This window comes from Uloborus diversus, chromosome 9, assembly GCF_026930045.1.
Source record: "Uloborus diversus isolate 005 chromosome 9, Udiv.v.3.1, whole genome shotgun sequence".
Taxonomy (NCBI): domain Eukaryota; kingdom Metazoa; phylum Arthropoda; class Arachnida; order Araneae; family Uloboridae; genus Uloborus; species Uloborus diversus.
This window is the reverse complement of record NC_072739.1, coordinates 60,841,586-60,913,674: the sequence shown is the minus strand read 5'-3', so window position 1 is coordinate 60,913,674 and position 72,089 is coordinate 60,841,586. Positions and strand designations below refer to the sequence as shown.

The window sequence follows — 72,089 nt, the reverse complement described above, 5'->3', positions numbered from 1 at the left end:
ATGAGTGAAGAATATTTTATTCCTAGAAATCAGCTTAAAGTATTTTAAAAATATGTTTGAAAACATTTGCGATTTTAGCTATTTTTCAGAATATTGATCAGGTACTAGAAAGTAGTATGGGTATACGGGAAAGTAGGCTCGTCTAGTTCTAGACAGAACTTCTTGTTATATTAGCGAAATTGCAGGGACCTGGCAGGGAATTGAAATATATTTCAATTATCAAAATAATTTTAAAACCAACATTAGATGTCACTACACAACTTTTCTCACCACAGCCGATTAAAAAAATATACAGAAGAATTTTTTTTTTAATTTTTAAAATGCCAATTTTTACATATTTGACGATATTTCAAGGGAATAGCAGGGGATCTAAATATATTTTGATTTCCAAAAAAAATTTTACACGAATATTTGATGCCAATACACAACTTTTCCCACCACAGGCGTTTTCGATTTAAAAAAAAAGTCAAAATTTACCCACCCTAATACGCATGCATCACCGCTTGCACACGATGTGGTAGCATACAATGGCTACCAGCTTTGAGCCACCCTCTCCTATATGTAAAACGTCAGCATTGGAAAAACATCGAACAATTTCGTTTGACTCGTCCATAATACATCAATAGTAAAAACTTGAATGTTTTAAGGAACACATTAAAAGTTTTGAAAACATGGAAATCGTATACCTACTTTCAATTCAGTAATATCCAGGCTTGCCAGACGTCCAGGTTTGACCGTGACAAATCCTGTTTTTAAACAAACTCCCGGTGTCGCGGCCGGTTTACTTCACGTCCCGGAAAAAGATAAATTTGATTACACGTGACAAAAACGATCTAAAATTAGTCAACTGTGAATGATTATTTAGGATAATTACTTGATCATTTGTATCATTGACTTGTTAAATTTATACCAGATTAGCTTGTGAGGGTTTTTGCAAGAAGATTAAAACCCAAAAAGACTCGAAAGAAGTCCTATGAAATAAAAAGTATATCTAAATATTGTTCATTTTTTTATTCCCCATTCAAAGTGTTTTTTTTTTTTTTTTTTGACTGAAATGAACTGTTAAGTGAAATGTTCAAATTCTATCTTTTGTTTTATTGCCCCTGTTTTAGGTTCATAACTATTGACCATTTATTCATAGAATTGAGAATAAACTGCCCTATAAAACGCTTCAAAAACCAACCTGTGTTGTGTACCCCTTTAAAATACTAGCAACGTTTGGCATTTCGGTGTCCCGGTTGAGCATTTCAGAAATCTTGCAAGCCTAGTAACATCTAATGAATCTCACTAAACTCATTCATGACAACAACAGACACAAAAAATACTTACAATAATTGATGAGGTTAGGTTCAGAATCATCAATCTAAAAAACAAAAATGAAAACGTTTAATTTTGTGGAATAAATAAATGAAAGTACTGCTTAGAGTCTGAAATTTAAAATTTTTCTTTCTTCATTAAAAAGGGTTTTATTTGTAAATGCAAAAGAAGTTTATGACATAATTTTTCACAATTTTTGTATATTAATGTTTAATAATAGGGCATTTTTTTTTTAAATCGGGCAGATTTATTTAATGCGAAAGAGCAAAAACGTAGGAAAAATAAAATATGGAACGGAACAGCAAAACATTCTTCCCAATATAAATTGTTGATAAGTAACGTTTAAAATAAAACAACTGTGATGAAAAATATCAAATAGTTCAAAATGATAACAGAAGTTAAGTAATAAAAATAATTTTTAAAACCACGTTCTCGTCCAGAACAATCATATTGATGAATATTACTTGTTAAAATCTGAGAGTTGGTTATAAGAATGATGAATGTAAAACTTTTGATTTCTTTAAATAATTTATTTTTATGATCATTTATTGTACAAGAGAACAATTTTAAACAAGTGGTAAGTGAATTTTTCTTTTTTTTCCCTCTCTTGTTCAGTTTTAACAGTAGGTTTAAAAAATTATTTTCCGTCACTGAGTTGCTGGGTACACGTTAAATGAAAGGCGGACGCAAAGGTGCCTGCAGACGTAGAGTTGGGAACCCCTGATACAAACCAAGTAAATTAGTGATGGCCAGTTAAAGTAGGCATTTAAAACAACTACGTTAAATCTCAAAATAAATAACATTAATTTTTTTTTAAAGTAAAATACTAAAATATGTTTTAATCCGTAGGATGTTCCAAAGTGAAGATAATATTGCCTAATTATTAAAACAACTTATTTTGCTTTCAGCAGCCTCCGTTCGGAACTAAACCAAACGCTTTCCATTTTGTCCCGTTGCACAAAAAAAAGTTTTACTTCTTAATTACCGTTTAACGTAACAAAAAATTTCAATATTAAAAAATATGTTTTAATAAGAATAAAAGTAAAATGTTTGCGTCACAATAATCATTCCTGGCAAAAAAAAAAGATTTAAAGTTATCTTCTTTATATGAAACAAATTCTTTTTCTTTTTTTTATGTTGTACAGTAAATAAATAATAGCAATGATCAACTCAATGACTATTCAAAGAAAAAGAAAAGAAAATGAAGGAGGTTTATTAGAAAGAAGAAATTAGTATCAGTTGGAACTTTCAGTTCGTTCCACACTCACCGATTGAAATTAATTTCTGCATCAGCTCTCTACTCTCTCTCACATTAGGATTTTTAAAATACAGTGGATTTTCTCTATTCTGAACACTCATGAGACCGGACAAAAGTGTTCAGATTATGGGGTTGTTCATTATGCAGGGAGACTGGAAATGCATGCATATGTATTCTGTTGCGTTAATGTCCAGTACTTTGTCAAGTAAGCAATAAGAGTTACTGTGATAGAGGTTCTGAGTTTTGGATTGGCGGTTAGTGTAATATCGAATTAAACTCGGGGAGAATTTTAACTCTTGCATCTCTTCCCTTCTTTTTTAATGAAAAATAAATACGTATCACTCAACTGTGAAACATTACAATAAAGTTATCGGTACAATGCCGGTAAAAAAAAAAGAGAGAAATTTTATTCTGTTTTTGCATTGTGTATTCTCCTTCAATATACATGTTGTCATCCAGTTGTTTAGTGAAAATGTTTCCGGGTGATTCTCAGCCGCACATTGTTTGTAGGTAATCTTACTTTAAAGGACTTGAATGCTATTTGATTCAATGATCGGATTCTTGAAGTACGCAGTTCAGTGGCAGAAATTTCAGGCTCACATTGCTTAGCTGAATGATTTTATGTACTTCAGCCAGGGCTGTGGATTTTGCAGTAAAGGAGGAGTCGGAGTCGTTGAAAAACACGCGAAAAAAATAATAAACTGACTACAAGTTGGTTCGGTTTACGTATGAAGATCTGCTAATAAGAAAATTACTGCCATGGGCAACTAGCTGGATTCTTTATTACTTAACTTTCACTTACTGTAATAGCTACCTCCGCCGACCTGCTAGTGTGCTTTTTGTTATAACTTTCTTTAACTAATAGCAACTGTCAAAGGTTTTGTTCCCTAATATTTGGTAACTAAAAGCAGTTTTTTAGTCGGAAATAATCACTTTCAAATAATATTTTTTTTTAACTTTGATTTCAGTAATAAAATAGTAAAAGAAATGTATCCCTACCACAAGTCGGGGCCCGTAACCTGGGTGAAAACTTCTGAGAGACAGCAATTCAAATAAGTTTTGGCGCGAAAGCACTAAACCAAAAGATCCAATAAAATATAATTTTTTTTTTTTTTAAATCTGAAGACAATTTTCTAAACTTGATTAAAACTTACCTAAAAGTATTGAAACTTACCTAAAAGTATTATACTTTATTTACTTAAAAGGAGTGAAATAAAATCAATATATGATTTCTTGAATAAAACTCTCAACAGAAGTTATTTAAAAATCTTTATTTTAAGGTTAATTCTTAAGCACAGCCAATAAAATTAAAATTCAAAATTGAGAGAAGGAGAAATATAGGAATAGTTTCATAGCTATTCGTACGAAGCTGTATATTAACGCATTTTGTGTAAGATTTGCTTTCGACGCATATGCACCCATCCGCACCCAGAAACATAGTACCTATTTTCATTGAAATTTAAAAGAGGAAACATAATTTATGACTTATTGGGGGAAAATTTCAGAATTTAAGTTTTTGTATATTTTTTCAAATCAACTCGAGGTGTCACCCAGGGACTATGCAAGGAAGCTTCTTTCTCTCAAGTTACAGCTTTCAAAAATTGATGTTGATCAAATCGTGTGCTATAGCAAACGATTTGATCAATATCAATTTGTTAAACATTAAAGGGAAGCAAATTAATCCTTTTCAACTGAAAAAAATGGGGTTTTACGTAACCGCACTTTTAAAACCACAACTATTGGAAAATTTGATTTTCAAATTACATTTCCAACGCTGTATGCATATGTTATCGCGAAAATTTCACAAAAAGGAATTAATATTTCAATCTTTTTTTAGGATTTTTTTCTCCTCCCCATGAGGAAGAAAATTAAAAAATTAAACAATATATTTAAAAAAAAAGCCGGAGTCAGACTTTTAAAAATCCAGGAGTCGGAGTCGGCCATTTTCCTTCCGACTCCGCAGCCAAAACAACGTTTTTTTTTTTTTTTTGCTTAATTTTACATGGCATGAAGGAGAAAGTAAAATAATGTCAATAAATAAATAAATTACTAAACTTATAAATAAAATGAATCGAGTTAGGGTCGCAAATAATAAAACACCTCAAAACTTTCTAAACAATTAAAATATTTTCAGGATCCAAAAGGATTGAAATCTCAAACAATACTCGCAATTTGCGGCAATAGACGTATTTCAACGTTGGTGTGTTTCCAAAACATACGTTTATGGAGGAAGTTGCAGTGGATGAAGGTCGATTGGGAAAAATAAGGAAAAGGAGAACCAAAAACGCTGGAAAAATCAGTACTTTGTTAGATTTAGAATATGAAATTTCTGCAGAAACTGCCGATTTTCTACAAATATAATCCGAACTTTGCACAAATTCTGCAGATTTCTTTAAGTTCGAAGTAAATTTAAAGTGCCTGCAGATGACTTAGCGAATTCGACATTTTAATCGAGTTTTCCGCCGAATTATCGTAATTTCCGAGAATTTTAGATTTTCTTCTAATTTAAAGAAATTTGCAGAATTTATACAAAATTTTATCTTGACTGCAGATTTTCTGTAAAAAGTTTTCCTCTCACATTTGAACAGAATTGTTCTGCAACTCAGGCATTCTGTTGCGCGACGTACGACACAAATTTAGTAGTATTCTGCTTTGGAGCTAACCGAATTCACTGATTCGAGATCTGATGTGTAGATAATTTCGTAAAAAAGACAAGAATTCGATGAGTTTGAAACTGATTTGTCAAGGTTAACAAAGGGGAGGAAAGTAACATGAAATACCATTTACATTTCTATAACTTTGTCATTTTTGTACCTCAGAGCTAGACTGACGAAAGTCCAAAAATTGCGATTTTCTTTTTATTAATGCATTGTACGTAGAATCCAAGTTCACAGAGAGCATGCACGCGTAATTTTAAAAAAAAAAACCTCTGTAATTATTTACCAGTGTTAAAACAGCGAGCGTCCTATCATTTGCGTGGGCCAGACAAATGTTTTTTCTATCTCCAATAAAGTTTTGACTTACGTTAGTCTGGCTGTGAGGTGCAGATTTAAAACATTGACTTGTAAAATTAATATCGGATTAGGTCTTGTGAGTATTTATACTACTTGATTAAAAACAAAAAAGACTTTACAAAAAAGTCCGAGCCAAATGCAAAGAACATGTAAAGATTGTACAAATTTTTGTTCCTCATTCAAAGTTTTTCTTCTTCTAAAGTAACTTAAAAATATCAACATGCAGGATATGAAATGTTTAAATGTATCTGTTTACGTCCTTTATTATTTATTACCCCTGGTCAGGAGCAAGCCCCCTAAGGGCAAGGGCGAACCCCCTTCAATATCACAGAGCCACCCAAATGAGACTATACCCCTCAAAACATCCCCCACTCGAAAAATTTCAATGGTGCAGTCTGCGCCATGACTCCCTCCCCCTAGGAGGGCACCCCTGCCCCTGGTTTAGGCTCATAATTAGTAACCATTCATTCAGAATGAACTAACGGAGGCATCCTCAAACTTTTTTGACTCGCGGCACCTTTTGAAAAATTAGAATTTTCACACGGCACCCTAATCCATCTCTATTATTATTTAGGTAAGTGCACCAAATAAGACTACTCTAGGGTTCAAAACCAAAAATCTTTCTCCTTTATGATTGAACTGCTCCAGTTTTTTCATATTCATCAGGTGACTCATCAAAACTACGAAAAAAGATAGTATCAAGTGAAAATTAAAGTTTCAATTGGGGGACTAAACAGATTTAGTAAAGTCTTATTCAGAACATGGGCTCTAATAAGGAAGACTGGGGAAAAGATAAGTTCAGGCAAAGTTGAAGACAAAATCAGGGTTATCAAATCATAAGGGAAAACAGTACGCTGCGACTTTTATCTTTGTGAATTCGACAACTACATAAACTAGACTACAAGAGAAGTAAACAACTTTTTTGTAATAAAAACCAACGGTGAACCATGTAGAAGCAAAGCAAAACTTACAGCAAAATAAGACCAGGTCGTTTTTACATTACTCTGCTGCAATAATTTTGGCTACACTTTTGCCTGGTTATTAAAAACTACTTGCTGATAACGTTTTATCATCAATTAGGCTTTTTGATGATAATAAGGTTATGATCAAACGAATTTTTAAATGGGTAGGGGAGAAGACTTGATTGATCTATGTGACCTCGCAACCTTATTTGGCAAACCCACCTAACATATACTACGTTGATAACATGGGCGTTTCGCGTTCGCGGCTCCCCTCGCCTCTTCCTATGGCACTCCAAGATGCCGCGACATCCAGTTGAAAAGCACTGAACTAACCTCTAAAAACTCATTAGAATCATGACTTGATGCAAAAAGGTTCAATCACGAAACAAGAATGAAGAAAACGGAAGTACGAGCGCGAATGATTCATGCAACTCTGAACTAAAAACTAAAACCTCACAGCTTTATTTCCACGTGATGGGAGAAATTTGACTCAAGTTGTGAAACGCAACATGCATCAGAATGACTCGGTGACTCGCTTTGAAGAATTAGCTCTTTCGCTAAAAGAAATAATCGCGAGGGGGGCGGGGGGTAGACATAATCACAAAAGAAAACTTCAATATACTATAATTGCTGATTCCTTTGAAAATGACCCACTAAACCCAAATATGACCATCATTCCTCAATCAGAATTTCAAAGCCCTCGCATTAAAAAAAAAAATCACTTCAAAAAGGAAAGCGACCGTGTGTTAAAACTTAAGAGGGTATTAATGTCAACCAGAAATTACTTACATAATCCATGATTACGAACTATGACAGGTTGAGCAGTTCTGCAAAAGTAAAAAACAATTTCAGCTTCAAAACAAATTGAATTACTTCAAAGTAGCTAAATTACATTATTGAAAATTTGCTGAATACTTGAAAATAATAAACCGAATGAAATGCAGTTAATCTCGATAACTTAAAGTTTTTACTCAAATATTTCTTTATCTCGAAGTTTTCATCGGGTCCCAAACTCTTGAGACTATTGTAGAAACTTCCCATAACTCGATCACATTTTATCCAGTTCCTTACTCCCTTGGGACTTCGAGTTATCGAGAATTAACTGTTGAATTTTATTATTACCGTATTACCCCGCATTATCCGGCATGTCACCAAAATTCGGAGGTTACCAGATTTTTAATAACACTTGCCTGGTCCTTTCCGCCATGCCGGAAAAATCGAAGTTGGGAATAAAAATTAATACTATAAAAAATATATGTTCAGCTTAAAAATGAATATAAGTTAATACATATCTTATTAGTGTTAATAAACAATTTACTTTTCTAAAAATATCTACTAACAATGTCATTTATTATTTTATCAAGAAAAATATTGTTTAATAACGAATAATGTTACAAAAAATTAATTAAAACTAAGCAATCAAACATTTAAGCAGTAAGTTACCCCCCCCCCCCGCCGAAACCAGTGCTAAAGAATTTACCATAGCTATTCAATAAACAAAAATTAAACTTACCTCTCCAAAAGAAGCCTAAAATAATTTATTTAAAAAACTATGAACAAATCGCAGTAACGATAATTGTTTCTGAATTGATTACTTTATTGGCATATAATTAAATCCATTAATAATGACCTCCTACTATAAATACCAAGCACATATTATATGCAATACACATTTTTTTTTTCGAACGAAAGTTAATTTTGGGATTTATTTATTTTTTTCCTTACAGTGGTTTGCTTTCTGATTGGAACTGAATGAGGAAATTTACTTTTGTTTTGTAGCAAAGTAAACCTCGTATCCGGTATGCCGGCAAATTCGAATTTCCTGGTATGCTGTCAACCTCGCCTTTTTCCGGCATGCCGGATAATGCGGGGTAATACAGTAATATTGCAATGATAATTGTTTTCAGTTGAAAGCCGCGAATATTTCTAATTGCAATATTACTTAATTAATATGTTTCAATTGACTTAAAAAGCTTCCATTTATTTTACAGAAGAAAGATTGATGCATAAATTTGATAAAGCATCCAAAATAGTTTCCTAGATTATAACTTTCAAATTCCAATATTTCCTGAGGAATCTTCAATAAAAAAAAAGTTCATATTTTAAACATTATTTGAATATTATAATTATAATCATTACTATTGTTCCTAATATTATTTGAATTTAATTTTCAAAAATATTTTAAGCAGATGAATTACTTCTGATTTCACAAGTGTGATAGTTATATATTTAAACTAAAATTCCATTTCAGAATTTTTTATAACTAGCACAGACTCTGAAGCAAAAAAAATAAATGTAAAATTATCGAATAAAACATTCATTAGTAAACTATTTTCATTTCAACACCTTTGAACTATCGTTTATTAACTTAATTTACTTTTTTGGTATCTCTGCAAGTGCAAATAATTAAAAATGTAGATAACTGCACTTTTAAGTTTCTTGTGTAATGGTGAAGCTCAAATGATTAGCTTTTAAATCAGTTGGTTTGTGTTTGAAACTGAATTTAAGCATAAGGTTCATACTTTTCTCCCAGTTATTTTAGTTCCTAGTTTTGTTTACATGATTTACAGTACGTGGGAAAACTTAGACAAGTAATTTTTTTGTTGAAAAAAAACCCGGTTTTTTGGTTTTAAACCAGGTTTTTTCGGTTTATATACTATTTGTAAGAAAAACAATTTTAGTTTAGGATAATCATGAAGATTTTATCAATTAATTGTTAAGGAATGTTTAATATTCATATTTGTACCTAATTTTTTTGTAATTATTTGAATAAGAGTAAAATTTTGTATTTCATTTCCTCATACGCAGAGATTTCTATAGGAGGATGCTTAAAAATCTCTATTATAAAAAAAATGGGCCTTGGTATAAGTAATCAAAGAAATAATTCGATAATTCGGGCATTATTCATTACAAATAACCAATAATAAATTCTTGTAAACAAACTTCCTTATAATCAAAGCTATCTACGACAAAAAAAAAATAAATAAATAAATAAATAAATAAAATTAAAATCACTCATTTTAAAACATCGGAAGTATTTTGGAATATCTACAAATAAATCACAAGTCTGATGTAAATTACAAAATTTTAAAAAGATCAACGCATATTTTGTTTAAAGATTTTTTCAAATGTTACAAATAATGTTATTTAAAAAACGTTTCAGTGACAGCAATTATAGAACAGGACAAGTAGGTTTAAAGAAAATCATTATGTCTTCCGTTGTAGACATTATTTCTCCTGTGGTTTAATGTATTTAGGACCACAATTTTTTTTATCAAAGAAAAAAACATTAGTTAAGAGCCTCAGTGTGAAAATACTCTTTTAACATATTTTAATAATGAACCAATAACAATAATTTGAATAAACAATAAAAATTATTGTTTATAGATTTTTCCACCATTCATACGTGAGACTTCTTTTATAATATTGGGATAAAGAAAAGTTTTTTGAAAGGTGAAAATCTGCCAATAATTTTTTTTCATAAGAGCACTAAGTTACATGAATATTTTCTGTTTTCATAATTTTATATATTTTCTTTACTAGCTCTAACTGCATCTTAAGCACAATTTTATGCTTACTCTAAGTGTTCTTTCACTTCTTTAATTTTTCTATTTTTCTTTTTCTTTTATCATTAAAATATTCTAGTTTTAAAATTTATATTTTATACATCGCTTCAATTCAATGGTACATAATCTATCTCAACAAATGTTAAGTAATCAAACAAATTATGTAGTAAATGAAGTCTTGGTTGAAATATACTTTTTGAACTATTTTGAAATGCAAAAGATTGAAAAATTATGATATTTGAATAAAATAAAAAAGAGCTACTTGGATTTCTTTCTCCATATAATTTTAGAAAAACTTAGTTGGTCTGCCTTATATATTTATATACCTGATTTATATACCCTAAGCTGCATTGATTTTAAAAAAGAAAAAAAAATAGAAGAAAAACTATTTAGCAAACTTGCATTACCTTTAAAAAAAAGTTTCTAAATTTATAAGAAATCTGTGATTTATCTATAAAATTTTAACTAAATTCTTTTCATCAATTAGATTTTACTCTTAGCAATAATATGTAACATTTATGAAAATATTTGGGGGGAAAATGGTAAAGTTTTTCAAAATAAACAATTTTGAAAAAGAAACCACATGGTTTAAACCAAACAAACCTGTTCAAGACTCGCTTTGAATCATTGATAAATATTAAGAGATCGATTCAATTGTAGGTAGGTAAATACTTGAAATTTTTGAAATATAGCGCTTATCATAGTTATTAAATTGAAAATCATTAAGGTAAGCGACAAAAAAATATTTTGATTGCAAGTACTTACAACTGTAGCAAAAGTAATCCAAATAGCACGTTCAATATTATTCAAGATGTTCAGTGTTTACTAAACTTCGCGGATGGAAAAAAACGTCTGCTTACCGTCGGCGACGTTAACCGGATGAGTGTATTTAGATTTCGTAAGCTCTGTCTCGCCAGCACCAAGTCACGTGAAGGTCGCAGATTCTGCTTTTCTTTTTTTTTTTTTTTTTGCTTCCAGTTCAGAAGTTTAAAAAAAGGTTCGGAAGAAAAAAGATGTCACTCAAGTAGAAGTTAATTTTATAAAATTACCGATTTGGTAAGTGTTTACTGAAATGTATGTTTATTATTCATTTAACTGACGATGACGTACATTTAATCTACGTTGAATTTTCATTTCACTGAAAAAGCTGACGTAATTTGAAGATGGTCAGTCATTGGCTTCTCGCGGAGTGAGGAGTGATAGGTTTTGGTTTGTATTCGCCCGTTCTTTGACTTCGCATTTCCGGTTACGTCAATACGAGGCTCTAACGTCTTTTTTCCGACGGTGCTTGTTTTCCAGGGAGTTCTCAAATCTCCGCTTTAAATTCTTTTGAGTTGTGTTCCCTTTATTCGATCTATTTATCACATTTGATCATTAAGTTGCCCCCAAAAGAAAGGCAATTTTTTAACTTCATTAAGTATGCATAAAAACATTTTTGTGAAATAATTGCTTTAAACTTCCAATTTATGTATCTGCATATGTAGGTAGTAGAGTATTACAAGGAAGGGGGGGGGGGGGGAGGGAGCGTCCACCATCTAGGGATGCCCATCTGGGGGTGACACTCAAAGTGGATTTAAAAGCTGACAAAATTTTTTATAAATACAGTCGAATCGGTCGAATCCCGACTTACGCGAGGGATGCGCTCAGGGTTGCCAGACGTCGCGGATTTTAAGGGACAGTCCCGTATTTTGAAAAATTGCCCCCGTCCCGAGGAACTTCCATACGGGACGGCTAAAAATCCCGTATTCTAGCTAATAACATTATTTTACAGAACGAGACATTATTTTAAGGGGAAAAAAATAAAATAAAATATGTGAAACAATGAACAATAAGAAAATCATGTCGCAGCAAACGCAAAAATTATTTTCCTTTTGATTTGGTTTGCGGCAGATCATGAGGAATCGAATGGTTGCTTCTTCTTTTCTCATTCATCGACTGTATTGGAAATATAGCTCTGCGCATTCGTCGTCAATCGCATTGAAAACGATTTTTATACTTTAATAGGCGACATTCAGATTTATCATGAATAGACGTCTCACCAATATCCTCCCCCCCCCCCCATGCACTCCTAGAAGCGTGTCCCCGTATTTAATGTTTTTAATTCTGGCATCCCTGGATGCGGTCCAAAACATCTCGCGTAAGTCGAAGTTTCGCGTTGTGGAAAAGGGCCCCAAAGCAGAATACTTGACGATGTTCTGCAACGTAAAATCATTGACCAAAATTGTTCTGCAAGTACTTCAAGCATTGAATACACAGGCAACCAACGAACCTTTCCATAAATCGGGCGCCCTAAATGTAAATCGTTTCGTAATGGAGTTTTTTTTTTTTTTTTCAGTTTTAAAACTTTACTGCTGCTATGTATTTCTGTGAAATTTAAACCGATTTAGATTCTCTAAAAACATTTTATATGCATTTTAAAATGCATAAAAAGAACAAAAATATAAAAATTTATAAAAATTCGAAACTAGATGTCAAACCACTATTTTTTTGGTTAGTTTTGCATGGCATGGAGGAGAATTTAAAATAATGTTAACAAGTACAATAAATTACTAAAATAATAAACAAAATGAGTCGAGTTACGGTAGCAAATACTGAAAAACTTCAAAACTTACTGAATAATTGAAATATTTTCAGGATGCAAAAGGATTGAATATTGAAAATTCAAACTAGACCAACAATTTCGGTGATGAACGTGTTTCACTGTTGACAAAACATACGTTTTTGGAGAAAATTGCAGTTAAAAAACTAGAATTTAGGGAAAAATAAAGAAAAGGGGAACCAAAATCTTTAGAAAAATCAGAATCTTTTTAGATTTAAAATATGAAATTTTTGCAGAAACTGCCGATTTTCTGCTCTACAAATATCTTCTAGCTCAAGATAGAACTTTGAACTTAAAGAAAATTGCAGAATTTGTGCAAAGTAAATCTAAAGTTTAAACAGATGATTTATCGAATTCAACATTTTTCACGAGCTTTCCGCCGAGTTATAGTAATTTTCCAAAAATTTTAGATTATTTTCTTTTAGTTTAACGAAATTTGCAGAATATTTTTTTTGATTTTAGGTATGCGAAGTTTTATTTTTGACTCCCGTATGCATTGATTTATAACATTTTCTTTTATGAATAAAAATTAGCCATTTGATCACTTTCATTGTTCTACTTATGTAGATGATTGTTATTGAAAACATTTTTGATAGGCTTTAAAAACACTCTTTAAATTGTTGAATTAGAGTTAAAAGGTGGAGTGGGGTAAAGTGAGACAGTCATAGCTGGGGCAGGGTGAGACAGTCTCACTGAATTCTGAAGCAAAAGGGATGTTTTTTTAAAATTTATTTAATGGATCCAAGAGTTTTCAACTTGCTGTTTATTTGTTTTACACGTATTTTTTACCTCATCAAAATGCAAATTAAACCACGTAATGCCAAAAAAAGAGACATTTTCTGACAATTTCATGAAGAACTAATTTGTGGCTAATCTTCTGATTAAAAGTGGAATTTCCCATAAAGTAGATTATAATAAACTATAAGATTATAGATAAAACTGGTGCAAAAGAGTCCTCTTGCACAAATGTAGTAGTGTGTGTTTTCTGAGATTCTTACAGTTACAGAGAAAATTGAAAAATCGAAGAGAGAGAAGGTCAAGTACTGAAGAAAGACCATAAAAAGTGTAAACGAATTATTGCAAGTGATACTCTTAGAAAACAAATTTTAAAAGAAACAAACACAAAAACTAGAGAAAGAAAAAAAAAGTCAAAAATATAGTAAATGTAGACTTATTTGACACAATTGATGAGGTGGAAAAAAATTAAAATGGGGGGATCTGATTTTTTCAGACCATATTGGCATGTGCGAAAATCTACCTTTTGGGTTTGAAGAACTAGATGATGGAGCACTTGAAGTTCTGATAAAATTTGCCATCAAGCAGGAGTATTTTATGTTTTAAAATGTTCTAATTGTAGCTGATAACGGTGAAGACTTGTACTTTTTTTTTTTGGCCCAAAAGTAAAATTATTTAGATTGTCTTTATTTGACCATCTGTACCAGACGTTGCATCTGTTTCGATTTAAAAATATTTAATAGCTGATAACAACTCCTAATAGTTGATAACAACGGAGTCTACTGTCTTAAAAATCTAGGAGTCGGAGTCGGGAGTTAGTCATCAAGAGCTATTTCCAAGAAAAAATGTTTCAAAGAAAATCCGCCTTTAAGTTCGGAATCTATATTGAATTTTAGTTTCCCCGTAGCCGCTAATGTTAAAGGATTTGAATTGTTCAAAATTGAACGGAAAATTGTTCAAATAAAAAAGTATTTTCTATACATGTTCCTCGAAAAAAAAAAAGCTATTTCCTACAAAGTTTTGTTTGAAGCAAATTTGCCTGAAAGTGTGGGATTTATATTGCCTTGAATTTCCTCGTAGGCGCTAATGTTAAATTTTTTAAACCGTTCAAAATTGAACGAAAAATTATTCAAATCAAAAAATGAAATATTGAAATGAATGGTCCTCGACGAGATCTTTAGAACAAAAAAAAGCTTGCTCGAATCGGTCCGTTCGCTAAAGTTATTGGGGGGGGGGGGGGGGGGACAGGGGGACAGACAGACTGACACACAGCTTTTCCATTTTAAAACCTTAATTTTCAACTTTTAATTTAATAAGGGAGATGAAACTTTATCTGCCTGAATTTCTAAGCACTAAAGTATCTTTATGCCAAATTTGGAAACAATCCGACCCTATTAGATAAAAATGGAACAACGTTTTAAAAGCACAAAAAGGATAAAAAGTTTTTAAAAACGCAGACATGTTTCGGAGGCAATAGCCTCCTTCCTCAGTGCGAAATGAACAAATGGATGAATCAAGGTCAAGGGAGACTTTAACATGCGTAACCGGAAAAACATTGACCAATCAGCTATCAGCGAGTGCTGAGACAAAATATGACGTATTCTAACATGATAGCTGATTGGTCAATGTTTTTCCGGTTACGCATTTAAACTCTCCCGTTGACCTTGATTCATCCATTTGTTCATTTTGCACTGAGGAAGGAGGCAATTGCCTCCGAAACATGTCTGCGGTTTTGAAAACCTTTTATCCTTTTTGTGCTTTTAAACGTTGTTCCATTTTTATCTAATTTACCTTGCACAAAGCCATCGCTTTTCAATCCGACACCTAAATTGTAGATATGTATAAGAAACACACAAAAACACACAAACACAAATATACATCCATTCATAAAATGTGAATTAAGACATTGTTAGCTGAGAAACATAATTTTCTATCAAACATAATCAGTTAATAAAATATTTATTTAAAATGTCTTCTAAGTTATACACAATCCATTAACATGTCAAGGAAATTCATTTGTTACACAGCAGAATCTAAAATGAAAGTTATGAGAAGAAAAAATCATACACATATCTTAATCCTGTCTATAGGTTCATGATAAACTCCTTCAATTTTCTAAAATCCTCTCCATATGCTTCATATAGCCTTCGTTTTACATGTGATGCAAGACAATCGTTATAAAACATAGAGTCTGATAGCGAAAAGTACAACTGAAAGGATTATTAATGTTAGAGCCCATCTTAAGACATAATACACAAACAATAGTAGAAATCATTAAACTAACTGCTAACAGAACCCAAAAGGTGAGTATATATCGTTTTTAATTTTACGAACGAAAATTCGTCTTGCAATGGGAATGTATTTTCGATAGTTTGATCCGTATTCGCATTTTCGATAGTTTGATCCGTATTCGTCCTCGTATGATGCCTCGTAAACCGGATTCATGGCAGTAAAGTAGTATTTCCATCCCAGTAGATAAAAGCAGCGGGATTAGCATTCCAGCTATGGGATATACAGCTATCCATGCAAAAGTTAAACAAATAGTTGCCAGAACTGTAAGGAAAAGGAAAAAATATGATAAGGCCATGAAAGGTAAACGCATCAGTTGAGATCAGTGCTTCAGTAATGGCTACTTCAAGATTTAAAACGCACTAGTAGTAACCACAGTAAAGTATATTTTTAAACTGTTGGTCTATAATATTAATTACCTCTCTTGAAACTCAATTAGTGTATTATAGTCCAACATTTAATTAGTCGCCCCATTTACTGAAAATGCCAAAATTTCAATTAGTTCAATTTTTATCCATTGTTTTTTCCAAACCTCAAATTTGATCAAATTCTCTCATCCGAAGTATTTACATTACTTACTTTAAAATTCAAATTACTGACGAATAAAATTGATTCAATATGATAGTTACATTAAAAACCAACAAAAAATGCCATTATTATTGTCCATTTCTTTCTTCAATGTTAAACTTGAAGTGGCCACTACTGAAGTACTGGCCACTACCTTACGGTAAAACAACCATTTCACATCCAACAAAGAAAGATTATGTGTTAAGGTCAGTGGTTGGAAAAACTACATTTTTTTTTTTGTAGCGAACTACAACTACTTTAATACAAATGTAGTTAACTACAACTACTTTTTTCTTTCAAAATGTAGCAACTACAAATTACTTTTGAAATGTAGTCGCTACTTCGCTACTTTTTAAAAATTAAATAAAGAAGAAGCATACACATACGCGTTTGACAGCGGTTGAGGATTGAATGAAAAAATTAAAAAAAAAAAAAGAAAGAAAGAACAGAAAACGGTTTAGATTAATATATTGGCTCATTTGAGCATGAACTATTAGTAAAAATTATTTATTCTTTCTTTCCTTTACTGAGCCGATTCATTAATCCGAACCTGTTTTATGATTTTTACGAATATTCTCTGCTGGAAAAGATTTAAAAGTGGAAGGAATTCAACCCTTCAATTTTTTTTTATTCTTTCCTAGCAATAGATATTTAATTCAAGAAGTACAACTCGGCTACTTGAAAATGTAGTCATAAATTGATTTAAATTGTACATAGACATACATATACGAAAATTGATTTAGATGAAGAAAAGCATCTTTTAAACAAAAGAGAAAAACTTGAATTTTCATTATAGTAGTTAATTTGTAGGAAACTTATATTTTGTAAGAGATTAATCCAAGATTTTTCCATGTTTTTTTTTTTTATAACGTGAAATTTTTTTTCAGACATGGAGCTTATAGGAGACTGGTTTTAAACCAACCTGATTTGGGGCAAATAAATGAAAAAAAAAAAAAAAAAAAAAAGAACAAAATCCAGACAAAAAAAATAAAGAGAGAGAGAGGGGGAGGGGATACACTATCTTCAAATAGGGGTGGATGATGGAAGAAAACGGTGGTCATATTTGGATTCAGAGAATCATTTTACGTAACAGTCAGCAAGAATAATGTCAGGAGCATTTTAATAGTTATTTTTATTATTTATTTATTTATTTATTTATTTTTTTGCCGCGCAGTGATGAATGCGCAATAATGAATGTGGGGTCGTTTCCAAAATTTTAAAAGTATTTTTTCTGGAAGAGCATGCTTAAAAACATAGGAGTTGACCATTTTTTTAAAATAATTTGACAAAGTTCAGTAATTTTAGACAACTATTTTAATCGGTGCGCTGATTCATTTTCATTTTTTACGCTTTTGCACATTACATCACAAGTGATGAAATACCATTCACTGATGACATTAGCGCAGAATATTTAATTCTCTTCTTTACTTATATGTAGTGGCAACGATATGGTTGATAGCAAGCGTAAAGCTCAATGTTTAATTCGCTTCTGAATTATCATAAGCTGGAAATGCGGCATAAACATTCAGCGCGCCAGTGGAATGCGCGCGGAAGTACATCCATTGTGACGTCATAAAGACCACGCCTTGTTTGAAAAATCGGACATTTTAAATAATTAATTAAAAATTAAATATTGGGAAAATAAAAGTATTTTCTGAGTCCATGTTATTTTATTCATTTATTTTATTTATTTATTTATTTTTTTATTTATTTATATTTTATTTTATTTTTTTTGCTCATTCTATCAACTTCAAAAACCATATTGTTGTGTATTTAAAAGGTCTTTTTAGGGATGCGTGTCAAAAACTATTGGAAGTAACTAACTTTAAGAATTGCAAGGTGAATAGCATAGTGACCTACAAATGAAACAAATAAGAAGGAATACATATAGAGCAGATTTAAAATGCAACCTTATCATAGCTACGATTTATCCTTTCCTTATTATTTCTTAAATCAGCAATCCTAAATATCGCTCCAGAGGTTTCACAATGTCACTCGTCGTTATTATGAATATGGCTATTATTATTATTTTTTTTTTTTTTTTCAATTTGTCCGGACCAGTGTTTCTCAGAAAAAAACAAAGTCGAAAGGACTCGTCACATGCATGGCGAATGTGTCTGCTAACATCATTTATGGACAGCTCCTTACCAAGAAATCGGACGAAGATTTGCAGAACTACGTATATGCAGTATGAATTAGCTCCATACCCATGGCATTGTTTAACGAAAGTGAACTGAGGAAGTGCAGAAAGCCAGCACTACCTCAGTAAAATATTTGTTAGAAGTAATTAATAAGTAAACATACTGAAAGTCCTCGACCCTGGGGGGGGAGTTAAAAGTAGGAAGGGGGAGCCAAATTTTGTGGTTTTCGGTTATGTCTCTGAAACTGCAGGAAAAATGTGTTCCGAATAAAAGTGAAAGCTAACTAAATTTATTGTGGAATTGTTTTCATACATATATGTCACATTTCCAGTGGTTTTTTAGGTATGCGTTCTTAAAAACCAATACCTTTCGGAAAAAAAAATATCTCGTTCTTATAGTCTCAGAGTGTCTGTGCCAAGCAGGCGCTCAAATGATCTTGTGCAGCAACCATGTGACAAGGACCCTGACGGTTTTCTGTGTCTTGAAAATCCATTGGCTGAATACTTGAACTGCAGATTCAAACCTGATACCAAAGAAATACGAAGCCTATGCCCAATCACCGTGACACGCAGCTGACAAGCAATCAAAAACTATGAAGTTCTAGCATGTACTCAATTTTGTTATTCTTACTGAAATTAATATGTGACGCTATAGCATGATAATGAAAGTTTTAATAATAGAAATAAGGTAAATGTAGCTAACCGGCAGCATCTTTTTGTAACTTTAGTTCTTATTACATTATTACTAATTATATTTTGAAAGTGTTTATATGGAATATGGACTACGATTTATCCTTTCCTTATTATTTCTTAAATAAGAAATCTTAAATATCGCTCCAGAGGTTTCACAATGTCACTTGTCGTTATTATGAACATTATATGTTTATATTTTGAAAGTGTTTATATGGAATATGGACTGACAGTAATTAGAAAATGAAACTATCATCTTTAAAGTGACATCTTGGATTTATTCTGAGGCGGAAGGGTAATGTCACAAGCAATGGAAAAGTTATTCTAAGAAAATGGTAACGTATTGATGTCATCGTCGTCCCCTCCGTCCTGGGGAAATAGTTTGATTCCGTTGTTGCAACTGCCCTTGCAATGTAAGCTTGCGACAGAGTAGTTAAAAGATGATTTTCTAATAGTGACCTTCCGGTCACTTGTAGAAAAGTAATCTGTCAAAATCATCTTCAAAATTCCGTCAGGAGCAAAATCCGATTCCGAGAGTTTCGGCACGAGTTGGTCATTCCTCCTTTCCCAAACTCCCAATTCGGTACTTCAACCTTAGGTTCCTAGCTACAGGTGTACCTGGTGGTATGGCAGAGTTAGAGATAAGTCTTGATGTTTGCAGCTACTTTAATAAATGATTTGTAACGGAACTCGTTAAGGGACTTATCTGTGACTAGAGCACCATTACATGAGAGATACATATGACCCCAGCAGCCTTAATGGATTCAAGGGAAGAAAAACTGTTGATATATACCTTCGATACATGTAGTATGATTTTAGATTTCTGGTACATTTTGACAGCAGAATGTTTTGATCAGTTAGGGATTTGGCTATCAAGAGAATAACCAGGAGGACTTTCTCTCAAATGATAGCTACCGAAGAATTTTTCCATCTGATGATAGCTGTCTTCGCAATACGTCAGCATCACTTAAAGCTCGGAGCGTATTTGTCTCCTTTTTCAACAGCTTCATCATTAGTAGATTTGTCATGTTACGAATTTGTCATTACGAAAGTTGGACAAAAACCTTCTTGTTTGACCGTCGTTTAAATTTTCTAACTGACATTGATGTCTATATGGTTTATACAGTCGTCTCTTTTTGCCTAACAGTTTTGTAGACTAGTTAAAAATTCAAATTTAATGAAATCAATGTCGTTATCAATTTCCTTAAACAGTATGTATAGTGCTGACTTTCTGCACGTCCTCCAGTTCACCAATTTATACTGCATATACGTAGTTCTGCAAATCTTCTTCCGACTTTTTGGTAAGGGGCTGTCATAACATATACATCATACATCATAACATATACATCATTGCTGTAACATAAATGATGTTACACTTTTTTCAACATTTTTGACCCCCTCTCCATTTGTAACAAAATACTTTTCATAAACTAATTTTTATAAACATTTTCGTATTAAAAAAAAAGCTTGATGTCACACTTTTTACTCTTTCTTTCCCCCTTGTCACAAAGTCACAACTTTACAATTCCCTCCCCCGAAACATCATTTGTGTTGTAGAAACCCACAAATACGTCTTTATTGTCCATCAGGATTGTCGGTTTCATTGTGGAAAGAGGAAGTGCGAGATAATTTTGAGTCAGTTTGAAATTTGTGAATGGCAAGTGTTCCATTTTTTGCCATGAAAGTGCGTAATTGAAATTCTGTAACTTTTGATTGGTTGAACAAAATATAACAAAATAGCATATCAAATTGAAGGAAATTTAAAGCTCTACAACTTTGTGATTGACAATTTTTATGAATACTGATCCTGGGAGGCACTAGAAGCAAATGTTTGACAAAAAAGAGAGAATTTTTCCGAAAATCTTCGATTTTTCATAACATATACTCGGAAAATTATTGAAAATCTGACAAATATGTGAAGAAATAGTTTCATAGGAAGTTTATTTAGCTTGAATATTTATTTTAAAACGCATTTTTTCCACCGTTTCCAACATTTTCTCGAAAAACTCTAAAATTTTCTTCCCCCCTCCCTTTTACCTTTAGCTCACCCCCTAGGGGCGGGGACTTTTAGTATGTTTACTTACTAACGACTCCTAACAATATTCTAAAGTCAAAAATTATTGCATATTCCATGCACACTACAATGTGTTCATTGACTGGACTATAAGAATTTTGGAGATAAAAAGTTTTTATGGTTCCTCTTTTACACAAAAGGAATGTTATGTGCACATTTCAAGTAAATCTATCGACTACTTCTTAAGTTTTGCTGTAGCAAACATACGGACTGCATTTTTATATAGAAGATGTGTACTTACATCTCCAATGAATTTTTTCAAAATAGGAGTAGTTTTTCCTTGGACCATTCTGAAAAAAAAGAAAAAATTAAAACTTTCGAAAAATGTGTATGCATACCTAGTTATTGTCTCAGAAATAATCGACGAGAACAGTCATATTTTCATCAGTTTTGGAGGTTGAAAATTTTTATGAAGATAACACCATTCATTAAACAAAGAATCCTAAATTTTCGGTCACTTCTAAAACTTTTTGGTGCGTTCCATGCTCTCAACATTAGTTCCTTCTTCTCTCGCATGAACAGATGTGAATTAAAACCTAAACTTATTCTATTCTGCAATAACAAAATTTAAATTTTCAACAAATTCAACAAAATTTGTATGAAGAAGATGCAACTGTGGGTTAACGTTTTTTAAACTTCTTGCAAATTTTAATTCCTCTTCATCTTCCAGAATAAAAGTCATGTAACTGAGCTCTGAGATTTGAGTCTGTAATCGCCCTCGTAATCCGTTGCTGAGAATTCTTGTTATTTTTCTTGCGTTTTTCCTGCTTAGAGTTTTACATTTAGCTTTTCTTTTCTTTCCCAAATCTCTCTGACGGATTTTTTCAAGTTTTTATGCTGGGACAAAGTAGGTCGTAATTTTTAGGTAACGAGATATGTCGTCATTGTGAAATGTTTAAAAAAAACCTTAAAGGAAATGAAAAGCACAATTATGCTACTACGTACAGTATTGAATTGTGTTCATAGAAAGGTTCTTAACCAACTCTTAGCTGATATAGAACTTCTTCAAGAACCGCTGCCAAAGTAGCCCGCGTTTACGGTACTTTACATGTTCGTTTATTATTTTTTTACATATCTATTTCATCAGGGGAGCGAGGTATATTTAGTTTCTAGAAATCATGTTAAAATGTTAAAAAAGTGCGTTGGAAATAATTTGTAGTCTAACTATGCGAAAATTGATTAGATACTAGAAAGTCGATGTTGATATACATGAAAATAGTCACGTTTAGTTCTGGACGGATCTTCTTGTTATATATAGTACTAATTTCCAAACTTACTTTATAGCGAATAAACTTAACGATGTATCCACCCCAATTTTCTCCTATGTGAGAACAGGGTGCATCTTCTTCGAAAAATGTTTTAATTCGGCCCTGTCGGTCTTCCAGACCAATCTGAAAACAAAAATCAAAATGCAATATTTTGTTTCATGAAAATATTTGACATTAAAGAGCTGAAAACCATTTCGTTCACCCGCACACACACACGCACATACATATAGTACACATCAAGAGTGAATTCCAAAACGTCTAAGAGAGGTAATTTAATCCTAAAATATGACTAATTTTATGTGAAAGGGGAATTTATTTTTCTAAAAAAGCGGCCAGGGGTGAACTGGAGTCAAAACTTCGTTCCGTTTACAATTCACCTCTGGTATAATAAGTGCGTATGCATTTCGCAAAACTAAAAGTTCTGATTCGAAGCCCAACTTCTTTTTACGTCTGTTAAATAATCGATGTTTATTAATAACTGAAACTAAGGCTTTAGGAGCAATAATTCTTAAATGAATTGAATAGCTCTTTAGCCTTTACATAAACGAGAATGGTAAACGTAAAGAATTGTACTTTCAAATATGAAGAGAGGTGATTTTTCTTCTTCGCGTCTATGATCTTAAATTGCATAAAAACTGTATGGGAAAGTATTGGTGGGGAAACATTTTTTTTTTGGGTGGGGGGGGGGGGAACAACTTCAAAACTGATCGACAATAAAACCAAATATAAAAATTGCTCTGAAAAGTGAATATATATATATATATATATATATATATATATATATATGAATATCATTCATAATAATTTTAAAAATAATTTTTGAAATTGGCGCAAAAATGAAAGCTAAAATCATGTGTTGTCATAACTCATATGTGTTAATATACTTCACGTTCATAGTCCATATTTTCTCGAAAAACCACTCAAAGTTAGGAAAGAACCATTTATATCTTTTCATAAACATGCTGTCATCAGTGGCGGTGAATCGAGGGGGCAAGGGGAGAGGGTGGCGGGCAAATGCTCCTGCACTTTTTTCATGATCAAAGATTGCCTCAACATGAAGATTTCAATTTCAAAACATTCTGGGTGAGGTTACCCCAACATTACCGTCACCAAATACTGTTTAAAATTTCAGTTTCAAAACTTCAATTTTAAACATTTTCCAAAAGAAAATCTCTGAGCGCATTCCCTCTTTTCTTTAAATTCAAAAATGACCTAAATGAAAAAAAAAAAAAATCCGGAGATCTTTTTCTGAATTCCCCAAAGGAAGTTTAAGACTGAGTTCTTAGGATTTCATCAGTTCAAAAGAAAAAAAGTACTGGTAGAACTTCCGAATAGCTTTGCTCCTCTTTCTGAAATAACGTTTGGAAAGATTCTTAAAAAATGTTTAAAACTTCTTAATGGGACGCAGAATTTTAATTTAACGCAAAATTAATGGGAGAGAACCCCAAACCCCTTGCTGTAAGTTTACTAAAGTTGGCTTTAATTTGTGTGTTTAAGATATCAGTTCAAGGGTGCCCATACGGGGGAAGGGGGCAAAAGGGGGCTCAAAGCACCCCCCCCCTCAGAAATTAGAACTTTCTTTTTTCAGTACTTTTTTCTTTGCAAAAATGTAAAAACATTTCTTCTCCAGCCGTTAATGAATAAGTTATTAAAAACGTCAAATTTTAAAAACTCTAATCTGCACTAAAATCAGTTTCCATGGGGAAAATATCCTGCTAAACCATGGGGAAAATATCGGAGCTCCACCACCTCCTTACAATTTTTCATATGGGTGCCCTTGCATCAGTTTAAGATTTTTTTTTCCGGGAAGAGCCTTTCTTATCCTAAAGATAGTCCAAACTTCTTCGTTTTTTTTTTTGAAATTATTATTATAATTAGACTTTATTTAAAAAAAACATTATGGGGACAACCCTGAAAACCCCTGTTCATTTCTCAAACGTTGACAAAACTCCACTAAACTACAGTTCCAAAAAATTTACGCGAGAGAACATCAAAAGCCTCCCCCCCCCCCCTAATCATTCAAGATAGCTTAAAATAGTCTTCACCTTCCTAAAAAAAATGTGCCCCCGCACTTATAAGCCCCACTCGCCGCCTCTGGCTGTCACCAATTTTTATTGAATGCGAGTGGTATTGAAGCACGCCAACTTCAAAATTCATATTTAAAAGTATTATCGATGGTGTTTAAAGAATAAAATTATTTTTCACTTCAGGCAGTTCTGAAGTCAGCTCTTTTTTTTCCCAAAAATGTTTTCATTTAATTTTTTTAGTATAAATGTACTTCATAAATAGTATGATGCTACCATCACGAAACTTAACCTTATTTTCAGATATAAATGCTCCACACTACAAAAATCCGTACGAGATCCCACTAAGCTTGACCTACCCTCATCGAGATCCTAAAATTGTTACCATAACACGAGGAGCAAAAGTTGTAAATAAAACGTGAAAGTAAGAATTTTTGCCTCTTTCACGTACCTAATCAGGGTTGCCAGGGGTTGAAAGGTGCCTGAAAATGAGTAATTTACCCTCATTGAGTTTCCGAAAATCTTTATTATAAATGAAGAGTAAAAGATAGAAATAAAAGCTAAACTAAGGTTGCCTACCTTTTTCCGGTGCCTACTAAGCAGGGTTGTCGGGGGATAAAAGGTTTTCAATGAGGGAGATAATTTACCCCTCATCGAGTTTCCGGAAATTGTTGCCATAAATGAAGAGTAAAAGCTGTAAATAAAACACTAAAGTAAGGTCGCCTACCTTTTTCCGGCCCCTAAGCTGGGTTGCCAGAGGCTAAAAAGTGCCCAAAAAAGAGTAATTTACCCTCATCGAGTTTTCAAAAATTTTTGTCATAAATGAAGAGTAAAAGCTGCAAAGAAAACGTTAAACTAAGGTTGCCTTCCTGTTGCGTGTGAACTAATCAGTGTTGCCAGGGGCTCAAGGTGCTCCAAAATGAGTAACTTACCCTCATCGAGTTTCCAAAAAATGTGTTGTCATATATGAAGAGTAAAAGCTGTGAAGAAAACGTTAAAATCGGGTTGCTTGCCTTTTCCGGTCCTTTGCCGCTGTTGGGTTGCCGTTGTTCGAAGTTTCAATATTGAAACTTTAAATAGCGGCAACCCTATGATAGGAGCATTTTTGCTTAGGCAACCCTATACCATCGGTTTTGTAATATTTTTACCTACATTTTTTATGCAACTTATGTGGAAACTCGATGAGGGTAAATTACTCATTTTTGGACACCATTTAGCCCCTGGCAACCCTGGTAATGGACCGGAAATCTATGGACTTATACTATTAAAAACCAATTACAAGTATTTTATTTGTTCACAAATAGAAACTGGCAACAGATAAAAATTTTAAATCATTGCTTTTAATTTCCTTGTCGGCCAACAATGAATTCGATTACTAATCGCTGAATTAAGGCTTAGATGTATTTAAAATCTGCTTTAAAAAGCGTTATAATTCGCGAATGGGGTTGTTTCCTTCAGTCAAAAGTAGTACTTTTAGTCACTGAAATTGACAGAAAAGGAAAAAAAAATAATAATAACATGGACTCAGAAAATACTTTCATTTTCACAACAGTTATTTTTTAATTATTTTTTTTAATGTCCGATTTTTCAAACATTTCGTTGTCTTGATGAAGTCAATGATGCTCTTTGGCGCATCTTTCTATCGCGTTTAAACGTTATGATAATCAAGAAGAGAATTAAAATTGCGCTGTACGCTTGCTATCAACCATATCTTTGCCAATACACGTGAGTAAAGATGCGAATTGAATATTGTGCTCTGTGAATGGCATCAGTGAATGGCATCAGTGAATGGCATTTCATCATTTGTGATACTTTTACGGGAAAGTTGGGCAACCGCCTGATTTTAAGATACTCTTTATGCTCGATGCATAAAGAGTAGTTAAACTTTTTTTAATGTGATTTCATCTGTTTAATAAAATAAGATTTTTGTCAAAAATTCAAACTTAAATTTGAATTAAACTATTTTTTTTTTCGATTTAAATCTTCTTTGATATTATTATCATGTAATACTACCACAACTCCATTTGCTTATTTTCTCCGCATTTTTTATACATATAGTATACACTACTATGGTATCAATATTTAATTTACTTCGCAATATGAATGTATTTGCATTAAAATTGGTTCCATAACCTATTATTCAGTTAATAAATTTTTCAGGGAAGTAAAATATAATGTTTTTGTAGTAATTTTTTTAAGCATTGTCATTATTCTGAGTTATTAAAAAACATCAATTAAATAATAGGCGTACAAGGAAGCAGTATGGGGTTCATATCAGTTTTCTTTAAGAGAACAGAGTAAAATGATCCAGATATTTATAGTTTAGAGCTAAATTTTTTAAAATAACTATTTTTTAAGGAATATTTTAAAAAGTTTTTTAAAACGTTATTAAAACGAAAGCGGGCATTGGTTAGTATAGTGACCAATTAAAATTTTCCTCCGGCTTTGCTCATAATATTCGTTACATGTAGATATGTAAGCATGCAATAAAGTTTAAAACCAAGGATTCCTGAAGAATAGGCTAAACCCCGGATATTTTTGGGTTGGTTAATAAGGAGCTATGATTTGCGGTTATAGAGGACAGCAATCATAAAATTCTTAAATACTTACTATTATTCTTGAGTTACTAGTAGACATGTCAAATGATTCCTAAAAATGAAAGGATTGATTCATTGAAATGTTTAGCATATTAAACTTATAAAATAGACTCACACACAAACACACATAGCCTCCATATAATTATTGACCATTTTAACTTTGCTGCTAAAAATACTAGCAACGCTGAGGTCGAAAGCTAGGTTAAAAATATGTAAGCGCAGCATGCCTTTAATAAGCGTTAAAAAAAATCACCAAAATTGAGCGAGGTTTGTGACTTGCGAATTCTTGGCGCTTGAACTAAATTGACTTTTTTAAACGTGCTATTAAGAAAATTCAGGCAGCGAAAACGCTACCTGCATTTGTCGCCCAAACTGGCAATATGGCGACTGGTTGTTGATATGGTGATTTTGATTACTGTCATGTGTTTAATGACACTCCCAAGGTTAAGAAAAATCGATTGACATTAGAATCACCGAAACTGATCAAGGCGTTTAGCCTCTACGACGCCACGTAGGAACAAACATACATACATAGACTCATAAACACATTACCCTCCTCTGCGTCGCTCACGCGCATTCGGGTAAGAGAGAGTTACGTGGTAGTTGTTGAAAAATTACTTAGTGTGCAGATGGAATGCGTAATAAGCGGATTTGATGTGTAATGCAATGATATCTTTGTATAATTTTGAAAATTTGGTGTGGCCATTAGCTGTCACAATAACTTCGAAAAATCGTAGAAACTGGCTCCTTGAAATTTTAATGTTATTTCTACTAGAGATTCTTTAAATATCGCCAAACTGACATTGAATTGAACATCTCATTTTCAGTCATGCCCGCAATACGCACGAGTCACTATTCTTTAAAAGAAAAAAAGTTTCTTCGGAAAGTTGAGACTTTATATATTATGATGCATAGTAGTTCCTTCTATTCAAATACATCAGTAGTAGCCGAAGTTTAAAATTCAGAGAATCCTCATATAAATAGTAAACGTTGTTCTAGTAACTCGCGTACTTCAACAATGAAACTCACGCCACGGCATGATAATTTGAAAATATGTTTGGTAATGTTTAACATGCAGGGAAAGGTTTTATTGTGACACGGCTGAACTCGATTTGGCAACTTAACTGTTTTACTGGTAAGCTTGTGTCATTTCAGGGGAATGAAGAAACGAAATAAATTACTTTTAAATAAAAATAAAACCGCCTTCAAAGAACACTTAGGAATTAAAAAGCAAAAAATAACTGATTACACTAACATACTATTTCCCACCCAAACCTAGATATGAAATTTATTTTACAACGCCAGTCCAAAAATCAACTAAACTAAGCACCCAATTATAAAATAGATACTTCAGTTCTGAAATTTCCCCCTAACATTTTTTTTTTTTAAATTTATCAAACAGAATTGTGTCACTACAGCGGGGTGAGGGGGATTTAGCTTTTGCGCAGGCTGACAGCCTTCTGGGAGACCTCCAAAATGCATTTAAGAGTTTCTAAAAAATATAAATGGTACTGAAATCCTGATGGACTTAAAAGTATATTAAAAGCGAGAAAATGGATAAAATATAGTTAGTGTTCGGACATGAGAAAGCTTGATATTATTAAAGAAATCAACTATGAAGTTGGAGGTGAGATTTGTGGGAAAATATTGAAGTTGTGTAACTTAAATTTCTGCAGTTGTACTAAGTAATAAAGTTACTGGGAAGCGCCTTCAAAACTAAAAAGAGATTCACAGATTAATTATTATTCGTTAAATATTTTTATTTTTGTGACAGCTTTCTAAAAAGTAGCTTTAATTGCATTTGTAGAGCTCCTATTTCAAAAAATTGCTGGTTCTGTCAGAGATGCATACCCCTTTAAGATCAAGGGCGCACCCCTTAAATATCTCAAAGACCCCCCCCCCCCAAAAAAAAGAGCCTTCTAAAAAGTGAAAAATACCCCTTAATACACCCCCTAAAACTTTCAATGGCGCATCCTGTTTCATGACCCTTCCTCCCTAGATGAACATCCCTGGGTCATCTGAAGATGAATAAAAATGCATTTTTAAGAGTTAAATTTTGAAAATTTCCGGGAGGGAACCCTCGAACCATTTTAATCTCTAACACTTTCTAGAACAAAGATAATCTAGAATGCCTTTTTAAGACTGTAAATTAGAAAAATTTCCGGTGGTGGACCCTCTATCCTCTTCTCCTTGTAACATCACAAAATTTAGTCCAAAACTGCGCCTAAAAGAGCTACAATTTCGAAAGTTTCCTGCAGACTTCCCACAAGCCATAACGTATTAGGAGATAACATTTGCGTTTCTAACATTCCAATTTCAGAAAATGAACGTGGGACCTCTGCCGAACCTCTTCTCCCCCAAACATCATCAAAGCTCATCTAAAATGCATTTTTAAGACCACAAATTTTCCGGAAGGGAACCCCCCCCCCCCCACGCTCATGAAATGAATATTCTACTCAAGATTAAGTTCATATTGTAAATACTTAGACCTAGTTGTGACTTCCTCTTAAACCAGAAAACTTACCCACAATATCTCTCCCAGTGTTTCAGAAACCTTTGAAATATTTAAGAGGCCATCAATTTCAAACGCTCCCTTACTTTTTTGACATTGCGACAGCCTTACACATATGCGTATACGGTAAGTTATATAAAAAGCGTTCATAGTTTTTATTTGTCTTTTGCACATTAGCCAACTTTCAATTTTGTTACAACACAAATGTTATTTTGTTTCTGAATATTGCATACAGTTCATCAAACTCAATTAATTGAACCGAGATTCTTCAAATCGTTTTCAAATGAAGCTAGATGTACTTTCAAATTAGGTACAGTTGATTCCGATTGCAAAGAAAACTCAATTAACTCTTATTTTTAAAAGTTCTAATTTTTATTCCTCCTTCAAAGTGTTTCTCCTTACGAAAGCAGCTTATAAATATAAGCATAGAAGAAATAAAATGTTTAAACTTATCTGCTTGTTTCATTTATTATTACCCCTGGTTTGGATTCATACTTAGTAACCATTTATAAATACCATAGCAATGATAATGAACTACTCTCTAAAAACCAACTAGGGATATGTTCCCTTCTGAATACTCGCGACAGGGGGGGGAGGTACATTCCCGTGTCCTGGTTGAATATTTCAGAAATCGGGCAAGCCTATGTATACACCTTAGATAAGATAATTTCTTGCTATACTTGTACAGTTAAGATAAACATGTGAAGGATAGTGGTATTTTATAAAGATCTCGATATTTCAGAGGCAAATGCGTTGATACTATTTGGTGCAGCAAATCCTAATGTCGGCAGGAAAGAAACATCTTACACACGACATAAAATTCTTATAGAGCACCAAAATTGATATATGGCTTTACTGTAAGAGCATGTAGAAAAGACGCATTGCCATCTCAAGAAGCAGCTGAAAAATTAGTGAGATGTGTAAAGGCAATCAAAAGACGATGTATGTAAGTTCTGCTCCCGAAACTTGGGATTTGGAAAGCATAAACAGAAAATAATTCGTTGCTATTTATGTGCAAATCAGACAAAAACGTACAAGATGTATTCATAAGTGTGGCGAATACATTTAAATCCAATATGCACAAAATGCTGCCAGTTACTCAACAATGGAATTTTTTTTTTCTTGAAAATAAGCTCATGAACATGTAACTAATTTTGTATGTCTCATAAAAATATCAATAGTAAACTATTTGTCCAGTAATAAAATTTTCTACGCTTCTTTTTAAACTGAAAAGTTTCTTTTAAATAAAAAAAAGCCACCACAATCGTATTTTTTTTTTTTTTTTTTTTTGAATAAAACTGCTATTAATAGTATATTAACATTTTATTTTATGTTTTCTTGGATTAAATAAATAAAAAAAATATAGAAAGTGAGTGTTTTATGTTTAATATTTTCCAATAGAACAAACAACTTCTAATCATAACTGAATTTGAAAATAGATCATACGAGTAAATGCGGTGTTAGTTATTGAAATAAAATATGTTGACCCGAACACAGAGCAGCAGGGTTAATATGATGCAGAAAATAAAAACTCTTTCGATTGCCACGGAATGTTAAGAGGAGTGGAAAAGTTTTCAGTTCTTCAAAAAGCAATTTGTGTGAAATTTTAGCATAAAACTTTAATCACAAAATAAATAAATAAAAATTAATTTGAATTTTGACACCTGGAATTCAAATTATGTTTTTCGCAATCACGAGTGTGTGTGTTTGTATGTATGTAGGCGTGTGTGTTTATGTGTGTGGGGGGGGGGTAAGTTTGTATATGTGTAGGCATGTGTAGGGTAATTGTGTGTATGTGTGTTTGTGCGGAGGGGGGTATGTGTATGTGTGGGTATTTGTCTGTATGTGTAGGTGTGTATCTGTTTGTGTGTGTATGTGTAGGTGTCTGTATGTATGCGTGTGTGTATGTGTTTGTGTGTAGGTGTATGCGTGTGTGTATGTGTTTGTGTGTATAGGTGTATGTGTGTGTAGGTGTATGTGTGTGTGTGTGTCGGCAAGTAAGTGACACAACCTAGAGACGTTTTTCGCTAGAGGAGCAGCATCGTGAGGCGGCCGGCCGACGCGACGGTGGTGCTGCAGAGCGAGACGGGGGGAAAATAAAATCAGCTTAACACCAATGACAGTCAAGTGAGAACAATAAGCAATCGTAATTGCTCAAAAAAAAAAAAAAAAAACTAGTTCGAAATTTAAAAAAACAAAAAAAAAAAAAAAAAAAAACGGGTGCAAATCTCCGGATCTCGAAATAATTTTGTACACGTTTTCAAGGGTGTAGGTTCTACGGGGTTTCCTTGACGCAATCAAGCCGCAAACACCCTTTGACAGTTTCTTTGACTTTACTTTTTTTAATTGTATATAGAGATAATAAAAGATTATAATTTTCTCTAATTTCATACAGTCATTAAAATATTTTATATGAAGTTTTTACACAGAACTGTAAGAAAGAAAAAAAAAAAATGCTTACTAGTTTAAGGATGTCTAAAAGGTTTTCTCATACTCAGTCCAATGTTTAGCTAATCCTCGTTGGTCAAGCCCATGAACTAACAACTTACGCGAGTAGGAAGTTTCACATAGCTATCAGCACGCATCACGTGAAGAGTGACGTGGACTCCGGAACTCTCCCCCTCCTAAATCCTAGAAAATAGAGATAAAAAAGGCTGATGCAATTAGCTTTAAAAAAAATGACCTCATGAGTCACGGTTTTCAGAAAGCAAAACCGAATTTGAAGTTAATAAATACAGATGAACTCCCTGGCGCTGTTATAGAGGGAAGGACAAAATGTTTTTGTTTTTTCTATTACAGTGCATACAAAAGCTTCGATTTTATTCCTTTTTTTTCTTTTTTTTTCTCTTTTTTTTTTTTTTTTTTTTTGATCATATTTTTGAAATTCAGACGATTTTTTGAGACGTAATAAGATGTGTTTTGGAATTTCAGAAAATTCTGCAGATTTTTTCGAAATTCGAAGAATATTTCCATATACAGAATTAGAACATGTAACACTTACTTTTTGCGAATTTATACATCGTACTTACTAATGTTAAGCTAGTTACCAAATATTTCTTGCATTATAGTTTGTTTGCTTGGTGTTTATTAACTCAAGTGTTTTAATTGACTATTCTAAATCAAACAAAGAGTTTACTTCATAAATCTCACGCCGCACACACCCGTCATTTAAATTTCTTTTTCAGAAGGGGGAGGGGAGTTAATACATATTTTATCGAAAAGCAAAAATTACTCACCCACATCATTAAATTCATTGATTTCTCAAAGCCGAAGAAGGGGGGGGGGGTTCCTTCTTCACACGTCCCTAAAAAACAGGCCTGGTAGAGCAATTTAGGAGATAGATATTTTCCTTCAAGGTTGCCAAGCTCTGGAAGGCATTAACAACCACCATAGACGAAAATGTGTAACTGAACTCGTTTGAATGTCCATTGAATTTCACTGCCATTAAACATTTCATACTGCGTTCACAAGCAGGATATACTAGATGTAAACAAAGAAATGCACCATTTGGCGACGTCAATCACGTGTTTGGTTTTGACCAGAACAAACTGTTGTCAAGCGGATATCGAATGAGAGAACTATAGTTTTTTTTTAAATTTCAGGTTTCAGGAAAAAGTCCTCAAAAATGGCATAGTTGCAAACCTGGCAACCTGTTCGTTTACTTCTGGTCTATCTTTCCCGTGAACGTAGTATAGAAAGTGATGTTCCAGAGAATGTGCCGAAGAATCTGCAGGCGTGAAAAATGGGTGACCAGCAATTTGACCGTTTCAAAAGTGGCAATGATTCCCTAGCACCTCTACAGTCCTGCAATGATTCTCCTAAACCTTTTCTTGTTCCATTATTTCTAAACTGGCTAGAAAAGACATCATTTTAAAACAGTTGACAAAGTCAAAAATATTTGCACCAAGATTCTAAAGCACCTTCCGGAAATGGAAAGGACCAACAAGGACAACTTCAAAGCCCAGAAACCTAGCTAAAAGCAATTTATCCGCTCAAAAGAAGTAAATTTTGAAACATCTTTTTATGTAACGTGACGGTCAAATCAATTAATGTTTTATAATCGACTCACTGACATTGATGACAAGCTTTCTAAGAGGAAGTGGAGTATTGAGCCCCTACTTTCAACCTCCGCTCAAAGATCATTTATCCTAAATACATTTAGAAACTTAGCAACAAATTAAAGCTGCTCTTTTCATGTTTTCTAGGCGTTACTCAAAACAAAAATTGAAACTGTAAATTACCAACTTAAAACTTAATCCTTGCTGAAAGATCACCTTGATTTATTTTCATCTTCCTAAGTGTATGAATGGGGGTAATGATGCGCTCATCAGCAAACACTTTTCAAGTTCAAATTGTACATAAAGTACAGTGGCCGTCTATTTTGAAGAAAATATAATCAATGTTATTCATTTGCACCATCTCTTACAAAATAAGCTAGTCTAATCTCACATCTTGTTTTCTACCGAAGTTTTTGCAACATTTTGACTTGGTTGCAAGTTTTGAATTCTTTCCAAAGTAACTGGATTGATATTTTTCTGTTAATTTGAGAGTTAATGGAAAAATTTATCTTAATAGTTAAATATTTGGGGGAATGAGGATTGCCGGATATGGAAAAATGAGTTTCAATTTGAATCTACACATTCAACATGATTGAACTTGAGTGACTGCCACCTTTATGAATTACTAGTCAATTAGATCATCCTCTGTTTTTAGTGGTTTTAAGAGGTTTTTAAAAATATTCATTTTTAACGCATCATATTGGTAAAAAGTTTGTGTAAAACACATTTCTGTCATCTCATTGCTTTATTTTTAAAAAGATTCTTTGAGCTATCTTTTTCTACTTTATGAAGTTTCCGTTAGTTTATCATTTAAAAATCAATTAATTTGTGTCGTTGATGTTACCAGACCAGACGAGAAGCCATACCAGCACATTCGGAAGCTAGGGGCCTTGTTGGAGTCAGAATGGTATAAGTTTGAGTTTTAAGAAGGAAGTTGACCGGCAACCAAGTTGACAAGGGGTCCCTGCCTCGGCTCTCGGCGGCCCTGGATGCTACAGTTAGTAGCATACATTCTACATCATTCAATAGAATGTAAAAATAATCTCCAGAGGAAACTTTAAAAAAAATAACTAGAAGGAAATGCAATAAGTATGCCACCGGACATCACGGGAATAGAGAAACGGAAGTTTGGAAATGGCGAGTTCTATTTCATCAGAACTACAGCATGTATTCCAACGACAGTAAGTACTTTCTTTTACTATGTGAAAGTTTTTGGTGATACAGTGAAATCCCGTCAGTTTAATTTCCATTACAATGAAAGCCCAGTCACAACGAAGAAAATTTACTGTCCCTTGAAGTTTGTTGTAACGGGATTTCTTTCTAATAATGGCCGAAACTTAAATTTGAGTAAAAAATTATTAAAGCATAGCAAAGTTTGTTCTTTTTTAGTCGCACGTTTTGGAAAGTTTAATATTTTAATTCTTTTTTGTTGTGAAACTTCGACTAACTGATATGATTATGACTGAAGGGATAACAGAAAACAAAAACTTTGAATAACTGAAGTCGTTTTAAAATGGGAAGGTATCCCTACACCTTTGCCCGAACATTTAAAAAAAATGGCCTAAAATTGCGTTATTAAAGCTAAAATCGAAGTTTTTTTTAATTAAAAGCCCTGAAAATTCCGAGTATCCCAGTCTGTGGCACCCTGAGCCTCTCGTTTATAGTGTTAAAAAGATTGCATGAAATATATACTATATATTATTGAAATATTTCTTTAATAACTGCAACAGAATGCAATTTTTACTTATCCAATAATTACACGTTTTTCGTCAAAATTTTCACCATATGTTTTTTAATTTTAGTTCATCAAGTTGTACATTTTTTTTTATAAATAGGACAAATATAAAATTTTTTATTAACATGTCGAACAGCAAATTGAAAAATTGATTTAAATAAGACAAAAAAAGGGAAATTTCTCAGAATTATCTTCCAAACTAGTGGTTTTAAACCTTTTGTTTCCCAGTCCTATTTTTGAACAATTCCAGGTCCGATACACACATACATTTATACAAGCTTATATAAGCTTTATTAGTTTCAAAAATCAGACGAAGATATCTGATATAACTTTTTGCATATATTTCGAGCTCATATTAGAAATTCAAACATCATTTTTTTTAACACGCTTTTATTAGCTTCACCTGTATGTATCTTGTAACGGAATTTTGCAGCTCAAATTTCGCCCACTTCCTGCGATCGGATTCTTGTGAAATTTGGCACGCGACCTCAGACCCGATGACAATGCAATATTCTATAATCAAATTAATTAATGAACTCTTTCAATTGTTAGTTTCCTCCAATTTTAATCAATATTTTGCCATAAATTCAACAATGTGGAAAAAGGAAAAATTAAAAAAAAACATTAAAAAATGCTCACAAAAATTATTTAAAAATATCTACAAAACCTTTAATTTTTCTGTATCAGACAAAATTTGTTCCAATGTTCCAAGGTAATTAGAACATGAAATACAATTGTTTTTAACTAATTTCATGCCAAAATTTAGGTGAGCCTTTAATTGGAAATTCTTTGCTGATCAGACCATTGTTGAACAAAACTTTTATATAAATGCATCTCAAATTTTCAAAGTAATTTAAATATGATTTCCGCAAACATACATCGATGACTCACAGTAGCTTCCCATCGGGGTGCCCTTGTCTTAACTTTAAGATATTACCTCGCACTCGTTTTATAAATAATTTCGTCGCCTGATAATTCTCCAACATAAGTAGTTGACCAATCACTTAATTTTAATGTAATACAAAAAAGCGTGGGGGGCTTCTTATCAGTTGTCTTGAATTTCTTCCATTTGTTGTCCAACTAAAAATGTAAATAGAGAGAGCACCCCACGCTTTTTTGTATTACATTAAAATTAAGTGATTGGTCAACTACTATCATCCAAAGATTATTTTTCACTTTTTAGTTCATTTTGTTACGAAAGCGTGTTTTTTTAGTTTTTTAAACTATTATTTTATTGCTTTACTATGCATTTGTGTGAAAATTGTGACACTCAAATTTCATAAATTTATAATGTGTAACAAATAATAATAAAGGTCAGGGATCCTTATTCCAAGCATAATCGAGGGCCAAACATCAGAATTACAATTGTATAATTTTTAAATTTAGTTATTTCGATTCTTCTACAACTTAAACAGTACCATGAATAAAAGTTTATTTTTAAAACAAAATGGGAATGCTCAGAGATGTACAAGTGCTTAATGAACAAATGCTAATGCATAATGTACACAAAATATGGATCAAAAATTAGAGTTGTCTTCCGGGTCCCATTCAACTGGTTAAATCACAAACAGTGGCAGATACGGGGAACTCTGGAGTGAGAAAAGAAAAAGTCGTGATTGGGTTGCAGGTACACACTTGTCTTTTTAACCGATTTCAAAAAGAAGGCGGTTATCAGTTCATACCGTATGTATGTTTTTTTTTTTTTTTTGGTCCACTCACAGCGTCTCACCCAGTGAACCGATTTTGATGATTCTTCTTTTAATGGATAGGAGATGGTTCAACTTAGGTCCCATTACTTTGTTTGTTCATATTTGTCCTTTAGAAAAAAAGTTATGGGCAAAAAACAATAAATTTCATGCAATTTCCCTATTAAATGATTAAATTTTAAACCCATTGTTATGAAAGTTTGGTGCCATGCGACAGTAATATTAATAGTAATTGTAATGATAATTTTGAATGAAGGCTTCTCTGAAGCAAGCATCAAATTTCTTCAAGAGATATTTCGATAATGAGGAATCTGGCGCTGTCGTCTCATTTTTGGCGTAAATAATTTTATTTTAGTAACCCTGCTGATTTATAGTAACCCTATGTGAATTATCAAAATCTTCCTTTCTTCAGTGCTATTGCTCCATAGTAGGGGTAAACCTAACCTGGAAGCGAGGTGATGCAGTGATTAGGATCTGCTTAGCCTTCACAATGCTACCATTAAGTTTGCCTCAACTACACACAGTAGTATTTTTATCGTTATCATCTATGCCAATAATAGATGATCGGGGCTAAGTAAGAAAATACAGGATTGTATCATGAGCAATTTAATACTTAAATGGTTATAACTAAATTAACTAAACATGAATTCCAGAGAGGAACAAAGATAAGTTTTTAGTGCCGATCGCTTAAAGTTTAACGCGTGTTTATAGTTTTTTTTTTTTTTAGTATGGAGCATTTTTATGAAAAAAATAAGGTGAAGTTTCGTGATGGTAACTGCTTACTATTTCTGAAATACCTACATTTACACTAAAAAGAATGAAATAAAAAATTTTGAAAAAAAATAGAACCGACTTCAAAATTGCTCTAAAAAGTAAAAAATAATTTTATTCTTTAAACAACATCGAGATAATGCTTTTAAACATAATTTTTGAAGTTGGCGCAAAAACGATAGATAAAATCATTCACAGCCATAACTCAACTACAACTATAAATTTAACCAGGCCCAGTTTCTTCACTATCACATACATTATGCATTGATGACAGCATACTTGAATAAGATATAAAGGTTTCGTTCGTAACTTTGGATGCTTTTCTGAAAAAAATATGAGCGAAGCATGGTACACTAGATTTTACGTTTTGTTTTTGCGCCAACTTCAAAAATTATGTTTAAAAGCATTATCGATGTTGTTTAAAGAATAAAATTATTTTTCACTTTTTAGAGCAATTTTGAAGTCGGTTCTATTTTTTTTTTCAAAAAATTTTTTTATTGTTCATTTTGTTTCTCAGACAGTGATAATGACTCATGCTTCTTGCCTTCTCCGCGGGAATTATCTTTCGACGTAGAAGCGTTCCGCAAGGATATGGTGGCGGCTCACAACCGATATCGTCAGTTGCATGACAGCCCACCTGTTAGTGTTATGCAGGAGTTGGAGGATAGCGCATAGCATTGGGCGGAAACGATTGCCGCCAAGGGACATCTCGAGTACTGTGAAAGTATCAAAAGTCACTGAGATGAAAATTTGTTGTTAATAAGTTATAATGTTGTTAATAACCTGCAACTGAATTAAGCTCACAAAATTTGCTGAAGTGTTTCAGAGTCACATGTTCAGAGTTATCAGTGACTTTCATAGAAGTAGTGGGAGGCCTAGTAGTAAATGTTTCGCGATCTGTTAAAAGAGCATCTGTCCCTGAAAGATCATTTTGAGAAAACGTTTAAAATGAATAAAATTTAAATTACTCGAAAGGTTATAACTTTTAATGTCCTTAATCTGTAGTGACTCAAGTAACTCTTTAAAAGCCTGTATTAAAAAATATTGTCATCATTAAATTTGTCTTTCACAGGCTTTTAATTAGTTCAACTAATGCCCCTTTTAACAAATTACCTTTCTGAAAAATTTAAACTCATATTTTGATTAGAATTAGCTTCGTTTGAAAAATGAATTAAATTTAAACTTCATTTCAACCTTTCACTCAGAATGATGAACATTCTTATGTCCGCAAAAGTGGACAGAACTGCATTTTTCGCATAAACTCGATACTGCATCCTCCTGTGCACTCCCCTGAGCATTGTAGTTCCTAAACGGATGAATCAATGTTGATCTTTTTTTTTTTGTCCGAAAAGCGACTTGACTGAGAGTGTTCTTAACTAAGTCTCATATTGTGGATTTTAATTACTTGGAATAATAACCTTTTTAAAGTAAATTTTAAATACACTTCTAAGTTTTTATCCACGCGATGGGTAATGATTTCGTTGTTTACTAAGAGTTATTAACAACTGAGTTGTTGATTCAGTGACCTAAAATTTTTACCTGTCGCCATTTTCTATTTGTTAAATAAATGAAATACTTGTAATTTATTTTACAGTCCTGTAACCTTAACCCCTGAAAGGAGAGAGGGGGTAACTTGCGTCAGATCCGGTAATTCTGATTTCTTGCTGAGTCGCTTCTGATATTGGTCCAACAAATAATCCAAGTTTGTGAAGTCGAGCACCGAACGTAACCTGGTCAAAAATCGAAAATACCGTGAAATTTTAGACTTTACTATTATTTTTTCCAATCTTAACCCTAAACGACTAATTTTTTCACTAATACCTACTACGAACGTTTTTTAAATAGATTAGTTTTGCCCCAATATGAATCTAGAACTATCTCCATAGGTCCAATGATTTCCGATACAAAACCATTCAAAACAACAAAATATTTTTAAAACTTCCGAAGTTCGGGTTTCTTTCTTTTTTTTTTTTTTTTGATGCTTTATCTCGGAAACTATTGGGCCTACGGAGAGAGTTCTAGATTCATATTGTAGCAAATTTAACCTACTTTAAAAACGTTTGTAGTAGGTTTTATCAAAACCTAGTCGTTTAGGCTTAAAATCGGCAAAACTGAAATGAAGTTTAAAATTTCACGGTTTTTTCCGATTTATGAAAAGGTTGCGTTCAGCGCTTACTGTCAAACTTAGATTATTTACTGAACATAAACAACTCAGCAAAAAACAGAACTAATGGATCTGACACAAGGTCTGATGTGGTTACTGGGCTATTAGCATGAAAGACTTTTAAAACAATTTTCAATTTTCTCTCCTGATTTTGCTTTTTCTATTAGCAAAACATAGTTGTCCTTTTCCGTATTTTCTAATATTATCCAGAAAAAAAAAAAACACTTTAGTGTTATGTGGTCCACAAGGTTCATCCTGATGTGAGATAAGTCTCTCGGGGTCATTTTTTTTAATTTTTAATTTAATAAAGATTCTTGTAAATATATTAATTTTTTAGTTTTAGAAAAGATTTTAAAAATTTTTGTGTTAGTTACCGTGAAAGAACAAAATTGTAGAATATCTATTTTTACGCTGATTCACTTAAAATATTCGGTTATAACTATTTTTTAAATCTTCCTCTTTGTTGTTTTTTGCAGATGTCGGGGAAAACCTCTACGAAATTGATCTTCGTACTTCATCCTCGAGAGCAAACGACATCGCCCTCTACTGGTATCGTGAGATCAAATATTACAGTTTTGCCGAGCCCCGATGGAGAAGAGGTAATTCTAGACCTCCACTCCTTTCTTCGTAGTTTGAACCTGAGCATTTAAGAGTACATTTTCTACAAATAAAAAGCGGCAAGGTTATGGCGAGGCGTTAGTAAAATTTGGTGCTCCTTTCGCAAGTAATTGAGCCTATTTTCAAAGAAATAGTTTTCAAAGAAAGCGGATTTTTTTTCCTTATTTTGTTACCCTTCAAATTGCAGTACCAATGTTGCGGACCTGCAGGACCTTGCGTTAGTCAGGTCCTTGTAACAATAGAAAAGTTCAAAAAAAAAAAAATATTTGTGCAACTGACTCGACTTCGACTAATGATGCATTACATAAAAAAATATTCTTCAGAAAATCATTGGTTAAGCTGAATCTATACTCGTCAGTGAAGAGAACGGTTGCCCATTGGTCCATACCGGTTCAATCTTTATCCTCTCTGTACCACGCTAAACGGGCTCTCCTGTGCATATCAGTGAACGGGATGCAAACAGCAGATCTTCTTGCAAACAAACTTCTCTCATGGAGTCTTCTGCAAACAGTCGATCTTAAAACACGGTTTCCTGTGGCCGCACACAAGTCACAACACAGCTGATAAGTTATAGCGTCCCTGATATGCCTCGTTATAATAAACATATGGAGTTCTTCTCTGGCCGTCGTGATTCTTGGACGACCTTGCCCATGCCTTCTCTCGATGGGTCCGATGGTATCCTGGAACTATCTTCATAAGTTGCACACCCCCCCCCCAACGCAGGGTATTAAACTGAATTCTCTGCTAATCTGGACTTGAGACCGGCTTGCTTCTAGCATTCCCCTTCCCCCAATTCTCCACTTAGCAACATTATCTAAACGTTGTTGTTTACTCATTCTTTACTACTAGAATAGGAAAATAATGATTGCTGCCACCCCCCCCCTCAAAAAAAAAAAAGAAGAGAAAACAAAAGAAAGAAAGAAAAAACCCTTGAGGTTTCCCAAAGGAGCGCCAGCAAACAAGATGCACATTTTAAGATACGTGCATATGACGCCTATTCCTCTACTGGCTCCGCCCACACACACACTTGTCCGCTTCGGTATTCGACGTACAAGATTTGCATCTTTGTCTTGAAGCAGTTACATTTCGTCCATTTCTTTGCATGAAATTCTACGAAATATTCAAATTCTCTTTATTCCGAACACTAGTGTAAAAAGATTAAAATAATATTATGTATTTACTTCCCCAATTGCAAGTATGCATAATTTAATACTACTACAAATTTGGTTTGTGGAATGTTGACATAAATTGTTATTTAAAACTAAAATTGTCATGTAATTCCTTTTTGGTTATTCAAAAATTTTCTCAGGAAAAATAGAAATGCATTGGGAAGAGTATTAAAAAAAAAAAAAAAAAAAAAAAAAAACTTTGGAGTAAGCAATTTTTGTGCCATTCTACCCGGATACCATATTGTTAGTGTTTTATCTAATCCTTACTGTTCAAAATGTTCTTTCTTTTCAGGAGCTTTCCACTTCACTCAGATGATATGGCGGAGCACCACTCATATTGGAGTGGGCGTGGCCCCAGTTCCCGGAGAGCCCCGTCTCTTTTTGGTTGTGCGGAACCATCCAGCAGGCAATTCCAACTATCCTGGAGAGTTTCAGAAAAATGTCCATCCCAGAATATCACTAAAATCCACAGATTTGTGGTCTGTAGATGACAGATCGTTTGTTCGAACTTATTCGGGAAGATTTCGCAGCATCACATCAGAAGATGCTTATATCTAATAACTACAATTTTCTGTTTTATTTTGAAAATATAATATTGTGTTGTCGCATTTTTTTTTTCAGATTTACAAGAAAAATAAAATATTAATTTGAGTTAATTCAGAGTTTATGCCTTTAAAGTTTCCAGATCTTTTGAACTATTTCGTCATGCTTAGAAACATTATCTAAATGAATAAAAACGTTAACTGCTTGATAAATTTTTAAATTTTGAGACAGGACGGGATGGAGGGATTAGTGTTGGGAGGTCAAATCAGTTAGACTTCAGAGGTCAATGCAACTAAGCTCATTTTACAGTAGTTTTCTGATTTTTAGTGAATTTAATGGAATTTATGATATTTTCCTTAGTTAGTACGGGACCTACTTGTTGGTCCATTCGTTCTTTGCAGAATTAAAATAGAAAGTGTTTTAAACAAAATTTTCTGAATAAATAGATGAATTAGGTATGTTTGTGGGATGTTTCACATCATTTTAAACATTTGTATGATTTTGGATTTATTTTTGTATTTTAAATACATGTATTTCAAACAGTTATTATTGCATGAAATACACCGCCAGCTCAGTCATTTCCAGTCAAGGACTGCAGTTTCGTGCTTATTAGCACTCATCAACCCGGCATAGGAAGTGACTGAGATGGAGGTGGAAAACCTCTTAAGAAAGCCAAGAGTGTCAAGGAAACTGGTAGCTAATATAGAATTATCACTGACCAGACGAGTGACTGAAGCATTGGTTCGGTTCAGCTCGAGGATTGAAGGCAAGGCATGGTATTTTCAGTAAGTTATTGTTTCCTTCAATTTGAGTTCCATTACTCAATTTTAAAATATACATTTTTACTTGAAAATCTCGCTGCAAAGAAGAGGACAGCTCCACTTTTTAAAAAACTTTCATGAATAAAAAAAAAAATAAAAAACAATTTTAAGCTGGCTCTAAGTTGGCGCCAGTGTCAATCATATTTTAATTAATTAACTGTAATATTGATTGCTTTTATTTGTCATGTATTGGAACTGTCCCGTTGTTGCTCTAAATACATATTTAAAAAAAGGTCTTCAATAAAAATACAAATATTGTTTGGATCTCTATTTAGAAAACAATACAAATTTCGTGTTAAATAATACTTAACTTGCAAAGTAATTCAAAAAGTTGATAATGATGCTGATCTTTTGATTTTTTTCTTGAAACGTAGCCTGTTACTGCTTCTTACCTTTCGTATCTCATGGAATATTATTTGGAGATGTTTTTTTCTCGTACAAAATCAAAGAAAATATTTTTATTATTACAATGTGTAAAACGCGAAATCAGAAAAAAGTGGAGGCGGCCCCTTTTTGGGCCGAGATCTTCAATTGCTATTGTCCTTTTTTTTTTTTTGAGCAATCACGACTGCTTATTGCTTTCATTTGACTGTTTTGATGTCCTATGATTTTATTTTCCCACCAGCACCCACTGCCAGCACCACAGTCGCGTCGACCGGCCTCACGATGCTGCTCCTCTTGCGAAAATCGCTCCAGGTTTTGTCCATATCCTACACACACACGCCTACACACACATACACACACTCATGCCTGCGCACAAACACAAACACACACTCCTGCATACACACACACATATACACTCATGCCTGCACACAGACAGAAACACATGCGCCTGCACAAACACACACGCGCATTCATACACACACGCTCGTGATTGCGAAAACCATAATTTGAATTCAAGATGCCAAAAATTCAAATTAATATCTATATATATATATATATAATATATATATATATATTTGCTTACACAAATAAGACAAGTCCTTCTCTTCAACGACACTCACATTTAATTTCACACTAAACATTCAAGTACAAGTACGAACACAAACACAAATAGTTGACACTGAAGTATAAGTTCCCATCTGGAACTACAACATAATTTTCTACAGAGTTCCCGTCTGGAACACTACTTGCTTTCGCTCAAGCATCCGACTCCTCTCTCTTGCGCGCGTTTTCTCACTCTGGAAAGTTTCTCTCACAAGAGGGCGCTTTGTACAACAGTTCTTTACACAAATAAAAAACAACACTGCAAAACGAAAGTTCACAGCATCGGGCATCCTGCAATACTGGCGTCCTCGTCAGCATCACATCTACAGAACATCTACTTAAAAGAAAAACTGATAAGATAAGAAAAAACAAATTAAACATAACATTAAAGGATATTTGTAGACCAGGGTTTCATGTGGTCAGCTGCTGTACTAGTTTTGTTTGGTCCGTCGTGGTGTCCAATCTTCACGACATCATAGCGATCATGAGGCTTCACTGTTGTCACACGATACGGTCCGAAAAATTTCATTTTCAGTTTCAATCCAGGACCAAATTGAGTGCGCTGGATGGCTACTAGGTCATCTGTTTTATACTCGCGAGCGTTTTTCCTCTTTCGATTAAACTGACGGCAGTTTTCTTGCTGTATTTTTAAGATATTGTTCTTAGCTTCTTCTCGTAGTTTTTCTCTGTCTGCCATAACACGTTTAACAATTTCATCTTCTAACAACTTCTGAATTCTCAAATCTTCTTTATTTTTCATCTTTACTCCGATTAAAAGTTCGAATGGGAAGAACTTAGTCTGGCAAGAACTTAGTACTCTTGGTTGTGCTACTGTTAATGATTCTCTGAACTGTAGCTACGTGTTTGTACCAGTGCTGCGGGTTATCGAGAGAAAGTTTTGAAAGAACTGGAATTAATATTGCATGAATTCTTTCAATTTGTCCGTTCCCACGAGGAATTCCTGTCGTTATTTTAACATGCTCTATACCTTCATCAGTACAATAATCTTCAAACATCTGAGATGTAAAAGCTGGACCTTTATCGGATATTATCCGCGATGGACTACCGAATACATTTTTCTGTAACTGCAGTTTTTCAATAGCATCTATGTGGATTTTACTGGATAAAACCATACAAATTTTGTAAACGCATCTACCACTGTAAAAATATGTTGGTATCGTTTGTTTGTGGACGGAAGAGGTCCTATAAAATCACCGTGATAAGTGTCTAAAGGTACATTATTCTTAGGGATTGGGTGAAGCATTCCTTCCCCTTTTCCTCGCTTCTTATTACATAAGATGCAGCTTACACAATTAGCTGCTACAGTCTCTACTAATTTTCGTGCATTAGGAATATAAAAGTCTTGTTTAAGTACCCTCCTCAGTTTTAGATGCGGAAAAGTGTCCTTGATTGTGTATGTTTTGTATAATTTGCAGTTTCATAGCTTCAGGTATAACTAACAATTCTCTACCGTTTTCGTATTTATACACTACACTATTTTTAAGAAAATGACCGTTTTGTTCTCCGTTTTGTTCAATGAGTGTTTTAAGTGTTTTAACGTAGTCATCAAGTTCTTGAGCGGCTGCAATTTGTGTTGTAATGGCATCTTGTGAACGCGTTACTACGCAAGCAACATTACGGCTTAAAGCATCAACATGCTTCATTCGTTCACCCTCCCTATGTTTAATTTCGAAATCAAATTTTTGTAAGAACATTACCCATCGTGCTATTTTTGGAGTAAGATCCTTCTTGTCCAATGTCTTTTGAAAAGCGCTACAATCTGTAATTATTTTGAATCTTGATCCCAGTAGATAGTGTCTAAACTTTTTAAGAGCTTCTATTACTGCGAGGGCCTCCAATTCATAACTGCAATACTTTTCTTGTGCGGGTGATGTTTTCTTACTGAAGTAATAAATTGGTTGAAATTGTCCTTGTTCCGATTGTTGTAATAAAATTGCTCCAAACCCATGACTACTAGCGTCCGTGTGTAACTCTATAGGGGCTCCTTGGGTAAAAATATGTAAAACTGGCTTATGTATCAACATTTCCTTGAGTTTAACAAATGATTCTTCTTGTTCACAATTAAATTCGAAGGGTTTGTTACCTCGCAGAAGATCGCTTAGGGGCTTGGCTATCTGCGCGTAATGCGGAATAAATTTTCTAAAGTATCCTGTGAGGCCTAAAAAACTTTGAACTTGCTTCAATGTTTTTGGTCGAGGAAATTTTTGAACTGCATGTATTTTCGTCGGAGATGGTTGAATAGTGTTGTTTTCTATTATGTAGCCCAGAAATTCAATTCTTTTCTTCAAAATCTGAGATTTTCGGAAATTGAACTCTACTCCATACTCGGAAGCTATTTTAAGAACTCTTTTCAATTTAATAAGTCCCTCTATCGCATTTTCGGACGGAATAATTAAATCATTCATATAAATAATGACTGTGTTGTCGCGCATTAAATCTCTGAATATATCAAAAATATATCTTTGGAACACGTTCGGCGATACGGAAAGACCAAATGGAGCTTTCAAAAATTCATATTGACCCTTTGTTGTCACGAAGGCAGTATATTTGGTACTTTTCTGGTCAATGTCAACATGGAAAAACCCATTCTTTAAATCCAACGTTGTATATACTTTAGCTTTTTCAAGATGATCCAAGACATCTTCAATCAAAGGCAACGGAATTTTATCCTTTATAATTTTTTTTTGTTTAATTGTAGATAATCAATGCATAGTCTGTATGATAAGTCTTTTTTACGACATAATACCAACGGCGCGCTATAGTTTGAAGAACTATGTTTTATTACTCCATTTCGTAACCATTCCTCAATCTGATCATTAACAATTTTTTGTTCCGCGAAAGAAATACGTCTGGGAGATAAATTAACAGGTTTATCGTCTGTCAAAATTATATTCATTTTCACTTCGGAATTCTTTATCTTGAGTGGTTTATAACAGTTAATTAATTCTAAGACCTCTGCTCTCAACTGTGTATTAGCAATATGAGTCAAATCTAATTCATGGATATTTATCCCGTTAACAAGTGTAGCTAAAACGTTGACGCAATCATTTTGTGATTTACTATCGTTTATTTCAATATCTTCTACACCCACTACTAAAGATTCACTTGGGTTTCTCCTTTTTCCCTCCTTGGGTTCAGCTACAAAACTTTGACCTTGCACTTCGGCTTTTGAATTAATTATGCCCTCTTCAACTGAAATGAGCGGATCATTTCTTCTCCCTGCCAAGGTCATTTCGCTTTGATCCCTTTTTTCTGCTAGCTGATTTGACATGGATACATTGATGGAAAAAAGATTAACTGAATAATTTTCTCGCAATCCTAGAACCTTTAAAGTAGATCCCGACAATGAAATATTAAGTTTGCTAATTACATCAATTCCAATTAAAATATCACAACAGAGATTTTTGAGCACAAACAGTTTCACGCGAATTTTAAAATTATCAACAACAATATCTGAATAAAAATAACCAATAGACTTGACCATTTTCATTTCCAATACCATTCAATACTATATCACAAGGTATTAATTTAGGCTTTCCGAGATGCTCATAAAAATCGGATTTGGCAATTGACAAGTCTGATCCGGTGTCAAAAATTGCATTTAATAATTTATCCATAATTTGAATATTTTTGAACAATTTCTCATTACTATTACTGCATGTATTAATTGAAGGTTTATTTACATCATTGATATTAACATTTTTATTACATTCATATTTCCGATGACCATATTCATTACATTTTTGGCACTTAATTCCCCTTGCATTGTTAGGACACTAAGAAATTTTGTGACCCATAGCATTGCAACCAAAACATTTGATGTACTGGTTTGAAGAGCTTGCTTGCGAACGAGCTGACAATGATTTGGTTTTACCTTCATATTTCAAATTATTTTGAATTTCATAGGATTTTGGATCTTTTGAAGTCGGTTTTTTAAGGTGAAATCTTGCAGTCTCATACTCATCTAGTTTATTTACTAAATCGGTTACTTTATTTAATTTTGGCAATTCCTCAATAAAATGATCTCTAGTTTCAAACGGTATTCTTCTCTTAATTTGATCAGCAACAAAAAGGTCTTTTAATTCTTCAAAGTTGTCGATGTCTAATCCCTTAATCCATTCTTCAAGAAAGTTGTTCAATTCGTAAGCGTAATCACGCCAAGACGCATTTGCTTCTTTTTTATGAGTGAAGAAATTCTGCCTAAACTGCTCTGGAGAAAGTTTAAATCGCTTTAATAAGATCTTTTTAACATATTCATAATCGCTGGCTTGTGGGTCCGGTTCTCGCGCTACTAAATTAGCAATGTCTAATGGTAGAAGGCCTAAAAGATAAACTACCCCAATTGTCTTTTGGAATGTCCAATCGACTTATTTGTTTTTCAAACAATGAAAAATAAATGCTCAAGTCACTGTTTTTATCGAAACGAGACATAAGCTTAGAAATGTCAATTTGCGGTGGACGGTGTTAAACTTGTTAGCTGTTTAGATTCTAATTCTAATCTCTTTAATTCATATTCCCTATCTTCGAGTTCCGATTTTGCTTTTTCTTCTTTTTCATCCTGCATTCGCTCGAGAATAGCTCTAGTAAACTCTTCATCATATTCTTTATCACTCGCTATTATTTTAACTAAATCTGCTACTTTAGGGTTTTAACAGTACTGTCAGCCCAAGCTCATCAACTAGAGTAAGAAGATCATTTTTCCTAACTCTGGCTAGGTACGCCATATTTCAAAATTACAGAACTTGGATAAACACAGTAAAAATAAATCAGTAAAAAGTACTCACTGCTACTTCTTGAGACTTTCCGGAACTATATCCTAATTACATCCCAATTCGATCCTAATTCCATCCGGGACGGCCCCCATGTAAATATAGATCTTCCAACTCTCGTTGCTTACACAAATAAGACAAGTCCTTCTCTTGAACGACACTCACATTTAATTTCACACTAAACATTCAAGTACAAGTACGAACACAAACACAAATAGTTGACACTGAAGTATAAGTTCCCATCTGGAACTACAACATAATTTTCTACAGAGTTCCCGTCTGGAACACTTGCTTGTTTCCGCTCAAGCATCCCGACTCCCGTCTCTCGCGTTTTCTCATTCTGGCGAAGTTTTCCTCCCACAAGAGGGCGCTCTGTACAACAGTTCTTTACACAAATCAAAAAAAACAACACTGCAAAACGAAAGTTCACACACACACACACACACACACACACACACACACATATATATATATATATATATATACATATATATATATATATATATATATATATATATATATCTATATATATATATATATATATATATATATATATATATATATATATATATATATATATATATATATATATATATATATATATATATATATATATATATTGTATGAATTATTTTGTTTTCAGTAAACACGAAAATATAATAAGATATATTTAATAGCAATATTAACTATGGAACAAATTTTCAACGATTTAAAATGATTCTATTGCTTTCTCATAAATAACAAATAATGTTTTTATACCCATTCAATCCCACACCTGATCCTACCTCAATTCATTTGAAAAAGGCTTAAAATGACACTTTTATGAGAAATGAAAATTTGTTCCATAGTTAATATTGCTATTAAATATATCTTATTATTATATTTTTGTGTTTACTGAAACCAAAATATTCTAATATTCTTATATATATATATATATATATATATTATTTATATATATATTGTTTATTTATTATTATTGATTAGAATTTCTTTTTTTCATGTACGGAGAAAATTATTTTTTCAAACCTCTGACTGAGTTTATCACTATTTCATAAAAGAGTAACGCTCTTGACCTCATCAACAATGAAACTCGCTCCAAGGCCATGATAACATATTTTTAGTAATGTTTAAAAATGCAGGGAAAGGCTTTATCGTAACAAGGCTGAACTGGATCCGGTATCTTTAAAAAAATAAATAAATAACTGTTACGTGTAGTATCATTTCAGGAGACTGAAGAACATGTAACGCTATCTACTGGAATTCAGGAGAAAAAAAAATGGGGGTCACAATTTATATAAAGGAATTTACCCAAATGAACTGCTGCTGAAATAAATATGTGAGGTAGTTAATTTCCTAGATCTCAATATTCAACTATATAATAAAGATCCCAGGATAGCTTTGTATGATAAAGGTTATAATTTTGATTTTAAAGTATATTCTTTAATTCATTTTCACAGTTAGGTTAGTAAAAAAAGTGTTTTTAAGAAATTGTCTTTTGGCTGAATTGGGACAACAGCTGAAAATTATTTTTATACAAAAGTAAAAAAAAAAACTTTTATATATATATATATATATATATATATATATATATATATATATGGTAGTTTGGTACTCGGAAGGTTTATAGGAGCATTAATATCTTGTATAATAACAATAATAATAATAATAACATTTGACAGATTATATTTCATGGTTAATGTACTTTTGAAACTGTGTACATAAAAATAGTAATTTTACAATGTTCTGTGAATTGAAAAAAAAAGAAAGAAAGAAAGAAAGAAAAAGCAATTACAGTGAAACCTGTGTAAGTTGACCATTTGCGGTGCAGTATTTTAGTGATCAACTTGGACATGTGATCAACTTATAGAGAATAATAATAAAATAGAGAGTAGATTTTTTTTTCCTATTTGCAACATGCATTAGTTTTTTAACTAAATGGAATACTTTAAAAACACTTTCATTGTTTAACATTGCTGTAAAACAATAAGAAATTTTTTTATATATTTTTAGAGATTATTTACCAAAATGACACGTAAAGTATCATACAAATTAAAAAATTTCTGTTCAATCAAAAAAAAAAAAAAAAACAAATTGCCTTTTTGCTTACGAAAAACTATTTACTTGATATTAACAATTCCTAAAAATTCATAACAAGTCTAAAGCGACTCAAATTTTTTCATTTGATTTTTTTTCTTGTACATTTGTAACCATGGTAATCTACTTTTTAACAAAAATAACCCTTTTTTTTGAATTTTACCGCATTTTCTAGGATTTAACATTAGCCCAATGTATTTCGATGGAAACATAAACATTTATAGATTTTTTTTAAAATGTCTGATTACTTATTTCAGGCATAAGTGATGAAACTTTTAGTACAATCTAATGCTTTTTTTTTTTTTGCCTAGTGGTCAACTTACAAAGTTTTTTTTTTTTTACAATACTCCAAACCAAAGCGGGTATATATTAATTGTCTAATTGTCGAGATAGAGAGGTGGTCAAGTTACAGAGTTTTTTTTTTTTTTTTATATATAAGATAGGACTAATTCCGTTCCTGACAAAAACGGTCAACTTTACAGGTTTTACTGTATATTTGTGTGATTAGTTTGGTCAATATTCGACAATAATGATCGTAAAACAGTTTTTAAGTTACCGGATCCAGTTTAGCCTTGTCTGGATAAAGCCTTTTCCTTGCATGTGTTAAACATTACCAAAAAAAAAAAAAAAAAAAACACATTATCGTGTCAGTTTACTGTTGAAACACAAGCGGGTTACTCGATCATTAGCTATTATTTATATAAGGCTCTCTGAATAGGGTCCAAACTGTTTTTATTCTCATTTTCAAATAAAAATATTCTCATATAAATCATTACATAGTGCAGTATAGAATCCCCAAGGTTCCGACCAAATCTTAAGACACAATAATTCTAATTCTATTAAAATCAGTTCATGACATTTTTATTATAGTTCACCTGATTTATTTTTTGTGAAAATTAGGAACTAATTCAGTTATCAAACACCATGCAATGGTATTTTTGTTCGGCTATTATTTTGAGTGACTGTAGAGCACCCTTTCTTTCTTCGTTAAATATGTATTTAGTTTTGTTTTACACATAAACCTACACAGGAACTTAAGCACTGTACTTACCAAAAATGTATCTTTTTTCCTCTTTTTCTTCTATTCATGTGTGAAGGAAAATTACCATGAGCAAGTAGGTTCGAAGAAAACAAATTCAAAGAAAATTGCCTGATGAAGATAAAAAATGTCACATTTGAGAAATAGTCTTTGAAATAACACAGCTTTTTCACTAAATACTGTAGAATACATTTATAACGTCGACCAGTATAAAGCAATTCTCTATAAAGCGCATTACTTTTCAGAATTAAACAATAGGTTTTGAAGAAAAAAAAATGTCTGGTTTGTGTGCCTTGCAAATATAAATATTGTTAGGCAAATTCAATTTTGAAATTGTTTTTCATCTTTCCATCTTAATTCAAAGCTCTTAAATGAAAAATTAGTATTCACAGTAAAAAGAAAATACCAGATGGCTCTTGAAAATGCAGCTGTTATGCAAACCATTTTGCTAGCAGAAGATAAAATTCACTTTCTTTTGATTGTGAAGCATCTATTTTTTTGAATGACTAATTGTATATAATTAGTGCTTTAGGACTCATTGCAGATAGAACTCATTCTGAAATGCTGATAAATAGATATATTCTGAATATTACTTTCAAAATTTGTGAAATGGCGTTCTATAATTTAGTAAATGTTAAGGTTTTTAAGAAATTAAGGATCTTTTTGTTGAATTGGGACAACAGCTGAAAATTATTGTTATTAGATTTTTGTTTATGAAAAGCAAAATATTTTCATACAATATATATATATATATATATATATATATATATATTAATTATTATTATTATTATTATTATTATTATTATTATTATTTTTATTATTATGTATATATTATTATGTAATCTTTTTTTTTCCTTTGTTTGGAAATTAAAATATTTTGTTTTCCATAAACACAACTTTAATAACAATATTTTTCAGCTGTTGTTCCAATTCAACAAAAAAGATACTTAATTTCTTAAAATCATGACATTTATTAACGTATAGACCTCATTTTTCATGCCGTGACGCGAGTTTCATTGTTGAAACACGCAGGTTAATTTATCATCGGTTATTATTTATATGAGGATGCGAAAGTGACTTTGTTTTATAGAGTAAATCAATTACATAGAAAGAATGTCATTAGATAGAGAAATAGATATTTCAGTACAGAAGGTAATGTTTCAAAACACTACTTTAAAAAAAAAAATACATTTGTTCAAAACAAGTAATGTTTTTAATCAGACAATTTCATACCTTCAATCGGCAATTCAGTGTTGATCACTGTTAAACAATGCTTTTATTAAAATGAATTTAAGGTTGAAGGATTTTTTTTTTTTTTGGAGTTCAAGAAATCGAATTCTGTTGTTTTTTTTTTTTTTACATTTATGTAGTTTCATTATCTGAGCATACATCGAGAGAGTTATTTAATGCAAAATGAGAAGGGAGACAATTTATACAGCTTCTGTCTGGAGAAAGCGCTGCGTTCTTTCTTCACCTCAGATTCAAAAATTGATAAAATCCCATCGCTCCTCTTGATGAGAGAACATTTATTTCAGAGTGCCAGATTCAAAACGTGATATTGATGCTTCAGTCAAATTTTATGTTTACTGGGTATAAACTTTTATAGGTTTAAAGATGCAAAAAGTGAAGGATAATTAAAAATATGGAAGAACTAGTTTTCCTCATAACATTCCGATACTCAAAACTAATTAAGTATTATGTACAATAAAAGTAAGGATGAATCAAGAAGAAAAAAAATATTTACGAATCGTCATTAAACTCTCTTGTGGAATACGAAACCACGCATTATGTAACTTCACCATTAACAAGTCAAAACACGATCCGGAAATTGCTAAAATTTGCCAGTTGTTTGGACTGGAACATGTCATAATTAAAGAATATTTCCCAATTCATTCCTACATGGTTCCATTTCTTAAAAATTTATTTCGTGATGCAGGAATTATGGATGAAGTTCAGGATAAACTGGAAGCTTTTGAAGAGTTATCTTTACCTGAGCTTAAGCTTTTAATTGATCGAGCTCCGAATGTTACTCATTTACATAGAATTTTAGCAGTGGATGGATTTAGTGGATTGCAACCTCATTCGATGAGAAACTATGTACCGAATTTAGATTCAACATGACTATTAATCTAGTAACTCTTGTTCGGTAAAACATGTGAAATGTGTTCGTCTTATGTATGAAATAACTAACGATAAAAGAAAAGTTTATGCTACTCTGTTAAAGCTGTTTAGGGATTATTCATCTTCAGAAGAAGTAAATGAAAAAATCGATGAAGTATTAACTCAATTTCCATTATCAGACAAGGAATATTCAGATATACGACATATTTACACAAAATTCATGGATAGTGAATTATGTATTAAACAAATTGCAAATACGAAATTAAAGGCTTTCATGTCTAACATGGAAACCAAATAATAATGGATGTTTAGAACAAAGTTCTGAATATAACTTAAAGAGAGAGAGAAAAAAAATCAGGGAGACACATTGGTTTTAATTACTACTAAAATATTATTCGAATTCGTTTTATTGAAGGTCATGTTGTCATACACTTCACGGAATTTTACTGGTGGTGGGGGAGGAAAACCAGTACTTTAAGATAAATTAAGGCATTTAATATTTGTCCTTCACGGCACTTCGTTTTATTTTGTCTACTAAGAACATTATTCCTTTCATTTATTTATTTTTCTTTTTGAGGTGTGTTCAAAAATTTCTCAGCACAAACCTGTTTAACCAGAAACCGGTTCAAACAACAGGTTAAATATGTCAGAAATTAAAAGGTTAGATAAAAACGTTCGGTTAAGAACATGAAATAATTGAACAGCAAGTTGAGAAATGTCCAAGGTGAGAATACAATATTTCCCTAAATAATGGTATTTGTCACGTTCACTCGTAGTTATACATTCATGTCTGCGCTGTGAAAAATTATTAACGATGCATCCATCACATTCGAAAATTTCTCTCATTGAAACTGATAGATGATTTTCCACTATTGCAAAAAATTTAGCACTCACTGTTTCATCATCTTGTTTATCGTTAAATCCGTTTAAAATTTGAATTTGCTGAGGTAATTGGTAGTGAAACATCTGATGTATTATTTCATTACTAATATCTTTCTCGTATTTTTTAAGTTTTTGTATGTGCTCTTGATTCAAGCAAATATAGTTTAATTTCAATTGATGATATTTTCCCCTAATATATAATTGATAAAGAGTAATAGAATGAGAGAAGACAAGTCTTAAAATACTGTTGTTTGCCACAAAAGACGAAGAAGTATATATTAAATTTAAATTATTTAAGTGCTTGCAAATATGGTACCATGTTTTCGGTGAGAAATTAACGTACTTTTTTGTTGAAGGATAATATGTAGTCTCACTGCTTGATATATATTTCTGAATTTTAATAACAATATTGTTTTCGAATACTTCAACAACTAGTTCTGCATCAAATCCCAAATTAAAATATCTACATTTTTTCTCCGGTTCGTTTGAGCTGGCCATTAGTACCACAAGTTCCTATGTTTTTGTTTTTTTTTTCAAGAAAGAAGATATCTTGTCTAGGTTTTTTACAGGTGACTTTATAAATAATGATTGGAGTATTTCAGTGAAATGTAAGTTTTTATACCATTAAAAAAAAAGTGATTTTTTTTTAAATAATTAATAGATCCTTTTTTTTTGTGTATTAAAAGTGCATTTACATTTTAGTGCAAGATTTTTTTTTTTACCTTTCATTTTCAGAAGCATCTTGTACCATAAAACATTCCTTCCTAATTTAATTTCATTTAGAAGAAAACAAGGTTAGAATTAATAAAAACTATTTTCGTCGGGCAGAAGTAAAGTCAAGATAAGATTCTAATAATCTGCGACATATATTAGTAAAGAGATTTAACAAGGAAGAACAAACCTTTCAGTGTTCGTTGTATTTGCAAAACTATTAAGAGTATGCTTGAGGAATTTATGTCAAAATTTGAGCGTTTCTCATCATAGTCAATGGATGAAGATTTCTCATTCATGTTCGAATGTTTATTAATCTTATTATTTCTGTTAGTATTTTCATTATTAATATTTTTTCTTTCAGTGGTATGTCTAGTAGTATTTACACCAATATTAATAATTTTTGCACTTATAGCATTAGTATTACTGTTAGTAGCTGATTTTAATAAAGTTTGACATCAATAGAAAGATTTGGTATTAACTCTTTTCTTAGGGGGGGGGGCCATCTAAATGTATTTTATGCCTTCAATTTAAATGGTTTTCACATTACTTGAGAATTTCGTTGCAATTGGATTTTACTTTACTCGATTTTTTGTTGAACACCTATTTATTTATTTATTTATTTCATCCATTAACTGTAATTCTCATGGTGAGAAAACACTCTCTCGCGCACAGGAAAGCTCCAAGTCAGGAGCACAGAAAATCGTGACCTGAAAACAAGACTTTTTTTGTTGGGTCCTTTTTAAACATTCTTTATATAAGTTGACAAATTTTGTTTATCATAGCAAATTTCCTTATCTCAAGTGCTTTTTTTTTTTTAAAGCTGACATAAGAAAACAGATTTCTCCAAGTAACTAAAAACTTTTGAAATTTCATAACCCTTACACAAGAAGATTAAAAATATGCATAGTCATCGATTTGTGCTTATGTAATTTACAAAATTTTAGAAACAGGTATCTCGTAACTTGAAACGTGTGAAATTCAAACTTTTTCTCCCCCCCCCTTTTCATATAAAATTTTCGAAACTGTTATCTACAAGTAACAGGTGGTTAGATTAAATTACCTAAAATGTTTTGCACTGATGATTTTTCCTAATAAGGTCATTTAATTTTTTTTTCTAAAAGAAAAATATCAAGATACGTGTACATACACACACACACACGTATATATATATATATATATATATATATATATATATATATATATATATATATGTATATATATATATATATATATATATATATATGTATATGTATATATGTATGTATATATATATATATATATATATATATATATATATATATATATATATATATATATATATATATATATATGTATATATATATATATATATATATATATATATATATATATATATATATATATATATATATATATATATATATATATATATATATATATATATATATATATATATATATATATATATATATATATATATATATATATATATATATATATATATATATATATATATATATATATATATATATATATATATATATATATATATATATATATAGAGAGAGAGAGAGAGACAGAGAGAGACAGCAAGAAGGAAAAGCAAACAATATTTATCAGAAAAGTATATTACTTTTCAGGAGACGAAAATGAATAAATGTGAAATGATAGATCTATACTTTTATTACATGTTTCTTAATATGATCAAATTTCATTATTCTAAAATCATTCCATCATCAGTACTACTGAAAACTGATAAACTCGTCGAAGTTTTGCTAAAATATTCCAAAGATGTGTATCCTTCCAAAGATTCACTACTTCAAAAACCGAAAACTGAACCTGCTCGGCTGGTAAACGAAAGCCTCGTGAAGTATGATTTTGAGGTTATGAATACTATGAAGAAGTGTTTTGAAAAGAACAAGTTAGATGAATTGTTTTCAAGCGATATTCAAGTGTTACGGGACGCCTCTACAAAAGAAAATATGATCGATGCTATTTTTGAGGTACAAGTTTGCAATTGATATGCTTCATGTTTCAAAGTGCGTTTATATCCAGTGTTTACCTGCTAAGTAAAGACTTTTATTCGTACGTACTTGACAATTGTACGTTTTCCCTATCTTCAATTCAAAAGGTAGCTGCTTTGAACCTGTCGGGTTACGAATCCAGTTCGGATTTGAAGGATATCTACGATTAGGCAGTAAATATGACCCAAACTGATTTTGTAAGTGCTAAAGGATATCCACGCATAAATTTGAAATAAATTATGGTCTTTTACAATGACTTAGAGAGAATTCTAATACGGCAGCTGGCTTGCAAACTACACATCGCAAAGAGATGTAAAATTAATATTGGTTATATAGCTTTCAAATTCGATAACAACCCTTTAAAAGGTGTGAATTCGTTTACACTGGCAAACAGTGTAAAATTTTTTGATGACGTATCGTGCGACCAAGATTGGCTTTATAAGTTACAATGTTACGTTAATCAACTAAAACTTTCACATCTGTATGTCAAAGGTTACGATCTTGTAAAATATTTACGAAAAAACCTAAATCGGAGTTGAAGTAAAAAAACTATATAACGTTAATACCAGATGTGATGATTGTGGCCTTTATGCCTGCAGTGTGGGTAAGATTAAAATGTATTTTAAAAACAATCATAATATGATTATGCCGATATCTTGTACAACCTAAATATTTATTAATGCTTTTTTGATGGACATTTGCATAGATAGTTTATATGTTTTGATAAAATAACAACTTATATTGTACCTGTATTGGTTCGCTTATTGTTTTCAATAAAATACATTTTTTTTTTGTTCCAAATGATTTTAACTTTTGTTTGTTTAAAACCAAATGTATGAAGCTTAAAAGAGGATGCGATTTTTTTTCTGCAGTAGTAAAAATAGCAAAGTGAAAAATATGAGAAACTATTCACCAAATTTAATACAATATATAAGTTATTGAAGTGTTTTAAAAATCCTTTCAAAACCTTCAGATGAATAATAATAATTGAAAAGTACTAACTTGAAATATAAGTTTTTGATACCCCTTTGACCATCTCCTAGTTCATTGTCTGGCGTAGTATGGAACAGCTCACATGAAAAATATAATATTGTTAAAAAAATAAATTTGTATATTAACAAATATGCCAAATTTAAGTATCTCTATTAAGGCATCTAGTTTTGGTAGGCATCTTTCCATTCCACCTTAAGAAGAATTGTGAAATTTGTTATCTCAACAATTTTTGAGTATTAAATTCCACAATTCACCTTGGAGGTAATGCCTAATACTAATTGGGAAAGTAAGCGCAGTATGTATAAATATATATATATTTTTAAAAACGCGTTTCTTCAAATGTATCAACTTCTACAGATACTTCGCTTTACTGTTCCCAAATAGTATGGGTATCGTTCCATTGTTTTAGAGTACAATGGTCCCCGTCTAGTGGTGAAATTTTTACTTCTCTAAAAATGAGTGTTGAAAGTAATAATATCACCGAAAAGACAGGCCTAAAAAAACTCGGATTGTTACCTTAAATAAATACTTAAGTAGTAGAAATGCTTTATTTGATGAGATGCAGATTTTTTTCAGGTAAAACAACCAGGAGAAATTGTTCGATTAATTATAAATAATACATTTTCATTCAACTTGTTTCAGTTTTTTTGGATACAAACACATGTATCGAAATTAAATCGCATTTAGAACGATCTAGCTTCGGATGTGAAAAACGGAAATTCTTTAACTTTCAATGTTCCGAAACAGAACATGTCAGTTTGGATTGCAGAATTGATTTTAACAAAGTTTTTTTTTTACAGCTACACAAGACTGTGTAGCTGTACAAGCTACACAAGACTGTGTAGACTGTAATAAAAAGACTGTAAGTATGCAATAAAAAAGATGCAGTATGCTTAGATGGATATATAATTTTGCATAAAAACTATGTGTATTCCAATTACGAAAAACGGGAAATTTTAAAGTGATATAATAATGATACAGTTTCCTTAGCAGTTTTGTTTCATAAGATGTAATTTTTTTTTCACTTCTTTGTTGATGAATTTATAACAAGGACGTTCATTTAAAACATACTATCCAGCTGATGCCGGAGTACAATTAAAACGAAGTATTGAAATTAACTCAACATAACAATTCATGGGGGAACGACAACTTACTATTTCCCTTCTATTACAGCGAATACAAATGGCCAATTTACACATATCTTTATTATAAAATAATGTTGAAATTACTTTATATTTAAAGTGTAAAAAATATCTTTTCCCAACTAAATTTCGAAAAATAAATAAGTAAATAAATAAATATAGATTATCATGGAATTTTACCATTAAAAAAGGAAATACTTTACGATTTGTGAAGACGATTAATTTCTTCAATCAGTTTTCTTTTTTCATTATATTTGTTTAGATTAACTGCTAGAAGTTATTATTCTTTCAGCCGTTGATTACCTTTAATAGAACCAATTGTAAATGATAAAAATTCTTAATACTGCTTATAAACCAATTTACTTGGATTTAACATGAGAAATATAACACTTAATGGAAAGTAAGGTTTAATTAACCGCTATTGAAAAACGTTATTCGAAGATGCATGTGTGACAGAGGAAAATTACAATTACAAAATATCGAGGGAAAAAAACAACTAACTAATAGAAGTAACCGATATAGATTAAGAGAATATGGTTTTGAAACAGTGAATTCTTGTGTCATATACCCATAAAATATACAGAACTTTTGATGCATTGAGTTTTACACAACATTATATGTTCCAAATATAGCGTACTTTCCGCTTATTTAGACCACTTGTAGTACTTTTTATACCCATTTAATTTAAAAATTTTGTCCCTTGTTTGCTGCAAACACTGAAAAGAGGATTACCTCTATCATAAAAAGTCCGATGGCACCTAATCCAAAGACAATTGAGTTCCATGTATTTGTTTTTACGCTTTTATTTACACCCTCATTAAAAATAATAAGACCATCCCATCCACCGTGATGATTAATCCAAATTGAAAGTTTGTCATGTATGTATGTAGACAAGATATTCGTAATTGTATTGATGATTTCCGTCAGGTTTTCTTTTTTACATTTACATACAAGTTTGCTGCAAAATACAAAAAGGCCAACTATTTTAGACCAATTAATTTTGTCATTAAATAGTTCATTTGTTACACCATGTATCGTATGTTCAATTGTACTTCTATCAAGTTCTAAATTATCCAAAAAATTCATCCTTTCCTCTTCGCATAGTGTTTGAAATTCTTCCGTTAAGGATACTAAAGCATTTAGCACATTTGGTCCTTCTCCAGTTAAGGTATACTGTTGGTTGCTTTTCATATCTTGATGATACTTCAAAAACTTAAAAATTAAGTCATTTAACTTAAATTCTTCGAGGTCTTTCATATTTATATTATCTTTGTCTATCAATATATAAATGTAAATTTTAAAAAGTGGCACTTTTTTTTTACTTCTGTGCTTAAATATTATTTTTTAACTTTGTACAAAAACAATATTAAAAAATTTTTGAATATTTGTCCAAATAAAACCTACACAGTAACAACAGGTTTGTATCATACACTATCGGTAATGAAGCTCAAAGCATCAATGTTTTTTATTCGGTGTTCCTAATAAGTTAACAAATTTTCTTATCTCAATGGTTTCATGTTGTTATCAATCTTCAGTTACTTTTTTAGCCGACATAAAATAAAATTAAAAACGGGTTTCTTGTTACCAAAGTAATCTTAAACTTGATAAGTTAGATGGTATTTCCCTTATCTAGGTGATATCATCTACCTCATCTAAGAAGATAAAATTACCGGCCTTTTTTTCTCTCTTCTATTTGCAGACTGAGGAGAAATTTTAGAATTATAGGTTTTTCCTAATAAGGTTATTATTATTTAGTTTTTTTTAAAAATAGAAATAATCAGATATATGGACAAATATATCTATATATATAAAGTATATGATGTGTAGAAACCGTTCTGACGGCAAAAATAAATATGATCAATATTTATATGTTTTTAACCATAATGGAGTTCTGCAACTCTGAAAAAAAAGTGTATCCTTCAAGCTTAATCAAATGGCTTCAGAAACCAAAGTGTAATTTTTCAAAGCTGGTAAACGAATATTTTATAAACTATGATTTTAAAATTAGGAATGCTATTAAGAGGATTTATGAGCAGAAATTCAAAATGATACGTGACGCAGCTAACAAAGGAAAAAATAATAATTGTTGCAATTTTTCGAGGTACAAGTATGCAATTGTTTCCAAAGTCAAGACTTTTATTCTTACCTACAGAAAAGCTGTATTTATTATCTAACCTTGACTCAAAAAACTTTAGCCTTTTCAGAAGTGGTATCCAGTGGATTTGAGCTTTAAACAGTTGCCATTTGTTTACTAATTGGTAATATTGCTTGGATCTTTTCTGTAATTTTTCTCGATATTCTGCTTATTTTTTATCAGTGCAAAAAATCTTTGTGTTTATATTATGTTTTAATGTGGTTTTGGTGAATATTTTACGATGAATTTTGTGGGTTTCATTTTTTTCTTTTTTTTAAATATGTACTTTAAAAATGTTTGTGCCGAATATTGAACACATCATAATTTTTTAAACTTTCCATCTATAAACTTTCAAGTTTGCAGTTGAAATTGTTTTTAAGCAAGCAGTGAATATAACTTAACTCATTTTGTAAGTGTGGAATATCCATGTATAAAGCAAACTGCCAGGGTTTGAAATTACATAAACTGTAATAACGTAAACGTAATTAGAATCATTTGTGAAATATGATAATTTATTTTTTAATATCAAATACAATTGGATACTGATGAAAAAAAATTCACGTGCTCCAAAAATGACAACATATTTTCATGTACCACCAGAAAAAAACGTCACAGTATTATCATGTGCATTCAAAATTAAAATATGAAAAATTGATTTAAAACCACAACAATTTCTAAAATGTTAAGTGTTTCAAAATTAATATTTCACTTAAAAACTTTTTATTAATCCTCTTTGAGTTAAACTAAAAAAAAGCTTTAACTGCATAATTTATTATTATTTTTTTTAAATTCTTTTGCTAGCTACTTTTTACAAAATTATGGCATTAAGAAACATAAAATATATGCATTTGTCAATGTGCAAACACAAGACATTTTTCCTGACTAACTTTTAATTTTCAACTATGCATTTTTAATTTATATTATAGTTGCTAAATTACTAATTCTTTTACGAATCGATATAAATAAAAAATGAATATTTTATTATGATATATAAATTATTTATTTTCATTCATATGGTATAATACTTTTGGATTTTTTTAAAAATAATAACGAAGGAATAATATTAATATGATTAATATAAGTACCTTTCTCTGCAATTATGCTATTTTTTTCTTTCAGTAAAATATTTTTTTTTTAAATAAGCATTTATCTACAAAGTTAAGACTTTTATTCGTATTTACCAACACATACCTCAAAATGAAATTGCTTTGAGGCTGTCGGGTTCCAAATCCAGTTTGGAGTTGATAATCAAGCAGTGTATATAACCCAAACTCATTTTATAAGTGCTAAAGGATATCCACACACATAAATTTGAAGAAAAAAAATTTGGTCTTTTACAGTCACTTAACTCTAATAAGGCAGTTAACTAGCAAACTACACACATCGGAAAGGGATTTAAAATAAACATTGGGTACGTGGCTTTTAAGTCAGACAACAATCCTTTATACAGTGTGAATTCTTTTACGCTGGTAAAATTCTTTGATGATGTACCGTGCTAAGCTTATTGAATTTTTTAAGCTACAATGTTTCATTACCCATTTAAAACTTACACATCTATATGTCAAAGGTTACAATCTTTGCAAGTTTTTTTTTTTTTTAAAAAGGAAAAAACCGTGAAATGTAAATACAAGATGCGAGGAATGCAATTTGTACTCCTGCAGTGTAGGAAAAATTAAAATGTATTCTAAAAACAAGCATAATATGATTATGTCGATATCTTGCACAATGTAAATGTTTATAATATTTATTTATGCTTTTTTGGAGACAAATTGAATTTTTTGTATCTATAGTTTATTTGTTTTGATAAAATAACTTATATTGTACTTGTACTGCTTTGTTTAGCCAACTTAGTAAAACACAAAATAAGCACTTTTGTTCAAATGTTTTTTCTTTTCTTTAGCGTTCATTTATTATTAATGGTTTCAATTCATCATATTGTATACAGTAAAAAAAAAAAAAAAAAACAAATAAAAATAACTTACATCTAAAGTTGAAATAATAACTTTTTCAGAATTTCAATGTTTTTTTTCAATTTTAATCTCACAATGACTTGGATTTTTTTTCCTGTAAAATGAACATACGATTACATTTTGTTAAGTCTTTCAGTGGTCAGAAAAGGGGAGATCTATTGTTTTTAGCTATTTTTTAAAACCCATTCTGCAAATGCTCTGGTCTCCAGCATTGGACAATGAATGTGAGATTTTTTAATTACATGATATCCACACTCTGAAACATTACTTTCCGGTAAACATTCAAATTTTGGACATCCAAAATCTTCAATGTTAACATAAGGAATACTCAACTTTTCTAAACCATCTTTCTCTACAGTTCCACCTTTATAACCAACCATATATTTTTCTTTGGTTTTATTTTTTCTGTACAAATTTAATATTATGCTATCCAATTTTTCTAAATGATGACCATTAGGTTCATTTGGTAATGGTTTAACGGTAAGTCCGTGTATATTATGCTTTACATAAGTAACAGTTTTCCAGTCTTTATCATTCATCAAGTCAATTATAGGTAATAAATTAAATCGAAATGAACTATTTAAATTATTTGTTAGTGAGTAATAACCTAACTCACGAACATAAAACTTCTTTTGAATAAAAAAACCGTCAAAGTCGATAATTAAACATATATTTTCCATGTATACACACTTTTTAAAAAAATAAAATCAAAACAGTCACGTTATAACCACTGCTACGTTTTTTTACTTTGACGTTAACGTTTCATGAATTGTAATCAAAAGATAATTTTAAAGCACTCGAATGAAACCTTTATACACACACAGAGACGTGTCAAATATTTTAATGATTTTTATTAATTTTTTAACAACATTTTTCTATTTACATGTCAATTTTTTTTTTAACTTTTATCTTACCTTTTTTTTATTAAATAGCCTTACTTGTACTGTAACTAATGAAATTACTACTAAGATCATCCGAAGTATTGAATGATAAAAACACATTGATTCATTTTTATGCAGCATATATTTTACAAAACAATAACTATGTTAGTTTTAAAATATTAGAAGCACCAACGAACTGGGAATATCAAAACTCGTTCACAAAAGCAAATACAGTGGTGGACAAAATTATAGACTCAATTTTTTTAAATTTTGTTTCAATTACAATATGACTCAGTTTAAATTATTTTCATTCAAGTAAAGATGAATAGTTGAAGAAATAGTTCTAAAATTAGTACATCTTATCAATTAAATTAAAAAATTCATAAAATTAGAAAATTTGCAAATTTAATATTTTATCATTACGTGAAACCTGGACATAAATATAAACTCAAAGGTAAAAAATCCAGGATTACGAGAAAGTTTCGTTCGAAAATGTTAATTTAACGACATAGAAGGAATAAATGTTGCCATCAGTGAATGCTAAAGGTTTTGTTTTTGGAAATTAATGAGAAACATATAAATGCACCGCTGGACAAAATTATAAACTCATTTTTTTTTCATTTTTTCAATCATAATTTAATTCAGTTAAAAAAATTTTTGTTCCAGTAAAGATAAATAACTCTCTCAGCATGTTAAAGCAGGATTGGCATTTCTTAATGGAAGACAGAACGCTGAAGATTACCAATTAATACTGGAAGATCATCTCTTACCTTTTTGCTCATCTGATTCCTGTAGGTAACTGGTTATTTTAGCAAGATAACGCGAGTGTACACACAGCGAAAAGTCAAAAGAAGCGCTGGTTCAAGCGCTGGGGTATCAAAGTTACCAAATGGCCAGCTCGTAGTCCGGATCTTGATCCGATTGAAAATCTTTGGGGGACCACGGTTCGCAAAGTTTATCATGATCGGCACCAGTACCAAACCATAGAGGAATTAAAAAGGGCAATATTTTTAGCAAGGAACCATATGCCATTGCAGCTGTTGGAAACGCTTGTGAAATCTACATGCCCATTCGCATATTCGAGGCAATTCCGAAAACTGGGAGCCCAACTCGTTTTTAAAAGTTTGTAGTTTACACTAATGAATAGATTTAATGCAGTGTTAATTTTTAAAACATTTCAAATATTGATTTTTTTTTTTCAATTTATCCATGTTAATAGCAAAATTACATTTTTCTAAATCTATGCTTTTGTTTTACTGAAGTAATTGCAAATGCAACTTAATCAAACTCAAAAAATTAAAATTGTGTTAGCTTATAATTGTTTTTATGCAGTATTGTAAGTTTGTAATTTTGTAATTCAGCATTGGTTCATTTTTGGACATTAAATGATTAAGTATTTGAATAAAATTCTACCAAACTTCAGAGTTTCTTATTTTTGTGAGTTGATACTTTTGTCCAGATTTCATGTATTATAAAGATACTTAAGTTGAGATTTTTTAATTAAATTGTTTAATTCATAATGTTTATGAGTTATACTGAATTTAGGACTATTTAGTCAGTTATTTATCTTTACTGGAACAAAAAGTTTTTTAACTAAGTTAAATTATGATTGAAAAAATGAAAAAAAAAAAAGTGAGTTTATAATTTTGTCCAGCGGTACATTTATATGTTTCTCATTAATTTCCAAAAACAAAACTTTTAGCAATCACTGATGGCAACATTTATTCATTCTTTGGCGTTAAATTAACATTTTGGAACGAAACTCTCTCGTAATCCTGGATTTTTTACCTCTGAGTTTATACTTTTGTCCAGGTTTCACATAATGATAAAATATTAAATTTGCAAATTTTCTAATTTTATGAAATTTTTAATTTAATTGATAAGATGTACTAATTTTAGAACTATTTCTTCAACTATTCATCTTTACTTCAATGAAAGTAATTTAAATAGAGTCATGTTGTAATTGAAACAAAAGAAAAAAAATTGAGTCTATAATTTTGTCCACCACTGTATTAATGTTATTCATTTTTGAAAAAAACTCAGACATTATTCCTCGGTCATACATCGGAGCGGAGTTATTCATCTTAAAAGAAGAATGCTTCGAAGGTAATTATATTTTAATAGAGAACATAACCCATTGTGCTTGTAATACACGTAATGGTATAGGTGTTTTGAAATATGGTGAAATAGTAATAATTAATGCAGATATGTACGTAAAATCAAATATTAATTACGTTTTGGACTGTGAAACAGTGGATCAAATCATAGATGTGATCTTCTTTTTAAAAGAGTTTTGTACTTTGTACCGAAATGCAATATCAGAGCGTTTCTTTTACCTTTATCGCTCTGAATCATGTTCATGTCGCAAGTACGAATTAAAAGGTGAACCATATTATTGTCTTAAAAATTTTGGTGTATCTTCAAGAGGTATTGGTCCCACTGTGCGCAGTGTTGTTTAAATTAAGAATGTCCGATTTACTAAATGCTTTTCAATTTGCTCACTACAGTGCTCTTGAGCACCAATATAATAAAGTATTAAAAAAAATCCTTATATTTTTAGACACGTAGTAATTGAATCTAGAAGTGCTAAACATCAAAATTATTATGTTCCTGCAAGTATAGCTCAAGAATGTAAAGTATTTTCTGTTCGCTTCAACGAAACGGGATGTAGAAAAATTTCTTCTTTTAACAGCACCGATTGTAATGAAAATGATTTTACAAAGTATGTTTTAATAGGTGAAGACTATTTTTTAGGATGTCAACCACGATGTAAAGAAATATCTAACGATTTAGATACTGAATTCAGGGAGAATAAATGTTTTCAAGTCAATATTTTGAAAAAACTTTTTGCTCAATTTCCAGAACCAGATATTAAACAACCTCTACATGCTGGTTTAAATTTTAGAAATGGAGAAATATCAATAAACGAAAATTATTGTAAAGCATTTGGTTTAAATTTTGATCAAGGGGATTGCTACGCACCAATAGGACAAGATATTGGCGAATTTTTCTTGGTAGTACAATTTATCGACAGTTGAGAGCATTTTCTACGGGAAAAATGTATAAACCAAAACCACCAAAAATTCCTGATGATATTAAAGACTTAAATAGCTGGTTAGAAGATTCTAAAAGAAGAAAAAAACGTTCTTCCACTGAAAATATTATGAAAGAAATAGCGATTGACTACAGCATTGATGTAATGCTGTCACAATTAAAAAAACAAATGCCAAAACTCATAACAAAAATTAGCAATGTATCATTAATACTTAAATCACAACTATTAACACTAACCTCGACTTCTAGAGCATTTTTCAGCTTGATGTTAAAGATAAACACCGGACTAGGATTTTTTAGTATTCTTTCTACTATTTTAGATGTTTTTGACCCTTTTAACTACAATTATGTTTTAGACAAAACTACAATGTTTGAGATCAATACAAAATTGGACTTTCAATTCTTCAAGTCAAATAATAAAGATGTCGAAATTACACCAGAAGTAATTTGGGGGATAATAGAAAAGGATTTTACTAAAGAGTACTTTAAAATTTTAGAAGAGAAAACAATTTACTAGTTGAAAGCAATAGAAAACTCGAATGAAAACATTGTGTACATTTCAAAACATAAATCCAAACAAGAATATCATTGGGACAAAATTTTTCATTTTTATTTCTTGGTTCTTTTAATTATACTATCAATCCTTAATATTCGATATTTTGCATTTTTCATTTTAATATACTTCATTTTTATTATGTTAAGTCTTCCTTCAATTTACAAAAAATAAAAGTACAATATGGAAAACATTGTTTATTGCATAACACTGAATCTTGAAATGTACAATCATTTTACAAATAAATATTCATAAGATTTTGATAAAGGTAATTATTTTGTTTACATATGGTCAAAATACGAATATTTTTACATGACTGACTTAAATGCTCAATTAACTTTTTAGCTCATGTCAAATGATAAAAATGCCAAAATTACACCAGAAATAATCCAGAAGATAACATAAGTGGACAATACAAAAGAATATTTAAAAATTTTAGAAGATAAAACAGTTTTCTATTTAAAAGTATTAGAAATTCGGATGAAAATTGTTATAATTCCATATCAATAATAAATTACAAAATATTATACAGTATCATTTAAAAAATAAATTATTTCAAAATATACATTTAATTTTTTTCTAATTGCACTAAATGTTTGAAAGATGACGAACATAACAGGTCTTTACGAACGAAAACCACCAAAAATTCCTGACATTATTAAAGACTTAAATAGCTGGTTAGAAGGTTCTAAAAGAAGAAAAAAACGTTCTTCCACTCAAAATATTATGAAAGAAATAGCGTTTGACTACAACATTGATGTCATGCTGTCACAATTAAAAAAAGCAAATGTTAAATTTAATAACAAAAATTAGCAATGTATCATTAATACTTAAATCACAACTATTAACACTAACCTCGACTTCTAGAGCATTTTTCAGCTTGATGTTAAAGATAAACACTGGACTAGGATTTTTTAGTATTCTTTCTACTATTTTAGACGTTTTTGACCCTTTTAACTATAATTATGTTTTAGACAAAACTACAATGTTTGAGATCAATACAAAATTGGACTTTCAATTCTTCAAGTCAAATAATAAAAATGTCGAAATTACACCAGAAGTAATTTGGGGGATAATAGAAAAGGATTTTACTAAAGAGTACTTTAAAATTTTAGAAGAGAAAACAATTTACTATTTGAAAGCAATAGAAAACTCGAATGAAAATATTGTGTACATTTCAAAACATAAATCAAAACAAGAATATCATTGGGACAAAAGTTTTCATTTTTATTTCTTAGTTCTTTTAATTATACTATCAATCCTTAATATTCAATATTTTGCATTTTAATATACTTCATTTTTATTATGTTAAGTCCTTTTTCAATTTACAAAAAATAAAAGTTCAATATGGAAAGCATTGTTTATTACATAACACTGTGAATCTTGAAATGTACAATTATTTTACAAATAAATGTTCATAAGATTTTGATAAAGATAATTATTTTGTTTATATATGGTCACAATACGAATAGTTTTACATGACTGACTTAAATGCTCAATTAACTTTTTAGTTCGTGTCAAATGATAAAAATGTCAAAACTACACCAGAAATAATCCAGAAGATAACATAAATGGACAATTAAAAAGAATATTTAAAAATTTTAGAACAGAAAACAGTGCTAGGATCTCAAGAACAGAAACAGTAGTACGAACAGAGAACTAGAAACTTGGATGAAAATTGTTATAATTCCATATCAGTAATAAATTACAAAATATTATACAGTATCATTTAAAAAATAAATTATTTCAAAATATACATTTAATTTTTTTCTAATTGTACTAAATGTTTGAAAATGACGAACATAACAGATCTTTACGGGCAGTTCTCAAAAGGTGGGAGCAAACACAGGTCTCAACTTTGAAGCTTTAACACCAAATAACTTTAATTTTAATTAATTGAAAATTTTTTAAGTTAAATTATAATACTGTATAGAGACAAGAATTGACATAAATTATGGAATAAATACTCCCTTTAAATACCCTTAAAAAATATTTTCTCTGCTAAAAGGCACATTTCTGGACATTCAAATTGTTAACTGAGCAAATGAACCATAAATTTTTTTAAAATTATTTCCAGACGTTTAAAAAATTAAGGGTATTAATCTGAAAATGAATAATTTTCGATAATATTTTCCACAAATTACAGAAAGTAAAGACATATTATTTATTTTGTAAACGATATTAGAAAAAAAAAAGGAAGTTGGAAGTTTGATGAATGTTGAAAAGTTACGGATCTGGACAATGCTATTACTTGAGAACTAAATACTCGTATATGATTTATATGTTTTAAAGGTATTTTTCGATCCTCAAAATCAATTTTTAATTATTTTAAAGTGTTTTCATATGTTTTTATTTATTCAATATTATAAATGATCTTGTGTCCTGTAACCTTAACAAAAAAGGCTAATACATTGTTAATTTCTTTAATCCATTGGTATTTTGCACAACACGTTATGCATTGAACATTACATAAATAACAATAAAAACATAAATTTCGATCGTAACGAATGCATTTAAGTAAACCAAGCAAAACAACTCCACGTCCACAGCGTGGGATAAGTTAAGGGTTACCAGCGAGGAATTCTGATTTTCGCATCGGTTTTGGCGACTTTATCACCTGCGCTGGCAAAATTTTTTTTTTGTTTTTCGGATTCTACGAAACCATAAACTTTTTTTATTATTTAAAAACCAGTAAACAAAATCATTCATGTACTTCATAAGTCCTCTATTTTTCATTGCAGAATTTGAAAATAGATATAAATTTTATTAGAAAAGTTCAAAAACTGAAACTTTCATTATGATGTCTAAAATCTGTTACCTACTGGACAACTGTATTTCCAAAATATGTTACCCACAGACCGATCATTAAATTTGCTTTTTATTAATTTTTATAAATACCTGCTGTCTTTTTATGTTTGTATATAATGCGCTAGGTGTACATACTATGCAATAAAAGCAAAATTGATGTTAAATTTCAAAATTTTAAAAATGGCTCAGATTTAACTTTTTTGTTCTCACCTTTTGAGAACTACCCTTACGTAACAGGCAATTCAACACAAAATTTAAATTTGACTCAACTAGAAAAAAATAACAAATTAACAAAAGAAAAAAAAACTGAACTTTCAAAATAAAAGTATAATAAAGGTACCAATCTTGAAAAAATATTTTAAGTTCAAGTCAAATGATAAAAATGACGAGAAGAAAATAGAAGATATGTTGAGATGAGAAAATAGTTTACTACTTGAAAGCATTAGGTTCAACACAAATAAAAAGAAAAAAAGGAACATTAAGAAAAAAAGTCCCGTCTACATGCAGGACATGATCTGTTTTCCACGAACCAGTCATTAATACATTGTATGTGGAACACGTGATGGCATGGTAGAAACTTTGAATTCTTTGAATTCAATTGATCCAGACATATCGTACAGTCTTTCCCAAGTAAGTAGAAACTAATAGGAGACAAGTTCTCAACTGCTTCTTCGTATCTTTTCAAATTAATTTTTTTCGCTAGATTAAACGCATAATCCATAGCACA

At 31.3% G+C, this 72,089-nt stretch overlaps 2 protein-coding genes and 1 long non-coding RNA gene across 4 annotated transcripts in view; 1 reads left to right on the top strand and 2 right to left on the bottom strand.

The window, feature by feature from the left end:
* Positions 1-1,367, bottom strand: part of LOC129229432 (uncharacterized) — an 8,781-nt gene extending 7,414 nt beyond the window's left edge. Inside the window, exon 1 of the long non-coding RNA XR_008581100.1 lies at positions 1,330-1,367. This is a non-coding gene — a long non-coding RNA (uncharacterized LOC129229432). The remainder of the gene's footprint in view (positions 1-1,329) is intronic.
* Positions 1,368-15,401: 14,034 nt separating this feature from the next.
* Positions 15,402-49,011, bottom strand: LOC129229430 (uncharacterized). The gene is made up of 5 exons (XM_054863738.1): positions 48,990-49,011; positions 27,114-27,152; positions 22,489-22,602; positions 21,453-21,501; positions 15,402-16,004 (listed from the first exon to the last, which is right to left on the bottom strand). Exons 2-5 carry the CDS (start codon positions 27,138-27,140, stop codon positions 15,778-15,780), a joined length of 417 nt encoding a protein of 138 aa, XP_054719713.1. The 5' UTR covers positions 27,141-27,152; positions 48,990-49,011; the 3' UTR covers positions 15,402-15,777.
* LOC129229431 (Golgi-associated plant pathogenesis-related protein 1-like) lies at positions 34,595-42,606 on the top strand. 2 transcript variants are annotated; one of them, XM_054863739.1, is made up of 3 exons: positions 34,595-34,851; positions 40,523-40,645; positions 42,126-42,606. In XM_054863739.1, exons 1-3 carry the CDS (start codon positions 34,836-34,838, stop codon positions 42,389-42,391), a joined length of 405 nt encoding a protein of 134 aa, XP_054719714.1. In that variant the 5' UTR covers positions 34,595-34,835; the 3' UTR covers positions 42,392-42,606. The 2 variants fall into 2 exon arrangements, 1 of the variants encoding a protein (XP_054719714.1); XR_008581099.1 differs by lacking the exon at positions 34,595-34,851 and adding an exon at positions 38,407-38,615.
* Positions 49,012-72,089: the final 23,078 nt, after the last annotated feature.

Excerpts from the sequence above, each read along its gene's own strand:
- LOC129229431 (XM_054863739.1), top strand. Across the intron at positions 40,646-42,125 it reads CGAGCCCCGATGGAGAAGAG|GAGCTTTCCACTTCACTCAG; the intron begins GTAATTCTAGAC and ends CTTTCTTTTCAG.
- LOC129229430 (XM_054863738.1), bottom strand. The coding sequence starts at position 27,140 with ATGTCTACTAGTAACTCAAGAATAATA. Across the intron at positions 21,502-22,488 it reads TTAAGTTTATTCGCTATAAA|AATGGTCCAAGGAAAAACTA; the intron begins GTAAGTTTGGAA and ends CTTTTTTTTCAG. Across the intron at positions 16,005-21,452 it reads TGAAAAAATTCATTGGAGAT|TTCTGGCAACTATTTGTTTA; the intron begins GTAAGTACACAT and ends TTTTCCTTACAG.